At 42.3% G+C, this 72089-nt stretch overlaps 1 protein-coding gene across 1 annotated transcript; it reads right to left on the bottom strand.

Annotated features, from left to right (window-relative positions):
• Window positions 1-13829: 13829 nt before the first annotated feature.
• rsu1 (Ras suppressor protein 1) lies at window positions 13830-71356 on the bottom strand. The gene is made up of 9 exons (XM_047350109.1): window positions 71200-71356; window positions 70939-71051; window positions 66042-66092; window positions 36526-36646; window positions 33329-33447; window positions 25843-25925; window positions 24121-24235; window positions 21645-21777; window positions 13830-14585 (listed from the first exon to the last, which is right to left on the bottom strand). Exons 2-9 carry the CDS (start codon window positions 71045-71047, stop codon window positions 14483-14485), a joined length of 834 nt encoding a protein of 277 aa, XP_047206065.1. The 5' UTR covers window positions 71048-71051; window positions 71200-71356; the 3' UTR covers window positions 13830-14482.
• Window positions 71357-72089: the final 733 nt, after the last annotated feature.

The following is a 72089-nucleotide window of genomic DNA, read 5'->3' as shown; positions in this document are numbered from 1 at the left end:
TATAAAAAATATTTGCAATACCAATCATTAGCATCAGAACAGACCATCTTCCATATAGCTGCATTGTGACCTTGAAGTGGAATGTCCTTTCTTCTGGTACTGAAAGCAAACAGTTTTTTTTCAAAGAAAACAAATTATAAACACAACTTAAAAAACAAAAAATCCTGCTGACTCTCCTGAGTGGCTTCAAGCTGCCCTGTTACCAGTCTGGGACAGGTGGGCGGTTGTAGGAAGCTCCTCTAGAAATATATTTAGAAACAGGAACTCTAACCTGCTGGAAGTTAGGCTTCCATAGTCCAACTAAACAACGGTGGAAATGAACACATTCAAATTTGTAATAATACCATAATGATAAATATCAAGCAATAAACATAAAAGTTAGATAAAAGCATCCGAGATATCCTCCTCAGAGTCAGTCTCGCTGTCAAAGTGGGAGGAAAGAATCTCTCACTGTGGTGTGTGTGCAGTGAGGCAAATGACCTTATGATTTCTAACTTTCAGGCAATGCGATGGCCTTAAGTAGATTCTGAAATAACGTTGCACTGCCCAAGGGATTATTGTGCCCTTGTAAGAACAGTGTTCTTCAACCACCTGTTCAATCACTCGCCAGTGATCAGCTTACAGTTCTTTGTCTTGTGGTGGTCCGCTGTCCTCACACCTTTCAGGCCGTGGATGATCCAGTTGGAAGATGACTTGCGTCCTGGAAGCCAGATGAAGCTGGAGGAGCTGGAGCTTTCCTGCAGCTTTCCTGCAGCTTTTCTGGGTGTCTAGTATGATCTGATATGGGCCATTCCAGCGCCTGGACTTCCTGTGTTTTCTCCTAAATTCTCTGAGCAGAATCCAGTCGCCAGGAATAAAGGATTGGAGGGTGGAAGTGGCTGTTTCTGGTAATGCAGCCTTCACCGTCTGTGAAACTTGAGAAAACACAGTGGACAGGTTTTGACAGTAAAACAACATCCTATCTTCACACAAAGATGTGGAAGAAAATTATCTTGGCAATATCCACATGTCCAAATTAGGAGACCTGCCACACAGCACTTCAAAAGGACTGAGATTTGCCTGTGTCCTTTGTCTCAATCTCATATAAGTGAGAACAATAGGTAGAGCCTTCACAACACTTGGCTAATTTTCAATTCAAAGTCCCATTCTCAAACCTAAGTGCTTAACTACATGAACTTCATCAAAACATCCAACAAAATCCAAATAATTGATCTTCTGACTTCACCTGATATACTAGCAATGACCATCAGCTAAATATTCTGAATATCAACGGCCCGATCCCCGGATGCTTAGGCTGGCTCTAGGGACGTGGAATGTCACCTCGCTGGGGGGGAAGGAGCCTGAGCTTGTGCGGGAGGTCGAGAGATATCGACTAGAAATAGTCGGGCTCGCCTCCACGCACAGCGTGGGCTCTGGAACCCATCTCCTTGAGAGGGGTTGGACTCTCTTCTACTCTGGAGTGGCCCACGGGGAGAGGGGGCGGGCTGTTGTGGGTTTGCTTGTTGCCCCCCAGCTCAGCCGTCTCGTGTTGGGGTTTACCCCAGTGGATGAGAGGGTTGTATCCCTGCGCCTTCGGGTTGGGGAGAGGTCTCTGACTATCATTTCAGCCTACGGGCCGAGTGGTAGTGCAGAGTACCCTGCCTTCTTGGCGTCCCTGTCGGGGGTGCTGGATAGTGCCCCTCCCGGGGACTCCATTATTCTGCTGGGGGACTTCAACGCCCACAGTGACACCTGGAGAGGCGTGATCGGGAGGAATGGCCTCCCCGATCTGAATCCGAGTGGTGTTTTGTTATTGGACTTCTGTGCTAGTCACGGATTGTCCATAACGAACACCATGTTCAAACATAAGGGTGTCCATCAGTGCACTTGGCACCAGGACAACCTAGGCAGGAGGTCGATGATCGACTTTGTTGTCGTATCATCAGACCTTCGGCCGCATGTTTTGGACACTCGGGTGAAGAGAGGGGCTGAGCTGTCCACTGATCATCACCTGGTGGTGAGTTGGATCCGCTGGAGGAGGAGAAAGCCGGACAGACTTGGCAGGCCCAAGCGCATAGTGAGGGTCTGCTGGGAACGCCTGGCGGAGCCCTCGGCCAGGGATGTATTCAACTCCCACCTCCGGGAGAGCTTCGACCAGATCCCGAGGGATGTTGGAGACATAGAGTCCGAGTGGACCATGTTCTCTGCATCTATTGTCGATGCTGCTGCCCATACCTGCGGCCGTAAGGTCTGCGGTGCCTGTCGTGGCGGCAATCCCAGAACCCGGTGGTGGACACTTACCGGCAGTAAGGGATGCTGTTAAGTTGAAGAAGGAGTCCTATCGGCTGTGGTTGGCTTGTGGGACTCCTGAGGCGGCTGACGGGTACCGTGAGGCCAAGCGTGCTGCGGCCCGGGCTGTGGTAGAGGCAAAAACTCGGGCCTGGGAAGAGTTTGGTGAGGCCATGGAGAAGGACTACCGGTTGGCCTCGAAGCGATTCTGGCAAACCGTCCGGCGCCTCAGGAGGGGGAAGCAGTGCTTTGCCAACACTGTTTATAGTGGGGGCGGGAGACTGCTGACCTCGACTGAGGACATTATCGGGCGGTGGAAGGAGTACTTCGAGGATCTCCTCAATCCTGCCATCACGCATTCCGTGGTGGAAACAGAGGCTGGGGACTCGGGGTTGGATTCTTTCATCACCCAGGCTGAAGTCACCGAGGTGGTTAAAAAGCTCCGCGGTGGCAAGGCTTCGGGGGTGGATGAGATCTGCCCTGAGTACCTCAAGTGTCTGGATGTTGTAGGGCTGTCATGGTTGACACGCCTCTTCAACATTGCGTGGCGGTCGGGGACAGTGCCTCTGGACTGGCAGACTGGGGTGGTGGTCCCCCTTTATAAGAAGGGGGACCGGAGGGTGTGTTCCAACTACAGGGGGATCACACTCCTCAGCCTCCCTGGTAAGGCCTACGCCAGGGTATTGGAGAGGAGAGTCCGACCGATAGTCGAACCTCGGCTTCAGGAGGAACAGTGTGGTTTTCGTCCCAGCCGTGGAACACTGGACCAGCTCTATACCCTCTACAGGGTGCTCGAGGGTTCATGGGAGTTTGCCCAACCGGTTCACATGTGTTTTGTGGACCTGGAGAAGGCATTCGACTGTGTCCCTCGTGATGCCCTGTGGGGGGTGCTCCAGGAGTATGGAATCGGGGGCCCTTTATTAGGGGCCATCCGGTCCCTGTACGAGCGGAGCAGGAGTTTGGTCCGCATTGCCGGCACTAAGTCGGACCTGTTCCCAGTGCATGTTGGACTCCGGCAGGGCTGCCCTTTGTCGCCGGTCCTGTTCATAACTTTTATGGACAGGATTTCTAGACGCAGCCAAGGGCCGGAGGGGGTCTGGTTTGGGGACCAGTGGATTTCGTCTCTTCTTTTTGCGGATGACGTGGTCCTGCTGGCCCCCTCTAGCCAAGACCTACAGCATGCGCTGTGGCGGTTCGCAGCCGAGTGTGAAGCGGCTGGGATGAGGATCAGCTCCTCCAAGTCCGAGGCCATGGTACTCGACCGGAAAAGGGTGGCTTGTCCTCTTCAGGTTGGAGGGGAGTTCCTGCCTCAAGTGGAGGAGTTTAAGTATCTCGGGGTCTTGTTCACGAGTGAGGGAAGAATGGAGCGGGAGATCGACAGACGGATCGGTGCAGCTGCCACAGTAATGGGGGCGCTGTGCCGGTCCATTGTGGTGAAGAGAGAGCTGAGCCGAAAAGCAAAGCTCTCAATTTACTGGTCGGTCTACGTTCCTACCCTCACCTATGGCCATGAACTTTGGGTCATGACCGAAAGAACGAGATCACGGATACAAGCGGCTGAAATGAGCTTCCTCCGTAGGGTGGCCGGGCACTCCCTTAGAGATAGGGTGAGGAGCTCGGCCATCCGGGAGGAGCTCGGAGTAGAGCCGCTGCTCCTCCACATTGAGAGGAGCCAGTTGAGGTGGCTCGGGCATCTATACCGGATGCCTCCTGGACGCCTTCCTCGGGAGGTGTTCCAGGCACGTCCCACCGGGAGGAGGCCCAGGGGACGGCCCAGGACACGCTGGAGGGACTATGTCTCTCGGCTGGCCTGGGAACGCCTTGGGCTCCCCCTGGAGGAGCTGGAGGAGGTGTCTGGAGAGAGGGACGTCTGGGCGTCTCTGCTGAGTCTGCTGCCCCCGCGACCCGGTCCTGGATAAGCGGAAGACGACGAACGAACGAACAACATCCTATCTTCACACAAAGATGTGGAAGAAAATTATCTTGGCAATATCCACATGTCCAAATTAGGAGACCTGCCACACAGCACTTCAAAAGGACTGAGATTTGCCTGTGTCCTTTGTCTCAATCTCATATAAGTGAGAACAATAGGTAGAGCCTTCACAACACTTGGCTAATTTTCAATTCAAAGTCCCATTCTCAAACCTAAGTGCTTAACTACATGAACTTCATCAAAACATCCAACAAAATCCAAATAATTGATCTTCTGACTTCACCTGATATACTAGCAATGACCATCAGCTAAATATTCTGAATATCAAAAATGTGACATGATGTTTGAGGAAGGTCTGATTACAGGTCAACATTTCATAGTTTCAGAATACCCACAAAGAATTTCAAAAATGGTCTAATCTGTGGAGATATAAAATTTCACAAAAAATCAACACCATAATTTCAGAGAGGTTTTCAGAATGTGGTCTTAGGAAGCTATGCACCATTTATATAAACAAAGTACAACGTCTCTCTCGCATTGTCACTACTGGAGGTATGAGCTACCCTTTTTCCCATGAGTGCTAAAACGTTTGGAACCCCATGTTGCTTTATTCTGACATTCCCCTCTTCTGGCGCAGGGTCCAACCCATGCGACAATCCAGCAAAACGTTTGTACAAAAATGTTCTAGTAACCAAGATCACATTACCTAGAACCGAAGAAATGAATTCTGACATAACTATGTGTCACTATGAATTTACCGAAAGCAACATAAAGAAAATCCAGATGTTTTTAACTGCAATTCAGTTCCATTAACAACTAAACACAAACTTTAGTCATTCAGTTCATCAATGTCTCACTTAGAAATTAGTCACATATCATCCTGATTTGTCTTGTATGAAGATGAGTATTAGATTAATGGACATCTAATGTAATTCAGATGCATAAACCCTACAAATTGAATCTCATAAATAATTCCCACCAAGTATGAAATCATAACTCTGATTCTTTATCAAAAATATATTCCTTACTTTTGGCATATCTTGAATTGTCAGCTAGCTTAATGGTACCAGGGAAACTTTCAATCTAATAAATCACCAATGATTCTGCATGCAAAACTAATTCTTCAAACTAGTTTAAACTATTTCATTAACCTTTTAGTAATAAAACACATAAATCTAAAAGTCATGCTACATCCTTAATCATTATACAAAAAAACATGTTTTTAAGGCATCAATCACTACAAGCATTTTGATTCTATTGTCTCTTAAACAGTGTTAAAACTCAGGAAGGGAGGTGCTGAGCGTTACCATGACAATAAAGGCATGAACCAACCTGGTAGGTGGGCGGAGTCAGGCAGAACTAACCTCTGATTGACAGCCTATGGGCGGAACCACAGTTTCTTCATCCCATCCCACATTAGTGTAACTTAAACTGCAAAACTGTTAACATGCACCTACCTCAGAAACAAGCTGCTTCTTAACTCTCCTGAAAACTCAAAGTTTAATCAATCTGGGATTTAGAAACATTATTCTAAACATGGATTATTGTTTCATGCAACATATAAACAAACATTCAGTCCAACAAAACAAAAACAAAACATCAGAGACAGACAAATGGCCAAATTTGAAGCTTCAAGAATTCAAAGAAATTTTTAACAATCTCTTTTCAGAATATGTTTTCTCAGTCATATCTTTTAATGCTATAATTGATAAATTTTGTTATGACAATCGTCAGGATCCTTTTTTAAAAAAAATGAGTATTCCATGCACATATGCACATATTCCAAAAAATCTCAAAGTATTTAGAAGCACAGCAACAGTTTTCTCTTATATGAATCCAAATTTACTGATGCTGAAACCTTTTGCTAATTCTTTGTACTGTAACTCTGTAATAATAATAACTACAATCCTGAGAGTTATTGTTATAGTTCTCTTTTTGTTTGGCTCAATTTGATCGCAGCTGTATTGCAGAATTTCAAGTTAAATGCAAAGAAGTATTTTTAATTTAATTCAATTCAAATTCAAAGATACTTTATTGATCCCCGAGGGGAAATTAGAAAAGCCAGCGTTGACATTTTCATGTTATACCCAAACTAAACAAAACTGCAGTGTTTGATTTAATCATAAATTAAGATAAGAAGCTTGTCTCCAAACTGGACTTTTTCTCATTTTCTTTAATTTGGGCTATTTAAATTTTGAGAGGTGGGGAGAACTTATTACTAGAACCCCTCTTTTACAATCCAAATGCTGATAAATGTTCTAATATTTTATCTCTTAGTAATCTGAAATCACCTTGTGTATCTTTGTACTCATATGTATTCCTTTAATCTTTAAACCCTAAGAAATCAAACAAGGAGACTTGAGTTTGAGCCGACCATCCTCTTACTGTTAAGAGGGCCTTTATTTCTTTTCTTTTCCTAAAATGAAGGATTTTACTTGTCTTGATTCTGTTACAAAAATCCTAACCTTGGTTCCAAAACTAAACTCTTCAACCCCAATCTGTGTTCCCCAGAGTAGAAATTTTTGAGTATTATTGCATTTCAAAGCCTGGTGGCTGGAACTCATCATTGGCTTAGATCTATTTTAATAAGTAATCAGCCTACCTTTAATTAAGTATTATAATTTTATGGACCCAAAATCTATGGCTTACAGGCTTCAGGAGTCCAGGAACCACAAGTTGAGTACTACTGCATTGAACAATGGTGTTAACTTTCTGCAGAGATTGAAGGATTGGCTAAATATATTGTTTCTGCTTGGACCATAATCAGATTTAAAATTATTAGTTCACAGCTCCTAATTTACCTCAGATCATATTTGCTTCTAACCCAGTTCATAAGAAGCTTCAGACAAACATTATGCTAAAAAACCAAAACCAAAACAAAAAAACAGATCTGTTTTAAAATAAAGAAAAAGCATGCTTAAAAAAAACTTGTTACTTTGGTGGAAAATAACTCCACAGTTCTGAAGGCCTTTTCATGCAGTCTTTTAGGAAGCATGAGATTAGTTTAATTTTTGTGTGGTACCACTGTCCAATCAGATTCTTTCTAAATAACCAAATTTTTCATACTCATTTTAAAGGTTTGTTTTACCAAGGGAAATGTGTTTAACAAAACCAATTACTCTCAAAAGTTTTAAAAGTTTTTAGCTGGTGATACCTTAGAAAACAACAAGTGTTTTAATATTTCTACAGGTCCTTCTCAAAATATTAGCATATTGTGATAAAGTTCATTATTTTCCATAATGTCATGAGGAAAATTTAACATTCATATATTTTAGATTCATTGCACACTAACTGAAATATTTCAGGTCTTTTATTGTCTTAATACGGATGATTTTGGCATACAGCTCATGAAAACCCAAAATTCCTATCTCACAAAATTAGCATATTTCATCCGACCAATAAAAGAAAAGTGTTTTTAATACAAAAAACGTCAACCTTCAAATAATCATGTACAGTTATGCACTCAATACTTGGTCGGGAATCCTTTTGCAGAAATGACTGCTTCAATGCGGCGTGGCATGGAGGCAATCAGCCTGTGGCACTGCTGAGGTCTTATGGAGGCCCAGGATGCTTCGATAGCGGCCTTTAGCTCATCCAGAGTGTTGGGTCTTGAGTCTCTCAACGTTCTCTTCACAATATCCCACAGATTCTCTATGGGGTTCAGGTCAGGAGAGTTGGCAGGCCAATTGAGCACAGTGATACCATGGTCAGTAAACCATTTACCAGTGGTTTTGGCACTGTGAGCAGGTGCCAGGTCGTGCTGAAAAATGAAATCTTCATCTCCATAAAGCTTTTCAGAAGATGGAAGCATGAAGTGCTCCAAAATCTCCTGATAGCTAGCTGCATTGACCCTGCCCTTGATAAAACACAGTGGACCAACACCAGCAGCTGACACGGCACCCCAGACCATCACTGACTGTGGGTACTTGACACTGGACTTCTGGCATTTTGGCATTTCCTTCTCCCCAGTCTTCCTCCAGACTCTGGCACCTTGATTTCCGAATGACATGCAGAATTTTACTTACATCCGAAAAAAGTACTTTGGACCACTGAGCAACAGTCCAGTGCTGCTTCTCTGTAGCCCAGGTCAGGCGCTTCTGCCGCTGTTTCTGGTTCAAAAGTGGCTTGACCTGGGGAATGCGGCACCTGTAGCCCATTTCCTGCACACTTCTGTGCACGGTGGCTCTGGATGTTTCTACTCCAGACTCAGTCCACTGCTTCCGCAGGTCCCCCAAGGTCTGGAATCGGCCCTTCTCCACAATCTTCCTCAGTGTCCGGTCACCTCTTCTTGTTGTGCAGCGTTTTCTGCCACACTTTTTCCTTCCCACAGACTTCCCACTGAGGTGCCTTGATACAGCACTCTGGGAACAGCCTATTCGTTCAGAAATTTATTTCTGTGTCTTACCCTCTTGCTTGAGGGTGTCAATAGTGGCCTTCTGGACAGCAGTCAGGTCGGCAGTCTTACCCATGATTGGGGTTTTGAGTGATGAACCAGGCTGGGAGTTTTAAAGGCCAACATCAATATCATGGTTGAGCACATGCATCTGAGTGGGAATAGCAGTAAACAATGACCTAAAAGACTGGATCAAATTCATGATATCAGCCCGCTGAAAAACAACAAAAGAGGCAGGTTTTCCAACATCACCGAATTAAAAAGTTACCCCTGAGTCAAAGGTACAGAAAAAACGTCATTCCCAGGTTCAGCAATCGACAGCTCCTCCTACACACCAGCAGCTAAACTATTGGTGCCTAGGCCTGCACAGCAACAACACAACTGGCAGATTCATGCTCCACATAAGGCTTTGATGTGACACAAACGGGACCTCCGCCTCCAATCAGGTGTAGCAACCAAATAGTCCCTGTCACTGACTCTGCTGAATGAAGTATGGCCCACTGTAGCTCACTTGTTAGCTTGACCAAGGGATAGGCAGAAAAACTAAATCTTTTTCACTGGGTTCAAACGCTTTTATTGCTGCATTTTTGTCAGAAAATTCATCTTAGCCTGTGCAATTTTAAGATTTTCCCTGGCTATCTCACATGCACAGTGCAACTTCAATCTAAAGTTACTAACATAACATTTCTAGAATTGCGCCGTTCAAGGTGGCAGCACGTTGGAGTGGCTCTGTTACTTTTCGTTCTGATTAATTCTTTTTAAGAACTCAAATTCCTCTTGTGGTGAATAAAATAGATTTTTTGGACAACTATCCTCTCTGGTTTTGGATGCTGTGCAGCTGGAAGGATTTTTGCTGATACTTTTTTAACTTTTAGACGTTTGTTATGATGCGTCACAATGTCAACAGGGTAATTTTTTTTTTACAACCATGAGCAGGTAATTAATATCTCAAAAGCTAAAATAATACATCTACTACAACACGAAATCCCCGATTAATTGAAAAGGAGGCGACGTGGATGAAGAGCAGGAGCAAAGAGAAAAGAGAGAAGGAGGAAGTTCAAACCATCTCTTCTGTCAATTATGATGGGCAATATGAAATTGTTGAGAAACAAGTTGGATGAACTCCAAGCCCTACAAAGGACCCAGCCAGAGTATCGGGATGCAGTATTATGTATTTCACTGAGACATGGCTGCAGGATCATATCCCTGACTGCAGCATCTCTCTGCCAGGCTTTCTGACCATACAAGCAGACGGAGATTTTAAAAGGAGCGACAAAAGTAAAGGAGGTGGACTAGCAGTACTTGTGAACAACAGATGGTGTAATCCAGGACATGTTGCTGTGAAGTGTCATCTCTGCAGTCCAGATATTGAACTGTTAGCAGTAAATTTACGTCCATATTATTTACCCAGAGTTCACCAGTGTTATTTTGGCAACAATTTACATTCCACCTTTAGCTGTTGTCGACACTGCATGTGATGCCATCAGCTCAGTTGTTGCTAAGCTACAGACACAACACCCGAATAGTTATGTGGCAATATCTGGTGAATTTAACCATTCTTAACTCTCTGCTACACTTCCAATGTTTCAACAGTTTGTCAGCTGTTCTACCAGAGAAAACAAAATGTTGGATTTGTTTTATGCAAATGTCAAGGACTCATACATCTCTAAAGCAAGACCTCATCTGGGAAAATCAGATCACAATCTTGTTTTTCTCTGCTCGAAATATAAGCCCCTTGTTCAGAGACAACCTGTAATAAAGAGGACTGTGAGGAAGTGGTCACAGGAAATTGAAGAAGCTCTGCAAGGTTGCTTTGAGGTTACAGACTGAGACGCACTGTGCCAGCCACATGGAGAGGACATCAATGCCATGACTGCGTGTGTCACAGACTATATAAACTTCTGTATGAATAACATCATCCCCACCAGAACCATGAGATGCTTCGCTATTAACAAAGTCTGGATCACCAGTGACCTGAAGGACCTTCTTAACAAGAAAAAAAAAGAGCCTTCAGAGAGGGAGACAGGGAATTTTTGAGGAATATACAGAAGCAACTTAAAGTCAATATAAGATACAGCAAGGAGGTGTACAAGAAGAAGCTGGAGAGCAAGCTCCAGCAAAACAATATCAGAAATGTGTGGTCAGGGATGAAGATCACAGGCTTCAAGCAGAAAGAAGATCAGACCGATGGATGTCTGGACAGAGGCAATGGACTAAACACATTCTTCAATAGTTTCAGTTCAGAAACAAGCTCAGCATTCTCCTCTCCAGATCAAGGCCAAACAGACATCCCAAGCTCCTTTGACCCACAGCTGTCCAGTAACATCTTGAATGTCTTTTCTTCCACGTCAGCCATGGACCTTTCTGCTTCTGTTTGCCTTCCACAAAAGCAGAAGATGCTGATGCTCCATTTCCCTCCTCCTTTCACCTGTGTGTCTCAAAAAGTCAGGTAAAGAGACAACTGGAAAGACTGAACAAGGTTGCAGGTCCAGATTGTGCTTATACGGAGCTGAAAGTCCGTATGTCACGAAATAAAATGCAAATTACTTACTTAAAAACTATACAATGTGATTTTCTGAATTTTTGTTTTAAATTCCGTCACAGTTGAAGAATACCTATGACAAATATTAAAGACTTTTACATACTTTGCAAGTGGGAAAATCTGCAAAAATTGGCAGTGTATCAAATACTTCTTTTCCCCACTGTAACAGGGATCTGGTCTTTTCCACTTGCTCCAGTCAGTAGCAGGGATTGTGGTAGACTTAACCTGAAAATTGCTTTCTTGCCTTGAAGGTCGCAGGATTGCTGAAGTACGCAAACAAGATCTCTCACAATGACCCACCAATGGGTGGGTCTTTCATGAAGACATCTTCACCACATGGCGCTACATTCCCAACAACCAAATGGAAACACTTTAGACACTAAGCATGTCTAAAGACATTTTTTAAGTGATCAGCTAGAACAATAGGGCTACTCAGGAATGTATTTCTGGGAATGATGTCGTTTTTCTTGTGATTTGAGATGACATGTGCTGAGAATTCTTGCTATGCAAAAAAAAACTGAATTGTTGTCATTCGTTTATGGATTCATAGTCTAATGGGAGTTTTCTCAAGACGTTGCAGTCACGTGACTGCACTCCACGATCACCATCCTGGGTGGCAGCTGCAGCCTGTTTTCATTGTTTTAGCATGATCGGTGAAGCAAAACTCCGGACCATTTATTTAACTTTGAGGAAAACTTGCTTAGTTGTGGGCTGTGCTGCGTGTGATGGTCAATGCCAACGTTCAGTCTATTGTCTGCCAGCCGTGATAGAAAATCAGTGTGAAAAAACAAAAACAGAGTAAACAATGTCGACTACTGTGAATCAGAGATCCAGGGCGGATTTGGATGGCTTGAACCTTACTCACACCTGAGTGTGCAGTGCACATTTTGTGCAGGTACTCAGCATTGTGTCCTACTTTACTAAGTTGTGCTCTCACGCCTTGACCAGCTAGATGTAGGCTGCAATTTACCTTTATGGTTATGCTGTAAATGTAATATAACTATTATGTAATTATCCAATAAAAGGCAATATTGAACTTATTGATTTTTGCCTATGTCATGGCTACGAAAAAATACTTGTGCGGACAATTGTCCAGATTTGCACTAAACAAACCAATAGGCAGTACACCTTGTTGGTGATCACAATTGTTTTGAGGCGCATGTCCTAATCAGGAGGCTGTAATGACTCTAGATACTTATCCATGGTCAAAGAAGTATACAATGTTGCAATGTTGTGAAATGCCTGAAGTGATTGTGAGACACCCAAGATGGTCACAACTTCAGTGACATCAATAGAAACCCCCCTTTGCAGTACTAGCCTCTGTAGTTATAACAGTAAAATGACATCTAAAATATGAATAAAAACACAACCAGAGAGAGAATTTCGGTATATAACAGGCAGCTGGTTCATTCAGTGTAACAATACCTACACAGTTAAACATTTGTGAAGAGCACATTCTTCTCAGACCTACATCAGTGTTCATTAAAGGGTAAACTCTCCAGTCTCCCTTCGACCATCTGGGCTGTCCTAACACTGTCCACCTATAAATCACCATGGTGAAAATCGATGGATTTCGTTAGCCTGGGAGTCATTGTGTCCTTGGAAAAGTGTGAGATGAATTGAAAACAAAACAGGAACAGTATAACTCAATGAAATGAAACCAAAAGTATTGACCAGCGACAATAGTTTCGAATTGAAGAATGTTTGTTAAAGAAAAAAAGGTAAAACCAATGCAGCCAATGAGTCTCTAACAAAATGATTAAATTTACAATCTACTGTCACTGGACACTATGGAAATCCTGCCTAAAACATCTGCACAATTCTCCAGTATAATTTTCCATTTTAACCTGGAAACCTTGTTCCGTTTGTGGCAATTATTACTGATTTAAATAGCTTATTAGCACTACATTTCTGTCTTGGCACTAAGAATTAATCAATTCCAAATGTAAAATAATTTGAGGGGTTTGTGAAGGAAATCCTTAATCCAGCTATACTGTTAAAACCAAGGTTGGGCACCAACACGGAACAACTTTTTTAAACTGTAAACATCTGCAGCTTAGTCCAGGTGTAACTGTAAAACATTTCTACAAAAAACATTCAAATTGTATCTAGCTGAGATCAGCATGGAAATTATGTCCTACTTGTGACAAACTAAGGTCTCAGGAGTTCTGAGCTAATGAGACATCACTTCCTAGTCTGCTGATGTGATTCAGCTAATTGGTTTGAGTTTTTCTATTTTTGCTTTAAATTTTTGTTCAGGGAATGAGTTTACAAGAGAGATATGGTGTAGAGCCTGCAATGTGATAACTGCTGTAAGCCACATATGCTTTATCTGAGTTATCTCACAAGTCACAGCAAAGCTTAGATTTTACTGATCCTTGATCATATCATTTAAGGTGACAAAAATAAGACATTAAACACCAACAAGTGATAACTCTCCTGTTATCTAAAGAAAAACAGCACGGCAACAAATCACAAAGACCACTATTAGATAGTGTGACCTAAATGGTAATATGATGCATTGTTGTAATGAAATAAAACAAACTATATTCAAAATAATTAGCTGTTTAATGCCTTTATATGACTTTAAATGACTGCATAAATGAATAATGAACTGACCTGAATAAGAAATCATGTAAAAAAGTTACAGCTTAAAGTAATTGTTAATATTGATATAAAACAATGAACAGTGGTTAGTTTCTCAAAAGGTTTAATAGACAAAAGAAAAATACTGATTATATCAATTTACTCTTGGCAACAAGCAGAAAAAACTCATTCACTTCATTAACTAATTTAAGCTTGAATAATTAGAATCAGATTCATTAGGTGTTTCACTCTGGCTGCTAATAAAAAATAAAGTAAAAGTATTGTAATAAACAGAAAAACCCAGCAAAGACATTGACACCAAGAGCAAAATGATGAGTTTGGAACAGTGAGTCAAAGGAACTCCATCAGGTGGATATCCAGAGCCTTTTAGGGGTTTAATACTGTAAAGCCTTAATTCTAATTTGAAGGCAAAGTGCTGAAGTAAAAGTAGTGTGAAGAGTCTTTTTTTCTGCTGTTTTCCACAAACATTTTAAGCAAATGTCTAGAAAATAGGCTCAAGCTATTCTAAGTCACTTTTTCATTTGGTACAGAGCTAGCAATGTTGTCAAAAATTCAAAATGCCGGTTATGCTTGAAAGCTGACTTCATTGGCATATAAGGCAAATGGAAACACAAAACAAAGACTATAGAATATTTAAAACAAGACATGAAGAAGCAAACAAACTTTTTATATAACATGGTAAAAGGACAAATGCAGCCAGTTTGGCTGACAGGTGAATCTCCATCCTCTTATTTTCTCTTCATTTGTTCTTGACAGCAAGTGGTTTGCGGCTGATCTTCCTGCTCTTATCACTGCTCTTCTTTGGAGGCTCTGGGTTAGCCTGTATGTGTCTACCATAGAGACTGGAAAGAAAAAAAAAGCATGGTCATCTTCAAAATCCTCATAAATGTTTGTGATCTGAGAAAAATGTTTCGATTCTGCAACAGGTGTAAAGGATGTGTTCATCATTGCAAATTAAACTATACAGAACTCACTTTAATCATAGTATAATACAGGTCCTTCTCAAAATATTAGCATATTGTGATAAAGTTAATTATTTTCCATAATGTCATGATGAAAATTTAACATTCATATATTTTAGATTCATTGCACACTAACTGAAATATTTCAGGTCTTTTATTGTCTTAATACGGATGATTGTGGCATACAGCTCATGAAAACCCAAAATTCCTATCTCACAAAATTAGCATATTTCATCCGACCAATAAAAGAAAAGTGTTTTTTATACAAAAAACGTCAACCTTCAAATAATCATGTACAGTTATGCACTCAATACTTGGTCGGGAATCCTTTGGCAGAAATGACTGCTTCAATGCGGCGTGGCATGGAGGCAATCAGCCTGTGGCACTGCTGAGGTCTTATGGAGGCCCAGGATGCTTCGATAGCGGCCTTTAGCTCATCCAGAGTGTTGGGTCTTGAGTCTCTCAACGTTCTCTTCACAATATCCCACAGATTCTCTATGGGGTTCAGGTCAGGAGAGTTGGCAGGCCAATTGAGCACAGTGATACCATGGTCAGTAAACCATTTACCAGTGGTTTTGGCACTGTGAGCAGGTGCCAGGTCGTGCTGAAAAATGAAATCTTCATCTCCATAAAGCTTTTCAGCAGATGGAAGCATTAAGTGCTCCAAAATCTCCTGATAGCTAGCTGCATTGACCCTGCCCTTGATAAAACACAGTGGACCAACACCAGCAGCTGACACGGCACCCCGGACCATCACTGACTGTGGGTACTTGACACTGGACTTCTGGCATTTTGGCATTTCCTTCTCCCCAGTCTTCCTCCAGACTCTGGCACCATGATTTCCGAATGACATGCAGAATTTGCTTTCATCCGAAAAAAGTACTCTGGACCACTGAGCAACAGTCCAATGCTGCTTCTCTGTAGCCCAGGTCAGGCGCTTCTGCCGCTGTTTCTGGTTCAAAAGTGGCTTGACCTGGGGAATGCGGCACCTGTAGCCCATTTCCTGCACACGCCTGTGCACGGTGGCTCCGGATGTTTCTACTCCAAACTCATTATGGAAAATAATTAACTTTATCACAATATGCTAATATTTTGAGAAGGACCTATATACACAAATGTGTTCATGCAACATTAAAAAGAATCACTTTTTAAAGCACCACATCTCCAACATCTATCAGCCATGCATCAAAGGTTCAAGAAAAATTGTGGACCGGCACACGGAGGTGTGATTATCACATGCATATTTCTAGAACACAGCCGGGTTGCGATAAAGACATATACAACATATAACATTGCGGAAATGTTTTTAGAACCAATAAAAATTAGATGTGGAGTTTTTCTCAGCGATTGCCTTATTTTTTAATGTTGTCCACCTACAGTATTTGTGTCATTTACAGACTGATACTCTCCAATGTCACTGCTGTCACTGTTCCTCCCCCATGGGTGTCTAGCATGCACAAGGCCAGAGGTTCACTGAAGTGGAAAAGTCCAGATTCTTTTGCTCCTCCCTAAAGCCTTGTTAGTTTCTTCTTAGTGTACCATCAAGCTCAGACGGAGGTTTTAAACAAACTTATATCGCCTCTCTCTCTTCAGGCTTCGTCTCAGTCTTCAAATATGAAAATGTTTCTTTGTAGTTCATATCAGTAAGTCAATCAATGAGTCTATTTTACAAACAGCACAACTAAACATGAGTAACTGTAGTTTGAGAAAAATTAACTGTCCAAACAGAATTGTAATAATTGTGACAATCATGGAAACATTAAAGGTCCTAATAAGAACTAAATATTTAAATCTACTGTTAAACAAAGTTTATCTTACAGTGCATTAATACAAAATAAATAGTTGAGAAAATTATTGAAATTATTGAAGTGCACAAAATGTAATAGAAATACAGGAACAATGATGTACATTTTTTATTTGAGGGTGCCACTCTGAATCCCAGGTCGCCAAAGTAGTAACAAAGTAGCCACTGACAACAAATCAAATCAATGTTAAAGTGAGCTGGTTTAAAAAAATTGGTTTTTGGTTGTGACTTCAATAAAGGAAGAGAATCAGTGTCTGATGTTAAGTGGAAGTAAAATCCAAAGTCAGGAAACAGGGTGATCTAAAGTTCTGTCTGTCATGGTGGTAGGGGGAATGATAAAAGTACAGTCAAAGATGACACACTCATTACATGGAGGCGAGGCAAGGATGAAAGACTCATCAATATTGATGGAAAGTTTGAGGGTTGAAGCTTTTGACAAGGATTTCAGTTTTGCTGCTGTTAAATTTGATAAAGGTGAAGGAGAAGTCAGACTTAATCTCAACAAAGAGACAGAAAAAGATGGAGGTTTGGAGGTATGAGAGAACTGGCTGTGTGCATACCAGTGACAATTAATATTCATTTATTCATCCATCTATCTATTGTCTATACCCGCTTTTCCATGCAGGGTCACGGGGAGCTACTGCCCATCTCCAGCAGTCATTGTGCAAGAGGTAGGGTCCAAATAGACAGGTGGCAAGTCTATTACATTAATATTGTGTAATATTGGGAGCATGTAGATAATGATGCAAAGGATTCCAGGGGAACACCAGCATAGATCACAAATGAACTGGAACAGTCAAATTGCACCGCTCAAGGTGGCAGCAGGTTGGAGTAGCTCTGTTACTTTTGATTCTGATTTATTCTTTTTTGGGAACTATTCCTCTTGTGGTGGATACAGCTGATTTTTTTTGGACGACTGTCCACTCCGGTGTCGGATGCTGTGCAGCTTGGAGGATTTTTCTTAATACTTTCTATTTTTGGAAATTTGTTATGATGCATTGCCATGGCAACGGGGTTGTTTCTTACAACCGGGAGCAGCTGATTAATATCTCAAAAGCTCAAATAATACTTCAACTACAACCCCAAATCCCTGATGAGTTGAAAAGGAGATGCCGTGGATGCAGAGCAGGAGCTAAGAGAAGAGAGAGAAGGAGGAAGTTCAAACCATCTCTTCCGTCGATTATGATGGGCAATGTGAGATTGTTGGGAAACAAGTTGGATGAACTCCAAGCCCTACAAAGGACCAAGCCAGAGTACCGGGCATGCAGTATTATGTGTTTTACTGAGACATGGTTGCAGGATCATATCCCCGACTCCAGCATCTCTCTGCCGGGCTTTTTAACCGTATGAGCAGACAGAGATTTAAAGAGGAGCAGCAAATGTAAAGGAGGTGGACTGGCAGTACTTGTGAACAACAGATGGTGTAATCCAGGACATGTAACTGTGAAGTGTTATCTCTGCAGTCCAGATATTGAACGGTTGGCAGTAAGTTTTCGTCCATATTATTTACCCAGAGAGTTCACCAGTGTTATTTTGGCAACAGTTTACGTTCCACCTTTCGCTGTTGCCGACAGTGCATGTGATGCCATCAGCTCAGTTGTTGCAAAGCTACAGACACAAAACCCCAATGCTTTTGTGGCAATTTCTGGTGATTTTAACCATGCTTCACTCTCTGCTACACTTCCAACGTTTCAACAGTTTGTCAGCTGCTCTACCAGAGAAAACAAAACATTGGATTTGTTTTATGCAAATGTCAAGGACTCATACATCTCTACAGCAAGACCTCCTCTAGGCAAATCGGATCACAATCTTGTTTTTCTCTGCTCAAAATATAAGCCCTTTGTTCAGAGGCAACCTGTAATAAAGAGGACTGTGAGAAAATGGTCACAGGAAGCTGAAGAAGCTCTGCAAGGTTGCTTTGAGGCTACCGACTGTGCCAGCCACATGGAGAGGACATCAATGCCATGACTGAGTGTGTAACCGACTATATAAACTTCTGTGAGGATAACATCATCCCCACCAAAACCGTGAGATGCTTCCCCAATAACAAACCTTGGATCCCCAGTGACCTGAAGGACCTGCTTAACAAGAAAAAAAGAGCCTTCAGAGAGGGAGACAGAATTATTGAGGAGTTTACAGAAGCAACTTAAAGTCAAGATAAGAGACAGCAAGGAGGTATACAAGAAGAAGCTGGAGAGTAAGCTCCAGCAAAAAAATATCAGAGATGTGTGGACAGGGATGACAAAGATCACAGGCTTCAAGCAGAAGGATGATCAGACCGATGGAGGTCTGGACAGAGCCAATGAACTGAACACATTCTTCAATAGGTTCAGTTCAGAAACAAGCTTCGCATCCTCCTCCCCTGCTCACAGCCAAACAGACATTCCACCTTCCTTTGACCCACAGCTGTCCAGTAACACCTCACATTTTTTATCTTCCACCTCAGCCCTAGATCCTTCTGCTTCTACATGTTTGCCTTCAACCATATCAGAAGATGCTGATGCTTCCTTTGCTTCCCCCTTCCACTTGTGTGTCTCAAGAAGTCAAGTGAAGCTGCAACTGGAGAAACTGAATCGGAATAAGACTGCAGGTCCAGATTGTGCCAGCCCTAGAGTCCTGAAGGCCTGTGCAGAGCAGCTCTGTGGTATTCTGCAGCACCTCTTCAACCTTAGCCTGGCCCAGAAGAAGGTTTCGGTGTTGTGGAAGACCTCCTGTCTTGTTCCGGTACCAAAGAAAACTCACCCATCAGTCCTCAATGACTATAGACCTGTTGCCCTGACATCTCACATCATGAAGGTCCTAGAGAGACTCCTGTTGGCCCACCTGACTAAATATACAAGCAACATCCAGGACCCCCTGCAGTTTGCTTATCGTCTTGGAGTTAGATTTAAAGATTCCATCATACATCTTCAACAAACCCACTGTCATTTGGACAAAGCAGGCACCACTGTGATGATGCCACAAGACAGGCAGAGGCCTCAACAATCAGGCCTCCGTTTGACAGGTGGGTTGTGTGTCTAATCAGATAGTCAGCAGCACGGGAGCTCCACAGGGAACTCTGGCCTTACCTTTCACTCGGTACACCTCAGTAGTCCAGTGCAAGACAGATTCCTGTCATCTGCAGAGATACTTGAATTATTCTGCAGTATCAGGGACAGACAAGAAGCTGAATACAGGGAGCTGGTGAACCGCTTTTTGGCATGGTGTGGAAACAATCATCTCATCTTGAACGTGACAAAACAAAGGAGATGATTTTAAGAAAGGATTAGGTCGAAAACTATTTCAATTAAGGGATTAGGGACGAAGGTGGTGGAGGAGGATAAATACCTCGGTGTTCACCTGGACAACAGACGAGAGTGGAGATGCAACTGTGAAGCCGTCTACAAGAAGGAACAGAGCAGAATGTTCTTCTTGAGGAAGCTTACATCCGCAAGATGCAGCAAGATGCTGCATATCTTCTATAAGTCTTTTCATCATCTGCTGGGGTAGCAGCATCAGAGCCAGGGACTTAAAAAAGCTCAACAAGCTAATAAAGAAGGCTGGCTCTGTTCTGGGGACTTCTCTGGAACCTCTGGAGATCATTGGGCAATAAAGGATTATTCATAAAATGAACAAAAACATGGAGAACTCTGAGCATCTTCTTCATGAGACTGTCGTGCGACTGTCGAGTGTGTTAAGTCAAAGGCTTCTTCAGATTAGAAGTAAAACAGACCGCTACAGGAGATCCTTCCTGCCCACAGCCATCAGCATTAATTTAAGGTTATCAGTTTTGCATGAAAAAGATCTTACACAGCCTATTATGACCAATAGAAGAGATGGTTTAAACTTCCCCCTTTTCCTCTCTGCTTTGCTCCAGCTCTGTATTCACAATGTCCCTTCTTTAGTTTATTGGGGATTAGGGGGGAAACAAATTGGGTTCTATTTGAGCCTTTGATATGTCAATTTGTTGCTCCCAGTAGTAAAACGTAAACAAAAATAATCCTCTTGTTGCCATGATTACAAATCTTCAATAAAAGATACCAATCAGTGCTCCCCTCTCTCTGCTGCTCCATCCTGCATCTTAATTTTAATACACTACAGACACTTACAGCTTTTGGGGTTGGGATGGAAGAGCAGTAAGCAGTGGGATCTTGTGCACTCCAGCCACAACCCGCTCAACACAAGCACACTTCTACACTTATGCTTGCACACTCACTTGCCCCCCCGCACACGCACACACACACACACACACACACACACACACACACAAATAGATGAATAATCAGACTGTTTGAAGGTCATATAAAACACAGGTTCCTATTCCAGAAATGTTGTCGGTCTACTTTGATGCCAGATGCAGTCTTGGTTTGATGTCAATCACACATTAGGGGTCCATCTTGCAAAATCTTTTTGCTGTGGCCCAGGCAGGCAAGCAGCTTTTCTTTAAGGTAGGCCTTAAATGCCAAGACAGGGCAAGTGTAAAAAACTAAAATAAAATCAATTAAAATACCTTGTATCTTTGAAAAGGAATATTACAATCCAAGTTATGAATGCTATGTTATTTTCACATGGGTTGGTTCAAATGAAAGATGGAATTGCTCCATGGTGTTTGTGTTATAATGGGAAAACTGTTCAGACAAATATGCAAATAAAAAATATCAGCGAATACAGTCACACAAAGAAGGGATCAGTTCCATACAGTGCCTCAGGGCAACAGTTTGAAATCTTCTCAGATTTGCAGTTTTTGTGCTGCTTGTAACAAGGAATTAATAGCATCCTTCTGAGTTATTGTGCTTTTCAACACTTTCTTAGCCAGACAGCACCATGTAGATACATGTCTAGAACCTATTAATATTACAAAACATGACAATTGAAGTTATACTAGATGCATCTTGTTGCATTTTCAACTAGATGCATCAATGATGAAAAATTACTAACAACCATGTTATCAGTCATTTTATAATAAAAAATATTTCCCTATGTAGAAATAAAATAACTGAAAAAAACTATCAAGGCATTGATGGATGGACTTCAAGCTTAAAGCCCAGACACGGTAGTGTGTGAAAACCTAGTTTGGAGGATACAAATCTGGACATAGTTCATGTGCGAGCAAGAAAACACAGTCAACAAGAAAATATGTATAACTTTGTACTTACTACTTATAGGTCTCTGAACGAACGTATTCAAAAACATGGGAGACACCAAGTTGGAACTGGTCTGCGATTGGAGTGACCCATGGATTGTTCTCTGCTTTGAACACCTGCTTGGGACCAGTTAAATCCAGATTACCTGCAGACATAGACACAAACAACAATGAAGTAACACTAACATTACAATATACCTTATTTTATATACGTTATTTTACCTTATGTTACTTATTGGCCATATTCTGCCAATTACAGTGGCTTGTAAAAGTATTCATACCCCTTGAACCTGTCCACATATTGTCACATAACCACAAACATAAATATATTTTATTGGAATTTTATGTGAAAGACCAACACAAAGTGGTATACAAATGTGAAGTGAAATGGAAATTATACATGATTTCTTTTTTTTTGTTTTTACACATAAAAAACTGAAAAGGCCATTGTGCAAAAGTATTCAGCCCCCTTGAGTCAATACTTTGTGGAACCACCTTTATCTGCAATTACAGCTGCAAGGCTTTTAGCGTATGTCTCTACCAGCTTTACACATCTAGTGACTGAAATTTTTGCCCATTCTTCTTTTCAAAACAGCTCAAGCTCAGTCAGATTAGATGGAGAGGGTTTCTGAACAGCAGTTTTCAAATGTTGCCAGATTCTTGATTGGGTTTAGGTCTGGACTTTGACTGGGCCATTCTAACACATTAATATGTTTTGTTTTAAACCATTCCATTGTAGCCCTGGCTTTATGTTTAGGGTCATTGTGCTCCTGAAGGTGAACCTCCACCCCAGTCTCAAGTCTTTTGGAGACTCCAACAGGTTTTCTTCCAAGATTGCCCTGTATTTGGCTCCATCCATCTTCCCATCAACTCTGACCACCTTTGCTGTCCCTGCTAAAGAGAAGCACCCCAGAGTATGATGCTGTCATCACCATATTTGACAGTGGGGATGGTGTGTTCAGAGTTAGTTCTCCACCACACACAGTGTTTTGGATTTTGGCCAAAAAGTTCAGTTTTCAAGTCAGGGATGAGCCGTCTGTATGTTCTCCACATAACACAATGTCTGATATATTTGTGATTAAATCCGGTTTTCATGCAAAAATGGGTAATTAGGACAAGCGTATCTTGAAACTTTTTCTGTCTGAGCTTCTGCAGAAAGGCATTTGAGCCACAGAGTTTCCAGAAGACACTGTGCCTCTAATCACACGTTGAGTGAAGCGGATTGCTTCCTCCCTGCCAAAGAGAAGATGACAGGAATTGCGGTACCGTATGTCTTCCTCCGTGCCAGTCTGGATAGCGGGAGCTACTTACTTAAAGGAAAAAAAAAAAATTCTACCTTGAATTTCTATAGTATGTGATGATATGCAGCTGTCAAAAAACAAGGAATGGTAAATAAAGAGCTGTAATTTTCTATGATTTTTGCAAATTCTTACAACTGACTGTGCTCTTTATTTTTATATTTTGTTTCAATTAAAACAGTGCTAGTACAGACAGCCTGATGGATGGACACATGCAACACAGACATTCATATAAAGACTTCTTTTGTTTGGAGAAAACAATCTAAAGTTGCAATAATGTTACTTTTAACACAAGTTACTAAAATAAAAGAGTCCTTGGCACAGATGTTTGATGGGATGGTTTGTGAGTTCCACATGACAGCACACTTCCTCCTGGTCACTATGTTTTATAGAACTACTATTACCGTTGCACAAGTTTATACTGCAAATTCGTACTTGAGACGTTGGATCAGTGGGTAGAGAAGTTGTCTCACAAGCCAAAAGTTAAGTTTGATTCCAGCTTCCTTCTGCCACGTGTTCATGTGCCTCTATGTTATATGTATGAATGTGGTTGTTAGTGCAACTGGGTGAATGTGGCTCTAATGTAAAGCTCTTTGAGTGGACAGTTTAACTAGAAGAGCGTTGTATAACTTCAGCATATTTAGTATTATGTTTGTTGTTGGCTTAAATTTGTTGGTGTAACAGAGGTACATTGAAAAAAGAAAACATTTTTACAAAATGTCAATTTTTAGGTACAAAACAAAACTAAAAAAGTGTTTTATATTGCTCCATTTTGAAAACCAAGCAGGCATAGATGCATAATGTAAACAATTAAATAACTTGACAAAAAGTGGCAAATACATAAAGCCAGTACAACAGACACAATGCAATATTTAATAGAAATCTGTCTGTTGATGGAGTTTGGCACGTGTTAGAATACGTTTTAGTTTCATCAAAAGGCAAAAATGCTAATTTAATTGGATTACAGTAAATTATGCACAGAAGTGCAATAAAACCTTGCAGCATTGCTAGTGTTACATTTGATTTATTGAAAATTCTATAAAGAAAATCCCAAGTTGCTAAAATACTTGTATTTGCAGTCCTGATAATGTTAAGATGAGGTAGTGATAAAAGCAGAGTAAAGTAAAGACTAGAACTCAGAGTCAAATGATGAAGGACATGCATGTACATGTGTTTCGGTGTTGAGAGTACCAAGTTCAGGAGGCAGAACAGTCAGTCTGTTGCCCTGGATGTGAAGCTCTTTGAGTTGAGCCAATTCACCAATCTCCTTGGGTAACGAGATCAGATCATTATCTCGGAGACTCAGCTAGACATAAAACAAAAAGATGGGAGGAACATACATTAGCATCACATGGTTTCTCAAATATTTTAATACAAATATATTTATATGTTTACAATAGGCAATGATTCACAGTTTCCCAAGTATAGTTTAAAGTACTGAACAGATTATTCCAGATTTGCATTTTAAATCAAACCCATAAAAGACGATGTGTGTCCCCCGGCTTTAAATTGGACAAATAATGGTATCCATTGCACCATGCCCATTTCTGCGGATGTTCAAGGTAATTGACGCCTCTTCAACATTGCGAGGCGGTAAGGAACAGTGCCTCTGGACGGGCCGACTGCCGTGGTTCAGGAGTATGGTGTCAGGGGCCCGGGGAGTGGTGGCCTAGTGGTTAGAACTGGAGATTTGCGTTCCGGAGGGGGACACAAGGGGCTGGGTTCGTATCTTACAGATTGCCGCTCTAGGTCCCTGAGCAAGACCCTTAGCCCCAGAATGCTCCCGGGGCGCCACACAATGGCAGCCCAATGCTCCCTATAAGGGATGGGTTAAATGCAAATTTTGTTGTATTGTACATGTGCAATGACCAATAAAGATGATTTAATAGGGGCCATCTGGTCTCCACACTCAGTTGGACCTGTTCCCAGTGCATGTTGGACTTCGTCATGACTGCCCTCTGACTGAACCTAGAAATCTTGTCCATGAAAATTATGAAGAGGACCGGAGTCAAAGGCCAGAGGGGGTCTTGTTTGGGGACCAATGGATCTTATCTCTTCTTTTTGCAGAGCTGAGCCGAAAAGCAAAGCTCTCGATTTACCGGTCAGTCAATGTTCCTACCCCATACTTATGGGCATGAACCGAAAGAACGAGATCCCGGATACAAGCGGCTGAAATTAGCTTCCTCCACAGGGTGGCCAGGCACTCCCTTAGAAATGAGGTGAGACGTTCTGGCATCCAGGAGGAGCTCGGACTAGGGCCGCTGCTCCTCCACATCGAGAGAAGTCAGTTGAGATGACTTGGGCACCTTCCATGGGAGGTGTCCCAGGCACGTCCTACTGAGAGAAGGCCCAGGGGACGGCCCAGGAAACGCTGGAGGGACAATGTCTCTCCGCTGGCCTGGGAACGCCTTGAGCTCCCCCTGAAGGAGCTGGAGCAGGTGTCTAGGGAGAGGGATGTCTGGGTGTCTCTGCTAAGTCTGCTGCCCCCGCAACTCGGTCCCGGATGAAGCGTATGACGACGAGTACGAGAATATTATTGGAATGTTAATTTATTTCAGTAACTCAGTTCATGTAGTGAAACACATTGATTAATTCCACACAGAAGGACGTTATCAAGCCTTTATTTATTATGATGATGATTTTCTGCATGCAGCTAGTAAAAACAAGACATTTAAGGTTAGGATATTACATCAGAGCCATAAAAAAATCTTTTTTAATACAGAAACATGGGCTTAATGAAGAATATGTTTAATACCTGCTTTATGGTTATTTTCAAAGGAGTGGTTTTAATCTGACAAACACGCCTTGTCTGAACCCATATGCTAGTTTATTAAATATGACTGTTCATTTTCTGTATGATAGTAGAAAATCTTATCTATAAAACCCACGTCACTAGTACTGGGATAAACTTACAATTTGCAACTTTGTCAGCTTCCCAATCTCAGCAGGAAGAACTTCAAAGTCGTTGTCACTCAAATACAGCGCTCTTAGAGTGGCTAGAAAATAAAAATCAGACGTTTAGAAATTAGCATACATTTTTCCATTTATCACAAATGCAAATGATGGACAATCAAAACAAAATCTAGAAAGGTCCATATAAAACAATGCACCAACTGCTCTTCAGTCTTATAACACATTAAGATCTTTTAAATGACATGTTAAACATTTTCTCACCAGTTTAAAATAAACTCTGAATTGAACTCCGTTTTTAACCTGTATGCAAGATGTACAACATAACATGTAGTGCCATGTAGTGAAAAGAATAAACCATAATATACATTGGTTGGTGCTGCCATCTAGTGTATATGCAAAAGAATTACAGCCAGATATGATGAAATACTGCATTAATGTCATACCACGTTCACTTGTCTTTCCAATATGAAGGTATGTGTTCTCCTACCTGTACTGTATAGCATATACAACAATGTTCAGCTTGTTTTTCAGAGTGTTGATGCTAAGGTGCATCAGTTTTTTTGCAATCTCTGGCAACTGAAAAACAATATTAAGAGCATATCACCCTCACAAATTTGTATACACAAACGTCTTCAACTATTTTTCAATGTTTACATTACTTTATTAAAAAGCTGTTCGTTTGTCCCAGTACTGGTATCAGACCATTCACTCTTTACGTCCAAGGGCTGTGACAAAAGAATTGTCCTCTCACAAATTTCATTTTTTTTAATTAAATTGCTTTAAATAATCAGTCACTAGTCCTACTAAAGCCAGCTACGGCAAATAAAACTCAGTCTTCCTTTTTATTTCTTCCATCCCTTTATTTCCTTTGCAAAACATTTAGCTTTTTGTCCACTGTTTCACATTTTACCCAGCTCTAGTTTAAGGAACACAGGTCCAGTGCAACTTGAATATACAGGTCCTTCTCAAAATATTAGCATATTGTGATAAAGTTCATTATTTTCCATAATGTCATGATGAAAATTTAACATTCATATATTTTAGATTCATTGCACACTAACTGAAATATTTCAGGTCTTTTATTGTCTTAATACGGATGATTTTGGCATACAGCTCATGAAAACCCAAAATTCCTATCTCACAAAATTAGCATATCATTAAAAGGGTCTCTAAACGAGCTATGAACCTAATCATCTGAATCAACAAGTTAACTCTAAACACCTGCAAAAGATTCCTGAGAAGAATCTGCACAACGAGAAGAGGTGACCGGACCCTGAGGAAGATTGTGGAGAAGGGCCGATTCCAGACCTTGGGGGACCTGCGGAAGCAGTGGACTGAGTCTGGAGTAGAAACATCCAGAGCCACCGTGCACAGGGGTGTGCAGGAAATGGGCTACAGGTGCCGCATTTCCCAGGTCAAGCCACTTTTGAACCAGAAACAGCGGCAGAAGCGCCTGACCTGGGCTACAGAGAAGCAGCACTGGACTGTTGCTCAGTGGTCCAAAGTACTTTTTTCAGATGAAAGCAAATTCTGCATGTCATTCGGAAATCAAGGTGCCAGAGTCTGGAGGAAGACTGGGGAGAAGGAAATGCCAAAATGCCAGAAGTCCAGTGTCAAGTACCCACAGTCAGTGATGGTCTGGGATGCCGTGTCAGTTGCTGGTGTTGGTCCACTGTGTTTTATCAAGGGCAGGGTCAATGCAGCTAGCTATCAGGAGATTTTGGAGCACTTCATGCTTCCATCTGCTGAAAAGCTTTATGGAGATGAAGATTTCATTTTTCAGCACGACCTGGCACCTGCTCACAGTGCCAAAACCACTGGTAAATGGTTTACTGACCATGGTATCACTGTGCTCAATTGGCCTGCCAACTCTCCTGACCTGAACCCCATAGAGAATCTGTGGGATATTGTGAAGAGAACGTTGAGAGACTCAAGACCCAACACTCTGGATGAGCTAAAGGCCGCTATCGAAGCATCCTGGGCCTCCATAAGACCTCAGCAGTGCCACAAGCTGATTGCCTCCATGCCACGCCGCATTGAAGCAGTCATTTCTGCCAAAGGATTCCCGACCAAGTATTGAGTGCATAACTGTACATGATTATTTGAAGGTTGACGTTTTTTGTCTTAAAAACACTTTTCTTTTATTGGTCGGATGAAATATGCTAATTTTGTGAGATAGGAATTTTGGGTTTTCATGAGCTGTATGCCAAAATCATCCATATTAAGACAATTAAAGACCTGAAATATTTCAGTTAGTGTGCAATGAATCTAAAATATATGAATGTTAAATTTTCATCATGACATTATGGAAAATAATGAACTTTATCACAATATGCTAATATTTTGAGAAGGACCTGTATACGTAAATGAACTAAAGTCAATAAAGTAGTAAAAATGCCTTTTATTTTTGAATAAGTGTACATTGGGTCAGTATGTTAAAAGCCAAAAAACTGATGGGCAAAATCAAAGTCATTGTGTATCAAGGTGTGATGTGGCAAATCCAAGATGAAAACAGCCGTTTTGTAGGTGGAATGCGTTAGTCCCCTGATGGGAGCAAATGTGCTTTAATCAAGAACATACAAACAAGTAGTGTGTTTTACTAAGGGGCAGAGGTGGGATTATGTCATTGTAATCCAAGTCACAAGCAAGTAGAGACAGGTACCTTTCACATTTGAACGGATACGGTACCGAGGCCAAGTACCTGGGAACCTCAACACTACCAATTTCCGGACTTTTTATTTAACAATTATTTCTCCAAATATAAACTTTGTTTTTAAATAATATATGTATTGTAACATCTCAGTTGTTTCATTGCTTCCATGTTGCTGGCTGCAGATGACGAGTCGATTACAGATGCAGGCATGCTAACGGTGCAGAATGCAGGAGTTGTAGTCGTAGATCTGAGGCTGATGAAAATTGTGCACTCTTCAGCCTTGAGAAAAATATTGTGCTTAACCAGGTCTTTCCTCAGATTAGAAGTATTCCCGCTGCTGGTCTTGAACTTTACAAATATTGCAGGGAGTGTAATCTGCATTGCATTTTGAAAACTGGAGCCATACTTTTGAGAGCTTTCTATCAGCTGTGCTTTGTTGACAGTACCAGTGGCTACTGACGTCACGCTAATGTGCCTGCAATACTGTGTTCATGTCTGACATGGAAAACCGCCCACTCTTCCACTCCCTCATTGTCACAATGATGCGTTTAGGTACCGAAACATGGTACCGTTTGATTTTACGTGAATAGGTACTCAGTAGTACGGATGGAATTTGGACGGTACCTATAAAGTACCAAAATTCTCATATCTTTCCACCAAAGTGCTAAGTTAAGTCCCAAGTTAAAGCATGAAAGGCCCTAGTTAAGTCCAAAGTCAAGGCATGCAAGTCTCAAGTCAAATTGATATCCTAAATTTTTCATCTTACGTCTCAAACAGGTTTTTAGACCAGTGATAATCACAGTTAATAGTTCTGAGATTCATACATATTAAAATACGTTTTTATCCACCAGAACAACCAGCAAGAGAAAGTGAACTTCGAATGCATCTGAAAATGAAAGCTGATGCTGCTTTTTACATTAAATATTAACCAAAACAAACAAGACATCCAGTAACTTTAATGACCAATCTCCATAATATAAAAATACCTGAATTATATAGCAAATGTAATTACTCCATGAAAAGCACATTTAGCTTGACAATCGGAATTGACTCACGGAGCAGCAGCTCTTTCACACACGTGTCGAGAAGAAAAAGAGAGATAAAGGAACGAAAAACTGATTTTACTGAGCTTAAGCTTGGGTGTGTGTAGGGCTGGGCGATAAATCGATTTTATCGATTAATTCGAATTTGCAATTAATAAAGATTTAATTTTTGGGAAATCGGAATTTTTTTCTGTCGCGCCACTGAACTCCTCGGGCCTCTGTAGCTGAGTGACGTCAGTAGACCTGTCTCTCACAGAAACACCGAAAATGGCATCTAGCAAGGAAGACCTTGTTCCCAAAAAAGGCACGACTTCATCAATTATATGGAACTGGTTCGGTTTCGTGACCACGGACTTGGAGCAACACACAGCACGTTGTAAAATCTGTTTAAAGCCTGTTGCTACTAAAGGTGGAAGCACTACAAATTTATTTCAACACTTGAAACAGAAGCATTCAGTGAAATGGGAGAAATACTGCTCTCTACGAACAGCTCAGGACAGCAACAGACCAGAAATCCCTGCCAAGAGACAACCCACCTTAGGGGAATCATTTTCATACAGTGTTCCCTACGAAAAGACTGGGCCCCGATAGAAAGCGATCACGGATGCTGTCGCGTTGTTTATTGCCAAAGATACTGTGCCTATTTATACAGTGGAAAAGTCTGGCTTCATTCACCTGCTGAAAACTTTAGACGCAAGGTATGTACTACCTAGCCGGAAATATTTTGCTGAAGTTGCCTTGCCCCACCTGTACAAATGCACACGTGAAAGGATTGCAACAGAGCTGGCGGCTGTAAGTTTTTACTCTGCCACAACAGACTTGTGGTCCAGTCGGAACAGACAATGGAGCCATATATGAGTTTGACTGCGCATTTTGTCGACGATGACTGGGCTCTATGAAGTGTCTCCCTGCAAACAGCTTACTTTCCCGATGATCACAAAAGTCAGGTCATTGCCGAGGGGTTAGAAGACGCTCTGAACTCCTGGAACCTTTCCGAAGACCGACTCATCTGTATGACAACAGACAGCGGCACCAACATTATTAAAGCTCTGAAAGACATCGGGTGGCCAAACCTCCAGTGCTTTGGACATAAACTACATAATGCCATACGTAAGAATCGAATCTATATATATTTAGTAAATCTTATTTTGTATTTTATATACATGTCATACATAGCGTCTTTTTTGTCATTTGACATGCAGTCATGGCCGTTTTCCCACAGAAAATACACAGTACACTTAATACATAAGCAATTAATGTATTTTCATCAAATAATACATATTTATACAAAATGTATGTATATACGTATGTACATGTACCATGTGAGTATGTGTGTGTCTGTGTCCCTACTTCTGTAAAATAATATCAGAGAAAAAAGTCAAAATTGACCAGTAAATTAATTGTAGCTTATTATAACAGTAAACCTGATGCATTTGTGTTTTCATTATTATACAGAGAATGGTGTGAAGTACCCACGGATTGAACGTGCCATAGGGGTTTGTAAAAAAGCTACTGCTGCCTTTTCTTACAGTTGGAAAAAACGAAGAGAACTGAGTGAAGTACAGGCTGAGATTGGTCTACCCCTGCATCAACTAATAACAGTCCCCAACTAGATGGGGTTCGCGTCAAAAAATGATACAGAGATTTCTGGAACAGGAAAAAGCGATAGTTCGTGTCTTGGGTTCAGACAAGAAAAGCCGGCATCTTGTGCCCACTTGGCAAGACATTGATGTTTTGGAATCTGTAAATAAGGCTGTTCGACCCCTCCAAGACTTTACTGATGCCCTGTCTGGTGAGGCATATGTCAGTGTTTCCTACATTAAACCGGTTCTCCATTTGTTTAAAACGAGTCTCCTACAGCCAGCAGAGGAAGACACTGAGCTCACTAAAACAATAAAAAAAAACATACAGCAGTACCTTAATGATAAATACAGCAACAATGTGCAGGATGAACTCTTAGACATGGCCTCACTAATGGATCCCAGGTTCCGGACAACCTACATTGACCCAGGCAGGGTGGAACACATCAAAAAAAGGGCAGTCACTGAACTGATGTCTCTGCCTGCTGAAACAAGTGCATCACACCAGCTAAGTGGTGCAGCTGTGCATATGTGCAAAGAAGAACAGAAAATGACTTTAGGTGCCTTCTTCAAAAAAAATGTGACAGTGCCATGTCCCCATGAATCAGAGACTGTGAAAATAGAAACTGAGCTGGCAACCTACCTGTTGACCTCGGAGGTCGACCCAGACACCGATCCACTTCAGTGGTGGAAGCGCCACGAACCAAACTTTCCAAGACTCAGGAAACTGGCCAAGAAATATCTTTCTGTCCCTGCTACTAGTGCCCCATCAGAGAGGGTTTTTAGTGTGGGAGGGGGCATTGTTACATGCTACAGGGCATGCCTGAAGCCAGATGCACTAGACAGGCTTGTTTTTCTTGCCAAAAATGTGTAGAAAAAACCTCAAAAGACAGCAAGTATGTCATATTGATTTTGCTGACTATGCAAGGAATATATGTTTGAAAAGTAACTATTTCATTTTGTTTACATAGTCATAGAAAAAAAATATTACATAACCCTTGATTTCTTGTTCATTGTTTTCTTCAAGTAATATACATTTAGAAGAAGAAATCAAGGATGATGTAATCTTTTCCATGATTGTATCAGGGATTTATTGAAATACTCTTGTATACATAAGCTATATTTTCTTAAAACTTTTGTGAAATCTAATGCAATTTTATTTTGCACTGTATTAGTCCCAAAAGGGGAAGATGTTTTGATAATGGCATACAGTGTTGACTTTCTGTTTAAGAAAATATACTGTCAAAATATTCTAAAGGGGAAACGTTTTTTACCCTAAGACAAGGCACTTTTATATATTGTTTTATTTTTTAAGCTAGTTGTTGAAGTTAAACAAGTGAAGTTAGGCTTGTTTTGAGATGTATACTCAAAACTGAGAAACTAGCTAATGTGTAATATCACAGGCATTTTTTGTTGTATTTTCAGGGTTAACAATGGCAGGGCCTTCCATCTTGGTGAATGGCCTGCATCTTGTTCTACAAACACGTTTAACGGCTTGTATTTAGTTGAGATTTGAAGTCGGGTCAACTTCCAGGTGGATGATTAAAATAAAAGCAAGTTTCTGAAAATAATTTCTCAAATTTGTTTTCATGAAATGAAAGAGGAAACTAAATCGATTAATCGGGTTTGGTATAAAAAAATCGGAGATTTTATTTTTAAGCCATATCGCCCAGCCCTAGGTGTGTGTATAATGTTAACTTTGGAAAAGTCTTGGTCATAGCTTGAATGAGCTCAGAGGGAGCGAGTTTATGTTGTAAACACCATTCATTGGTAAGTCAGCTCTAACTCGTGTTGCTAAAAGCTTCATAAAACGCCTGTCTGCTGATCTAGATGAAAGTGCAAAAAAGGCACCATTACTTTGCATGTTTTAAGTTTTAGAATTTATAGTTTCAGTACAGAATTATCTGCAGTGAAATGCATAATATCACTATAATGAGCTAGTAGTGAATCAAAAGTAACTGATAGAAATTTCTGAGTTAATGTGCAATTCATAAATGAGTTATTTTATTGGTTAGAATGTGACCAAAATAATTACATTTCATTCTTTCACCATTCACAGGAAGAAACAATGTGCGTTCTAAAGACACCCTGTTTATGCTTTTTGACTAAAAGTTCACAAAAACCACAATTAGCTGTGCGTTGGTTATTGTTCTATATCTCAGCTCCTACAAACCTAGACATGTAAATATCTTGAAGTAGATTATACTTACTTAGGTAGAAGAAGTTTCCAGGCAAAGAGTTCTGGTTCAGGTTGTTGTAGGTTAGGTCCAAGACCTCGAGAGCAGGCAATGAACCAAATCCTCTAGGCAATCCACTTAGACGATTCATCCTGTACACACAGAAAAAAATTTAAGTTTCCCAATTATCTAAGATTTAAATTCAAAGTAAAACATTCATCCATGCATGAACATCTGCAAAAACTTTTATTTTGTGAAAAATGCTAAGTTTTGGAAACTCATTGAGGCAAATCCTAAGGAGACAATTAACTCAAAACACAGTCTGGGTCAGTAGGCTACAAAATCATGGGGGAGACTGCTGCTTGGACAGATGTCCAGAAGGCATTTACACCTTGTGTGTGTGTGTGTGTGTGTGTGTGTACACTGCTCAAAAAAATAAAGGGAACACTCAAATAACACTTCCTAGATCTGAATGAATGAAATATTCTCATTGAATACTTTGTTCTGTACAAAGTTAAATGTGCTGACAACAAAATCACACAAAAATCATCAATGGAAATCAAATTTATTAACCAATGGAGGCCTGGATTTGGAGTCACACAAAAAATCAAAGTGGAAAAACACACTACATGCTGATCCAACTTTGATGTAATGTCCTTAAAACAAATCAAAATGAGGCTCAGTATTGTGTGTGGCCTCCACGTGCCTGTATGACCTCCCTACAACACCTGGGCATGCTCCTGGTGAGATGGCGGATGGTCTCCTGAGGGATCTCCTCCCAGACCTGGACTGAAGCATCCGCCAACTCCTGGACAGTCTGTGGTGCAACGTGACGTTGGTGGATGGAGCGAGACATGATGTCCCAGATGTGCTCAATCCGATTCAGGTCTGGGGAACGGGCGGGCCAGTCCATAGCTTCAACATCTTCATCTTGCAGGAACTGCTGACACACTCCAGCCACATGAGGTCTAGCATTGTCCTGCATTAGGAGGAACCCAGGGCCAACCGCACCAGCATATGGTCTCACAAGGGGTCTGAGGATCTCATCTCGGTACCTAATGGCAGTCAGGCTACCTCTGGCGAGCACATGGAGGGCCGTGCGACCTTCCAAAGAAATGCCACCCAACACCATTACCGACCCACTGCCAAATCGGTTATGCTGAAGGATGTTGCAGGCAGCAGATCGCTCTGTTCTCGGGCAAATGCCAAGCGTCCTGCATTATTTTCCATGATGTCATGATGAAAATTTAACATTCATATATTTTAAATTCATTGCACACTAACTGAAATATTTCAGGTCTTTTATTGTCTTAATACGGATGATTTTGGCATACAGCTCATGAAAACCCAAAATTCCTATCTCACAAAATTAGCATATTTCATCCGACAAATAAAAGAAAAGTGTTTTTAATACAAAAAACGTCAACCTTCAAATAATCATGTACAGTTATGCCCTCAATACTTGGTCGGGAATCCTTCTGCAGAAATGACTGCTTCAATGCGGCGTGGCATGGAGGCAATCAGCTTGTGGCACTGCTGAGGTCTTATGGAGGCCCAGGATGCTTCAATAGCGGCCTTTAGCTCATCCAGAGTGTTGGGTCTTGAGTCTCTCAACGTTCTCTTCACAATATCCCACAGATTCTCTATGGGGTTCAGGTCAGGAGAGTTGGCATGCCAATTGAGCACAGTGATACCATGGTCAGTAAACCATTTACCAGTGGTTTTGGCACTGTGAGCAGGTGCCAGGTCGAGCTGAAAAGTGAAATCTTCATCTCCATAAAGTTTTTCAGCAAATGGAAGCATGAAGTGCTCCAAAATCTCCTGATAGCTAGCTGCATTGACCCTGCCCTTGATAAAACACAGTGGACCAACACCAGCAGCTGACACGGCACCCCAGACCATCACTGACTGTGGGTACTTGACACTGGACTTCTGGCATTTCCTTCTCCCCAGTCTTCCTCCAGACTCTGGCACCTTGATTTCCGAATGACATGCAGAATTTGCTTTCATCCGAAAAAAGTACTTTGGACCACTGAGCAACAGTCCAGTGCTGCTTCTCTGTAGCCCAGGTCAGGCGCTTCTGCCACTGTTTCTGGTTCAAAAGTGGCTTGACCTGGGGAATGCGGCACCTGTAGCCCATTTCCTGCACACGCCTGTGCACGGTGGCTCTGGATGTTTCTACTCCAGACTCAGTCCACTGCTTCCGCAGGTCCCCCAAGGTCTGGAATTGGCCCTTCTCCACAATCTTCCTCAGGGTCCGGTCACCTCTTCTCGTTGTACAGCGTTTTCTGCCACAATTTTCCTTCCCACTGAGGTGCCTTGATACAGCACTCTGGGAACAGCCTATTTGTTCAGAAATTTCTGTCTGTGTCTTACCCTCTTGCTTGAGGGTGTCAATAGTGGCCTTCTGGACAGCAGTCAGGTCGGCAGTCTTACCCATGATTGGGGTTTTGAGTGATGAACCAGGCTGGGAGTTTTAAAGGCCTCAGGAATCTTTTGCAGGTGTTTAGAGTTAACTCGTTGATTCAGATGATTAGGTTCATAGCTCGTTTAGAGACCCTTTTAATGATATGCTAATTTTGTGAGATAGGAATTTTGGGTTTTCATGAGCTGTATGCCAAAATCATCCGTATTAAGACAATAAAAGACCTGAAATATTTCAGTTAGTGTGCAATGAATCTAAAATATATGAATGTTAAATTTTCATCATGACATTATGGAAAATAATTAACTTTATCACAATATGCTAATATTTTGAGAAGGACCTGTATATATATATATATATATATGTGTGTGTGTGTATGTATATATGTGTATGTAAGTATATACATAAATATATATATAGTACAAACCAAAGGTTTGGACACACCTTCTCATTCAAAGAGTTGTCTTTATTTTCATAACTATGAATATTGTAGCTCAACACTGAAGGCATCAAAACTATGAATTAACACATGTGCACAGTCGACGTGACATAAAAAAAAGAAAAACTATTTCACAGAGCCCCAATTACTGATCCCTACAGTATGAGGAAGATGCGCATTTCATACATAATACAACACAGGAAAATGGTGTCCGGGTGCCTCTCCTTAGTGTTCAACATACCTTAGTAAGTTTGATTCATTTCTACCTGAATGAAAGGAGGCTTAAAGAGGTGATTGTCTTGCTGCTACTTCCCTTTAAAAGGCCCTGACTGTAGACGCGTGTTTGAATTATAAAATGTCACATACCCAAGATTGAGGTGTTTTAGCTTCTGAAGACTGCTGATCTGAGTTGGCAGCTCTTCAATCTGGTTGTTGAACATGTTCAGAACCTCCAGATTCTTCAATTCTGATATGTTAGGAGGGACAGCTGTAAAATATCAACAAATGGAAAAGAATTCATATGAACCCCAGGCAGAATCAGAACTAACTTTATTGGTTTCATTTGTGTGCAGAAACAAGGAATCTGACTTTGGTTGCCATTGCGCACATCGTATGTCAACATCAATACAAACAACCACCACAATGTGTAAAAACTTAAATAAGGACAAGGAGCAGTATGTTCAAAATTATTGGCCATGAGAATCAGGAGAAATGAGAAGGTTTTCAAAGAGGTATTACAGGGAAAACTTAATAAAAGCCAAGAGTGAGAACTCTCCATGTAGTGGATTTGATACAATCCCAAAAACGTAGAGCTAGATTAGCAGCTTAGATTCTGAAAAAAACGCTTGATAGCGTAAATTGGAACATCCTGTATGCTGTACTGAAAAGATTTGGTTTCAATAAATACTCAATTAAATGTAAATGGTAAATGGACTGAACTTATTATATAGCGCTTTTCCAGTCATACAGACCGCTCAAAGCGCTTTACAATAGAGCCACATTCACTCAATCGCACTCACTAACGCTCACACTGATACACCGATACACAGATCGGTAGGCAATTTGAGATTAAGTGCCTTGCACTGGGGCACATCGACATATGGCAGGAGGAAGCTGGATTCGAACCCACAACCTTCTGATTGCAAGACGACTACTCTTCCTACTGAGCCACAGTCGCCTTTGTATAAAATTTCTCAGGGATGATAAACTCTGAAAGACTAAAGGCACCAATTGGATCCAATTACTTCTCATACCTTAGACATCTGTTAGACATGTTGTCTGGGGCTTAAACACCCGTGGTAGGGTCCATGACAAACAGGCTCTAGGTGACTAATCAGTCAAAGAGCAGTTCAAGACACCCTAATGAGGACCATTGCATCAAGGCATGTGACATCGCCCGGTACGGCGGAGCCGGGGTCCCACCCTGGGGCCAGGCCTGGGTTCGGGACTCGTCGAGAGTGCCTGGTGGCTGGGTTGCTCCTTGTGGGACCCGGCCGGGCCAAGCCCAAACGAGAAACGCAAGGCCATCCCCCAGTGGGCCCACCACCTGCAGGGGGGACCGTGAGGGACCGCTGCAAAGAGGATTGGGCGGCGGACGAAGGTGGAGACCTCGGCAGCCCGATCCCTGAATGCTTAGGCTGGCTCTCGGAACGTAGAATGTCACCTCGCTGGTGGGGAAGGAGCCTGAGCTTGTACAGGAGGTCAAGAGATATTGACTAGAAATAATCAGGCTCACCTCCACGCACAGCATGGGCTCTGGAATCACTCTCCTTGAGAGGGGCTAGACTTTCTTCTACTGTGGAGTGGCCCACAGGGAGAGGCGGCACGCTGGGGCGGGTTTCCTTGTTGCCCCCCAGCTCAGCCGTCTCGTGTTGGGGTTTACCCCAGTGGATGAGAGTGTCGCATCCCTGCGCCTTCGGGTTGGGGACAGGTCTCTGACTGTCGTTTTGGCCTATGGGCTGAGTGGTATTGCGGAGTACCCGGCTTTCTTGGCGTCCCCGTCGGGGGTGCTGGATAGTGCCCCTCCCGGGGACTCCATTATTCTGCTGGGGGACTTTAACGCCCACATGGGAAACAACAGTGACACCTGGAGAGGCGTGATCGGGAGAAATGGCCTCCCCGATCTGAATCAGAGTGGTGTTTCGTAATAGGCCTTCTGTGCTAGTCACCGATTGTCCATAATGAACACCATGTTAAAGCATAAGGGTGCCCATCAATGCACTTGGCACCAGGACGCTCAGATGAAGAGAGGGACTAAGCTGTCCACTAATCGCCACCTGGTGGTGAGTTGGATCCGCTGGAAGAGGAGAAAGCCGAACAGATTTGGCAGGCCCAAGTGCATAGTGAGGGTCTGCTGGGAACGTCTGGCAGAGCCCTTGGCCAGGGATGCATTCAACTCCCATTTTTGGGAGAGCTTTGACCAGATTCCGGGGGATGTTGGAAAAAGAGTCCAAGTGGACCTTTTCCCCGAACCCGGTGGTGGACGCGGGCAGTAATGGAACCTGTCAAGCTGAAGAAGCAGTTCTAGCGGCTGTGGTTGGCTTGTGGGACTCCTGAGGTGGCTGACGGGTACCATGAGGCCAAGCGTGCCGCAGCCCAGGCTGTGGCAAAGGGAAAGACCCGGGCCTGGGTCGGTGAGGCCATGGAGAAGGACTAACGGTTGGCCTCGAAGCAATTCTGGCAAACTGTCCGGCGCCTCAGGAGGGGTAAGCAGTGCTTCGCCAACACTGTTTACAGTGGGGGTGGGAGGCTGCTGACCTCGACTGGGGACATTATCGGGCAGTGGAAGGAGTACTTCGAGGATCTCCTCAATCCTGCCATCACGCATTCCCTAGTGGAAGCAGAGGCTGGGGTCTCGGGGTTAGACCCTTTCATCACCCAGGCTGAAGTCACCAAGGTGGTCAAAAAGCTCCGCGGTGTCAGGGCTTCGGGGCTGGATGAGATCCACCCTGAGTACCTCAAGTCTCTGGATGTTGTGGGGCTGTCATGGTTGACACGCCTCTTCAACAGTGCGTGGCGGTCACAGACAGTGCCTCTGGATTGGCAGACTGGGGTGGCAAGGGTGACCGGACAGTGTGTTCCAACTACAAGGGGATCACACTCCTCAGCCTCCATGGTATGGCCTATGCCAGGGTATTGGAGAGAAGAGTCCGGCCGATAGTCGAACCTCGGCTTCAGGAGGAGCAGTGTGGTTTTCGTCCCAGTCATGGAACACTAGACCAGCTCTATACCCTCTACAGGGTAATCGAGGGTTCATGGGAGTTTGTCCAACCGTTCCACATGTGTTTTGTGGACCTGGAGAAGGTATTCGACGGTGTCCCTTGTGGTGCCCTGTGGGTGGTGCTATGAGTATGGAATCGGGGGCCAGTTATTAGGAGCTATCCTGTTCCCAGTGCATGTTGGACTCCGGCAGGGCGGCCCTTTGTCACCGGTCCAGTTCATAACTTTTATGGACAGGATTTCTAGGCACATCCAAGGGCCGGAGGGGGCTTTGTTCGGGGACCAGTGGAATTTCGTCTTTTCTTTTTGCAGATGACGTGGTCCTGCTGGCCCCCTCTAGCCAAGACTTACAGCATGCACTGGGGCAGTTCGCAGCCAAGTGTGAAGTGGCTGGGATGAGGATCAGCTCCTCCAAGTCCAAGGCCATGGATCTCGACCAAAAAAGGGTGGCTTGTTCTCTTCAGGTTGGAGGGGAGTACCTGCTTCAAGTAAAGGAGTTCAAGTATCTCGGGGTCTTGTTCACGAGTGAGGGAAGAATGGAGCAGGAGATTGACAGACAAATCGGTGCGGCCATCGCAGTAATGGGGTCGATGTGCTGGTCCGTTGTGGTGAAGAGAGAGCTGAGCCGAAAAGCCAAGGTCTTGATTTACCGGTCGGTCTACGTTCCTACCCTCACCAATGGCCATGAACTCTGGGTCATGACCGAAACAACGAGATGCCGGATACAGGCGGCTGAAATGAGCTTCCTCCGTACGGTGGCCAGGCACTACCTTAGAGATAGGGTGAGGAGCATGGCCATCCGGGAGGGGCTCGGAGTAGAGCCGCTGCTCCTCCACATCAAAAGGAGCCAGTTGAGGTGGCTCGGGCATCTATACCGGATGCCTCCTGCACGCCTTCCTCGGGAGGTGTTCCAGGCACGCCCCACCGGGAGGAGGCCCAGGGGTCGGCCCAGGACACGCTGGACAGACTATGTCCTGTTTTAAGACCCATGACCTACAACTTAGACCAAGCTTTCTGACACTGGGCAGCATATTTCTCTCTAGAATCCTTTGATAGTCTTGAGATTTCATTATACCCCGCATAGATTAAAGACACCCTGTGCCAGATGCAGCAAAGAAGCCCCAGAACATAACAGAGCCTCCTCCATGTTTCACAGTAGGGTCAGTGTTCTTTTCTTCATACAGTTTCATTTTTCCGTCTGCGAACGTAGAGCTGATGTGCCTGGCCAAAAAGTTCAGTTTTTGTCTCATCTATCCATAGGACATTCTCCCAGAAGCTTTGTGGCTTGTCAACATGTAGTTTGGCAAATTCCAGTCTGGCATTTTTATGATTTGTTTTCAACAATGGTGTTCTCCTTGGTCGTCTCCCATTAAGTCCACTTTGCCTCAAACAACGTCGGATGGTGCGATCTGATACTGATGTACCTTGAGCTTGAAGTTCACCTTTAATCTCTTCAGAAGTTTTTCTGGGCTGTTTTGTTACCATTCGTATTATCCGTCTTTTTGTTTTGTCATCAATTTTCCTCCGGCGGCCACGTCCAGGGAGGTTGGCTACAGTCCCATGGATTTCTGAATTATATGTGCAACTGTAGTCACAGGAATATCAAGCTGCTTGGAGATGGTCTTATAACCTTTACTTTTAACATGCTTGTCTATAATTGTTTTTCTAATCTCCTGAGACAACTCTTTCCTTCGCTTCCTCTGGTCCATGTTGAGTGTGGTACACACAATGTCACCAAACAGCATAGTGACTACCTGTAGCCTATATATAGGCCCACTGACTGATTACAAGAATGTAGACACCTGTGATGCTAATTAATGGACACACCTTGATTTAACATGTCCCATTGGTCAAATTATTTTCAGGGGTACCATCATTTTTGTCCAGGCCTGTTTCATGAGTTTATTTTTTAAATAATTCTGTCGAAGCATGTCTTACTTTCATTTGTTCATTTTCATAGAATTTCTATTCATTATTACCTTTGTCAGATTCAAGTTATTTCTGTGACCATTGTGGGTTTTTCTTTCATTAATCAAGGGGTACCAACAATTTTGTCCACATGTGTATAAACCAGAGCACAACAGAAAATTCAGGACTCTGGAGAGAGATTGGGTGGAAAAATCTCACTAGAATTTTCATCACACCCAAGATAAAGAGTTAGCAAACCAGGTCTCAACTCCCGTGTTGGAGAAAGTGTGGAAATATGGAAGCAAATGTTGTCCAGAATTAGACTTGTTTTGGAGAAATGTGAATGTTACAATCGAAATAATTTTTGGATACCCAGTACCAAAAGATTTTAAGACAATGTATCTTAAAAAATATGTTTTGAAGGAAGATGTGTACCTGATTAAGATTCTGTTAATTGCTTGCAAAAAACACCATAACAAAGAACTGGTACCAGGTAATTGCTCCCTCGATACAACAATGGCTGAACATTGTTAAGGAAATTTATGTGATGAAATGAATGACCTTTATTCTGATTCCAACAGAAGACATGGACATTATACGACACCCAAGAAGAGACTTGAGGAAATCTAACACCATTATCTAAAGGATCTTTCTACTTGCAACCAAGATGTTTTGTTTTCTTTTTATTATTTTCTTTTAACTAAATTTATGTTACCCCGATTTTCTTATGTTCTCTTTATGGATACTATCCTGGGGAGGGCCTCTAAAGGCTACAATACTCTGTAAAATATCTGTGGCATATCTTTGCATGTTGGTGTCCACTGAAAATGTTAATAAAAATTAAAGTGGAAGAAAACAACTCAAAAGTGACTACAATAATATTAGGGACCATTAAGGACAACAATGGCTGGAGCGGGTAAGACTCAAATATAATTTTACCATTATAAATCATAAACCATGTTTGCAGGCTAAAAGAAAAGAAGACTTCATGTCAGCTTTCTGAATCACACGTAGGTGGGGTGTGGTGTATTAAATTACTTAAACCAGCTGATCACATATAAAATCAGCTGTTCAGACACACACACACATTTCCCCCAAAACACATAAAACAATACCACCATGAAACAATGTGTTTGTTTCAGGAATTTATTAAAGGCCCTTAAGCAACCAACCATCTGCAGGAAGAGGGAGCAGGCAAAGAGCAGCTACCCATAATCAGACTGCCTGCATCGGATCAAACGGGAGGAAGTCCCGTTGAATCTGCTGAGCACAAATATCCAGTATCCAACTGAAAACTAATTTCACTGTGGTCAGAAGTACGTGTTTTTTGTGTTTTAAAGTCCTTGTCCTCATTATTGCCATGGCTGAAACAAAAACTTCCTCATAAAGCAAAAATTGAAAATTCTTCAGGCAAACCTTGTAGCATTACCAGTCCACACACTGCCATCTCTCTTCCCTATACACACCCCTGACATCAGAACCCCTGTGGCTTATTTTGTAAGTTTTGGCTAGGCTGTGGTCCAGATAATTATATCAGTGGATAATTTTACACTTCTTGCATATACAGTAATACAACAATTTTTCTTATTTTGTTGATGTTTTGACTGTTAATTTTTTACCGTTCAACACAGATTGCTTTAATGTGTCAATGTCACATTGTAATGTTAATAGACGCACAGGGCACTTCACTGACTGATATGTGTTTGCATGTGTATGCATAAAACTGAAATATATCATGTATTGTGAACCGGGGACCGCAAGGAGACAGGTCCCAGCAGGCTTCGGGCTGGAAGACGGGTCATACTCAGGACCGGACGTTTGCCAGCAGCTGTAAGCAGTAAATGCCGGATGTTAGGCATGATATGGGCAATAAAGTACTCCCATAGGGGGTAACTAATTTACAGCGGTGACACAGGAATGTAGAAAACTTCATTAGGAACCTGTGGCTTCGTAAATAATTCCTTAAAAGGAAGTTTCTGCAGTCAGCTTTGAAGTGAAGTTCGTTAAAGGTATAAAAAGCTTTTAACAATGATAGTGAGACAGACCACTCGGTGAATCCAGCCCTAGCTTTAATGATCCGAGTCTCTCCCTAAGGCCTTAGGTAATCTTTCGTCTTTGTATTATTCTTTTGTATTAAATTATTCATTGGAAATCATTGGACTTATATATCAAATTAAACTTGTGTTAATCTTAATTTCCAGCTCTTCTCTGTTCTTTCTCATGACATCCAGACTGGGTGAGGTTGAGGCTGTTTGTTATTAGTGGTGAAATGATTATACCTCAACAATGGACCAGGGACCATTAACACTGAACGAGGGACCAGTGGGCCTCAGTGCTGTTCTCTGATCAAGGTTGATTTATGTTGAACAGAAATGATGACCGCCAACGATGTTCGAGACGTCATGGAAAGCGCTATGCATGAGCCACTGTTTTCACCAGGCGAGCCTTTGGTGGTGGTAGTGTTACAGTGTGGACAAGTGTCTCTAGTCAATACAAAACTGCCCTACCATTTGTGTATGGTACAGTGACCAACCCAACCCCACTACCTGAATAAAATCATTAATCCAGTCATTGTGCCCTTGCATGAACACAGGCCTAATTTCATCTTCATGGAAGACGATGCTCTACCTCATCCAGGTCGCATCATAAGGGAATAGCAGCTGGAGACTGGGGTACCCCGAATGGAGAGGCCTGCACTTTTTCCAGACCTTAATCTCGTTAAAAACCATTGGAATCATACGAGTTGCCATCTAGAGTCTCAGAACTCTGTACCCCACAACAGAGAATGACCAGAGAATGAACTGAGGGCCACCCTTTAAGAAGAGTGGGATGCCATGCCTTAGCAGACAGCAAGTTGAATTTTGAAGAGACGCTGTCAAGCTGTAATTGAAGCTCAAGGGCATATGACACGTTCTTGAGACATTGTGGATATCTTTAATTCAAGATGATGTGTGTTTGACTACCTGTCTGCCTGCTCTTGATTTCTGTTTATTAGTGCTGCTTTTAAAGTTTGTCATACGAAAAAACAAATCTGCTGTTGTATGATTGCCAAAAATTTCTGAATCTCCAACCGCCTTACTATAATAGACATATGTCTAAGCTTCAATTTGTTTCAAAGGTTTTAAAGATTGCATTTTATCAACTATAATCTTTCTTGGATCTGGTTTTAAAGCCCGCCATAGTATTGAATCACCATTGTTAAGAATCATTAATGAAATCTTATGGGCATGTGCAGCAGTTAGCTTCTTGTTGGACCCAACTGCTGCTTTTCACACTGTGAACCACAACATCTTAATATCTCGGTTAAATCACTCAGTGGGCATTCAGAATACAACACTTGATCGGTTCAGATCTCATCTTGCTGATCTGTCTTTCTGTAAAAACATTTCAGTCAGTGTGCCCCAGGTCAGCTGTGGCTACATTGTAGCTTACCACTGTCAGCGTGGGAATGTACAGGTCCTTCTCAAAATATTAGCATATTGTGATAAAGTTCATTATTTTCTATAATGTAATGATGAAAATTTAACATTTATATATTTTAGATTCATTGCACACTAACTGAAATATTTCAGGTCTTTTATTGTCTTAATACAGATGATTTTGGCATACAGCTCATGAAAACCCAAAATTCCTATCTCACAAAATTAGCATATTTCATCCGACCAATAAAAGAAAAGCTGACCTGGGCACCTCCGGCACCTGGACTCCACAGGAACCTATGCCAGGATCCTGTTTGTGGATTTCAGCTCTGCCTTCAACACCATCGTCCCAGTTCTGCTACAGGAGAAGCTCTCCCAGCTGAGTGTGCCCGACTCCACCTGCAGGTGGATCACTGACTTCCTGTCTGACAGGAAGCAGCGCGTGAGGCTGGGGAAGCACGTCTCTGACTCCCTGACCATCAGCACCGGTTCCCCCCAAGGCTGTGTTCTCTCTCCTCTGCTCTTCTCCCTGTACACCAACAGCTGCACCTCCAGTCACCAGTCTGTCAAGCTTCTGAAGTTTGCGGACGACACCACCCTGATCGGACTCATCTCTGATGGTGACGAGTCCGCATACAGATGGGAGGTGGACCATCTGTTGGACTGGTGCAGCCAGAACAGCCTTGAGCTCAACGCTCTAAAGACAGTGGAAATGGTTGTGAACTTCAGGCAGAACCCAGCCCCACCTGCCCCCATCACCCTCTGTGACTCCACAATTGACACTGTGGAATCTTTCCGCTTCCTGGGAACCATCATCTCCCAGGATCTCAAGTGGGAGCCAAACATCAGCTCCCTCATCAAGAAAGCCCAGCAGAGGATGTTCTTCCTGCGGCAGCTGAAGAAATTCAACCTGCCAAAGACTATGATGGTGCACTTCTACACAGCCATCATTGAGTCCATCCTCACCTCCTCCATCACCATCTGGTACGCCGCTGCTACAGCCAAGGATAAGGGCAGGCTGCAGCGTGTCATTCGGTCTGCTGAGAAGGTGATTGGCTGCAGTCTACTGTCGCTCCAGGAACTGTACACCTCCAGGACCCTGAAGCGGGCAGGGAAGATTCTGGCTGATCCCTCCCACCCCGGTCACAGACTCTTTGAGACTCTCCCCTCTGGCAGGAGGCTGCGGTCCATCCGGACCAAAACCTCACGCCACAAGAACAGTTTTTTCCCATCTGCCACCAGCCTGGTTAACAAAGCCCGGAAACCACACTGACACTCCCCCTTTCACCCACACCCCCCTTTTTTTGCTGACAGGACACCTGTAACCTGTAACTCTATGTGTTACATTAACGCTCAGCTTGGACTCCTGCTTACTTGCACTGCTTTACTTGCACAATGATCATCTGCACTGTTGTATTGCTCTTGCATCTTATACTGCTCTATATTTACTCTCACTCACTTAAAACTGTGCACTTATATTTATATTATATTGTAGATATGTTTGTACTGTTTAATTTGTACTGTATTGCACCGACTATGCCAAAACAAATTCCTTGTATGTCCAAAAACGTACTTGGCAATAAAGCTTTTCTGATTCTGATTCTGATTCTGATTCTGAAAAGTGTTTTTAATACAAAAAACGTCAACCTTCAAATAATCATGTACAGTTATGCACTCAATACTTGGTCGGGAATCCTTTGGCAGAAATTACTGCTTCAATGCGGCGTGGCATGGAGGCAATCAGCCTGTGGCACTGCTGAGGTCTTATGGAGGCCCAGGATGCTTCGATAGCGGCCTTTAGCTCATCCAGAGTGTTGGGTCTTGAGTCTCTCAATGTTCTCTTCACAATGTGGTTTTGGCACTGTGAGCAGGTGCCAGGTCGTGCTGAAAAATGAAATCTTCATCTCCATAAAGCTTTTCAGCAGATGGAAGCATGAAGTGCTCCAAAATCTCCTGATAGCTAGCTGCATTGACCCTGACCTTGATAAAACACAGTGGACCAACACCAGCAGCTGACACGGCACCCCAGACCATCACTGACTGTGGGTACTTGACACTGGACTTCTGGCATTTTGGCATTTCCTTCTCCCCAGTCTTCCTCCAGACTCTGGCACCTTGATTTCCGAATGACATACAGAATTTGCTTTCATCCGAAAAAAGTACTTTGGACCACTGAGCAACAGTCCAGTGCTGCTTCTCTGTAGCCCAGGTCTGGGGAATGCGGCACCTGTAGCCCATTTCCTGCACACACCTGTGCACGGTGGCTCTGGATGTTTCTACTCCACACTCAGTCCACTGCTTCCGCAGGTCCCCCAAGGTCTGGAATCGGCCCTTCTCCACAATCTTCCTCAGGGTCCGGTCACCTCTTCTCGTTGTGCAGCGTTTTCTGCCACACTTTTTCCTTCCCACAGACTTCCCACTGAGGAGCCTTGATACAGCACTCTGGGAACAGCCTATTCGTACAGAAATTTCTTTCTGTGTCTTACCCTCTTGCTTGAGGGTGTCAATAGTGGCCTTCTGGACAGCAATCAGGTCGGCAGTCTTACCCATGATTGGGGTTTTGAGTGATGAACCAGGCTGGGAGTTTTAAAGGCCCCAGGAATCTTTTGCAGGTGTTTAGAGTTAACTCGTTGATTCAGATGATTAGGTTCATAGCTCGTTTAGAGACCCTTTTAATGATATGCTAATTTTGTGAAATAGGAATTTTGGGTTTTCATGAGCTGTATGCCAAAATCATCCGTATTAAGACAATAAAAGACCTGAAATATTTCAGTTAGTGTGCAATGAATCTAAAATATATGAATGTTAAATTTTCATCATGACATTATGGAAAATAATGAACTTTATCACAATATGCTAATATTTTGAGAAGGACCAGTATGTATGAATGGGTGGATGACTGAATGTAGTGTGAAGCGCTTTGGGGTCTCTGGGGACTTGATAAAGCGCTATACAAGTACAAGCCATTTACCATTTTAGACTCAGAATCATCCAGTGCTCTTGCATCATGTGAGGTCCCACAGGGCTCACTTTTAGGGTCAGCGCTGTTTTCATTGTATCAATTGCCTCTAGGACTCATACTTAAAAGATATGAAATTGCCTTCCAATTCTATGCCGACAATTGCCAGATTCATCTGCCCTTAAAGCAAAAGGACAGCTTTTCAATGAAAGCCCTATTGGATTGCTTGGAGGATATTAAAGTGCCTGTGACATAAAATTTTCATGATAAATCAAATTACATTTATGGAAAGCAAACATTCATACAATATTTTAAAAAGTGAATTCATGCCACTGAATCGAATGATTGTTGAGATATAGTCATAAATTTCACTAAAAAGGCATTTCCAGACTACTCTTTTGAGATTTTGCCACGCTCTTTTATGACATCACAGGGGAACTCCTGCAGGTAAACTGACTGCTGCTACAATGGCCAGCAACACAGACAGCAGCAAAGAATCTGATATTTCTTTAGATACATTTCAAGCACTATCACAAAGAGACGCAGCAGAGTCAGAAGAACAAAGCCAGCTTTCATCAGTTGGCAGAGCACAAGTGCTGTGGCAGGCAGACGTCAACCAGAGTATATTTTTGCTGGATGTCAGAGCATGGCCAGAGTCAATCTGCATGGATCATACCACTCCAAACGAACCAGCACAACATCCAGATTTTCAAAATAATTATCTGAAGATGGACAAGATCTGGCTATAATAATTAATACACACATATTTATAAATTGTATTGTATTAGCATGTATTAGCAGTTGTTAACATTAGATCAGTTACTGGGTTAACCAAGGCATTATAAACCGAGCCAGTAAACATTAGATGCATCAAATTAAGCAACAAATGAACTCAGGGAACAAAACACATGAAAATATTTGGATGCATAAAATGAAAAATTAAGCGGTTTAACTTCCACAGAATGAATTGTTTTGGACTTGCTACCGCATTCATCACTGGCTTTCATTGCGCAATCTGCGTATGGTTCTTGGAGCTCCTCTGGGCTAGGCAGCAGACTGGACAGCAGATACAGTGTAAATCCAAGGTTAAAGTAAATATGGCACTGAGTGAAACAACCGGAGGCTAAGTGAGAAGTATGGAGCAGTAGCCACAGACACAAGGGATGATTCAAGATCTGAAGGCACTACCTGGTGTATCTTTTTTGTATTTTTTTTAACTTTTTATTAGAATCTTGCAATGGAGATATTTCGTGTTTGTCCCTGGGGAACGCCACTGCGCTCCTCAGTGCGAGAAGCTGTTCCCCGCTGTAAACAGGGCGAGCACGGGCTCTCTCATGTATTGTGGTGCTGATAATTTGTCTATTGAGAGCATAATGACTGTAGATCACTTTGAGAAATTATTATTTTGTCCTACGGCAGTTGCCGTATAGGTGGTTTGCATGTAGCATCTCTCACTGACGCACTCTGTCCATGTAAGTTGTTGGCTGTGGTTCTTATCACCTAAGAGCCGATCAAATGAAAATTCCCTCGGTTGTCTGTTTTCCTTTTCTATTACAATGCTACCATAGAGCAAGCATTTACAATGACCTACAGCATCAATGATTAATGTGTAGTAGATCAGCTGTACAGTGGCTCTGAGGAAAGGACTCCAGAGAGTCATTAACTCTGGCAAAAAGATCATTGGCTGTCCTTTCCTCACACAACTTCACAGTGCTGTTGATCCACAGAATTTATTAACTCATGCAATTTGTTGACATTGAATCTAATTACAATTATTCACTTTTAAAACGGTATAACCGCTACATTTTACCATTTGACTTATGGCATTAATTTAAGACATGGAAGTTACTTGTAAAACTGAGCACTAGCTATAAAAAGAACACCAAGGATCAGCGGATCAATCAACAGTTGTCTGTGTTGATAACACATCAACTCAACCTATTTACACATATTTACATATTGTTGGCACAATGTGAGCCTGCCTGACAGAAACTCCTCTTAAATCCTGGGCAGCATGTGACTGAAGTAGAAGGACTTAAGTTTAAGTAGAACTTGTGAACAATATTCCAAATCAAATGGCACATCAAGGATCACTTTCTCAAATTGTGCCTAGACATGCAGCTTGCATCTTTCTAATATGGGACAAAGCATACCTAGTTGGACTTGAAGGACGTACCCACGGGATCCATTTGGTTGCAGCTGAGGAACTCCATCCACCATCTTCACATCTGTGATCTTGCTGGAAAACACTTCAGGCAAAGATGCCCAGTTCTTTGTCAGAACAGAACATTTAATCTCTAGCAGCTCTGTGGAGTTAACCACAGTATCTGGGCTTGCAGAGTTCCAAGGTCCTGTGACACTAACTACAGTGCCTCTCTTCTCAACTAAAAAACCACTGCTCTCCATCCATGAGAAGGCAACCCCCTCATTCTCCTGGCCATACCTGGTTGCAGAGTTGCCATGGAACCTAAGAAACAAGTGCTCTCTAAGAATTATCTGGCTTAGTCGATGCACACACAGGGCCGTTTTTTGCAGACCTAGCAGTTTCTCGCAATTTACATGCATCAAACCACAAGTGGGAGGCAATCTGCATTTTAGTTAACTCCAAGCTGGCACATTTATCTCCATCTAATTTAATGTACATATCAAAAAATGACATGCATTTCTGGCACTGTGTCAGTGCCGTGATCACTATGAGGCTGCTGGAATTTGGTCTAGTTCAGCAGAGAGGCATTTATGCAGATGGCTGCCCACTAGAACATTGGCAAAAGTTAAGCTCCTCTTCAGTGCTTTGTGTGAGCTGTAGGCAGGGGTTGAACATCAGCCTTCATGAATACCAGGTCATCGATATTATTGATTAATACTTTGCAAATTTTCCACTGTGGAGGTACTGATATGCCTCTATACTTTTGTAATTGCGCATTGTAGAGCCACCGGCACCAAGTGACAACACAAAATAGTTAAAAATGTCTTCGTACGAGGCCACTTCTTCATAACATCCTCCCACTCGTGGATAGTTTGATAGTGTGGCACTGGCCTGCCATTTCTATGTTCCCACAACATAGTTTACAAATTTTGTTAAGCTTATGTCATTTACCCGAGGAAAGTGATAAAACGGAAGTGCTGCACATAAAACCTGAAGTTGGGAACATATTTATTTCCACATTTGAAAATAAGGTGAATAAAGAACACTTCTAACCTGGGTCATTCTCTGGACAGTTACTGTCAGAAAGAGGCTACAGATCAATTAAAAGTAAGGATAAGCAGATTCAAGAACAGTTTCGATTAGGGCTGTGCGATAAATCGATTTTATCGGTTAATTCGAATTTGCAATTAATGAAGATTTAATTTTTGGGAAATCGGAATTTTTTTCTGTCGCGCCAGTGAACTCCTCGGGCCTCTGTAGCTGAGTGACGTCCGTAGACCTGTCTCTCACAGAAACACCGAAAATGGCATCTAGCAAGGAAGACCTTGTTCCCAAAAAAGGCACGACTTCATCAATTATATGGAACTGGTTCGGTTTCGCGACCACGGACTTGGAGCAACACACAGCACGTTGTAAAATCTGTTTAAAGCCTGTTGCTACTAAAGGTGGAAGCACTACAAATTTATTTCAACACTTGAAACAGAAGCACTCAGTGGAGTGGGAGAAATGCTGCTCTCTACGAACAGCTAAGGACAGCAACAGACCAGAAATCCCTGCCAAGAGACAACCCACCTTAGGGGAATCATTTTCATACAGTGTTCCCTACGAAAAGACTGGGCCCCGATGGAAAGCGATCACGGATGCTGTCGCGTTGTTTACTGCCAAAGATACTGTGCCTATTTATACAGTGGAAAAGTCTGGCTTCATTCACCTGCTGAAAACTTTAGACGCAAGGTATGTACTACCTAGCCGGAAATATTTTGCTGAAGTTGCCTTGCCCCACCTGTACAACTGCACATGTGAAAGGATTGCAACAGAGCTGGCGGCTGTAAGTTTTTACTCTGCCACAACAGACTTGTGGTCCAGTCGGAACAGACAATGGAGCCATATATGAGTTTGACTGTGCATTTTGTCGACGATGACTGGGCTCTACGAAGTGTCTGCCTGCAAACAGCTTACTTTTCCGATGATCACAAAAGTCAGGTCATTGCCGAGGGGTTAGAAGACGCTCTAAACTCCTGGAACCTTTCCGAAGACCGACTCATCTGTATGACAACAGACAGCAGCACCAACATTATTAAAGCTCTGAAAGACATCGGGTGGCCAAACCTCCAGTGCTTTGGACATAAACTACATAATGCCATACGTAAGAATCGAATCTATATATATTTAGTAAATATTATTTTGTATTTTATATACATGTCATACATAGCGTCTTTTTTGTCATTCAACATGCAGTCATGGCCATTTTCCCACAGAAAATACACAGTACACTTAATACATAAGCAATTAATGTATTTTCATCAAATAATACATATTTATACAAAATGTATGTATATATGGTATGTACATGTACCATGTGAGTATGTATGTGTCTGTGTCCCTACACCTGTAAAATAATATCAGAGAAAAAAGTCAAAATTGACCAGTAAATTAATTGTAGCTTATTATAACAGTAAACCTGATGCATTTGTGTTTTCATTATTATACAGAGAATGGTGTGAAGTACCCACGGATTGAACGTGCCATAGGGGTTTGTAAAAAAGCTACTGCTGCCTTTTCTTACAGTTGGAAAAAACGAAGAGAACTGAGTGAAGTACAGGCTGAGATTGGTCTACCCCTGCATCAACTAATAACAGTCCCCAACTAGATGGGGTTCGCGTCAAAAAATGATACAGAGATTTCTGGAACAGGAAAAAGCGATAATTCGTGTCTTGGGTTCAGACAAGAAAAGCCGGCATCTTGTGCCCACTTGGCAAGACATTGATGTTTTGGAATCTGTAAATAAGGCTGTTCGACCCCTCCAAGACTTTACTGATGCCCTGTCTGGTGAGGCATATGTCAGTGTTTCCTACATTAAACCGGTTCTCCATTTGTTTAAAACGAGTCTCCTACAGCCAGCAGAGGAAGACACTGAGCTCACTAAAACAATAAAAAAAAACATACAGCAGTACCTTAATGATAAATACAGCAACAATGTGCAGGATGAACTCTTAGACATGGCCTCACTAATGGATCCCAGGTTCCGGACAACCTATATTGACCCAGGCAGGGTGGAACACATCAAAAAAAGGGCAGTCACTGAACTGATGTCTCTGCCTGCTGAAACAAGTGCATCACACCAGCTAAGTGGTGCAGCTGTGCATATGTGCAAAGAAGAACAGAAAATGACTTTAGGTGCCTTCTTCAAAAAAAATGTGACAGTGCCATGTCCCCATGAATCAGAGACTGTGAAAATAGAAACTGAGCTGGCAACCTACCTGTTGACCTCGGAGGTCGACCCAGACACCGATCCACTTCAGTGGTGGAAGCGCCACGAACCAAACTTTCCAAGACTCAGGAAACTGGCCAAGAAATATCTTTCTGTCCCTGCTACTAGTGCCCCATCAGAGAGGGTTTTTAGTGTGGGAGGGGGCATTGTTACATGCTACAGGGCATGCCTGAAGCTAGATGCAGTAGACAGGCTTGTTTTTATTGCCAACAATGTGTAGAAAAAACCTCAAAAGACAGCAAGTATGTCATATTGATTTTGCTGACTATGCAATGAATATATGTTTGAAAAGTAACTCTTTCATTTTGTTTACATATAGTCATAGAAAAAAAATATTACATAACCCTTGATTTCTTGTTCATTGTTTTCTTCAAGTAATATACATTTAGAAAAAGAAATCAAGGATGATGTAATCTTTTCCATGATTGTATCAGGGATTTATTGAAATACTCTTTTGTATACATAAGCTATATTTTCTTAAAACTTTTGTGAAATCTAATGCAATTTTATTTTGCACTGTATTAGTCCCAAAAGGGGAAGATGTTTTGATAATGGCATACAGTGTTGACTTTCTGTTTAAGAAAATATACTGTCAAAATATTCTAAAGGGGAAACGTTTTTTACCCTAAGACAAGGCACTTTTATATATTGTTTTATTTTTTAAGCTAGTTGTTGAAGTTAAACAAGTGAAGTTAGGCTTGTTTTGAGATGTATACTCAAAACTGAGAAACTAGCTAATGTGTAATATCACAAGCATTATTTGTTGTATTTTCAGGGTTAACAATGGCAGGGCCTTCCATCTTGGTGAATGGCCTGCATCTTGTTCTACAAACACGTTTAACGGCTTGTATTTAGTTGAGATTTGAAGTCGGGTCAACTTCCAGGTGGATGATTGAAATAAAAGCAAGTTTCTGAAAATAATTTCTCAAATTTGTTCTTCATGAAATGAAAGAGGAAACTAAATCGATTAATCGGATTTGGTATAAAAAAATCGGAGATTTTATTTTTAAGCCATATCGCCCAGTCCTAGTTTCGATCCAACAGCAATAGCTAAACTCAACAGTCAGAATGCAAAAATGAAAATGTGCAATCAGTATGAATGTATGTACATGTGTTATTCAATTCAATTCAGTTTTATTTATATAGGGCCAATTCACAACACATGTCTCAAGGCACTTCACAACAGTCAGGTACATACATTCCAATTAATCCTAACCATTGAACAGTGCAGTCAGAGTTAGCTTTTTATTCAAATTGGATAAAACGTTTCTCTATCTAAGGAAACCCAGCAGATTGCATCCAGTCAGTGACGTGCAGCATTCCCTCCTCCCGGATGAGCATGTAGAGACAGTGGTCTCTACATTATTTCTCTACATCATTTTATCTTTTTAAACAAAATGCTTATATTTTTCTATTTTACATAAATTAATTATTGCCCTATGCACAGACTGTTTTTTTTTTTTTTTACAATTTGTACAGGTGTAGCTGAGTTCATGTAAACACTTATGTAAAAAATAATGGAAATATCTCAAACATTTCCTCTCATTATTCTAACATTTAGCAAGCAGAAATAATACTGGTAATCCTAGCTGATCTCAAACAGGCAATGCTTTAACGTCAGTGAGAAATAAAGGATGTTAAGCATCCTTTTATTCAGTGTGAGTAAAAATCTGGTTGTCTCCACCTTTCTAATTGCTCAAATAGCTCCCAGGTTAGTCATGTTCCTCACTTAGAAGAAAGCAATGTTTTTTCTTTAACTAAAGTAATTGGAATTTTACAATTATTTATCCAATATTGTCAGTTTTGAATTACAATTAATGGAGAAGTCAGGGCTACAAAAAATAGCAACACAAATAAATGTATTCAGAAAGCTCCATTGTGTAAAATGCTATTTTTTAGACGTGGGACCTTATGTACAAAAGAGAGCGCAGCTTCTATACTAAAAGTTGGCAGTAGGGACAAATTCTGAAACTTGCAGCACACAAAAAATTCAGAAGTATGAAACTGTGTGTAGATATGTCACCCCACAAGTAGCCTTCAGACATCTCATTTAGCGGTGAATTGGCCGCAGCTGCATGTGGCGCTGAATCGCCCAGTCCCCGCCCATAAATACATATGCAAAGTAGTTTGAATAGCCGGAAGACACACACCACGTGCCTAAATAATCATCGCAACAGTCCTGTGACAGTCAAAGAACCGAACCAGTTCCTTTCGGCCGAGACATTCTAAGAGAGACTGTGTCTACACACCATGAGGGATTTTTGTAGTGAATTAATGCAAACCAACAACTTTTTGAATGACATCAGCGACTCAAACCCGACCAAATATAAAGGGTTTAGTTTTGGTTTGATGCACACAGTTCTACAATGTGTGCATCAAATCTAGGGATAGGTACCGAATTCGGTACTTTTATAGGTACTGTCCGAATTTAGTTGGTACTACCGAATAGCGATTCACATAAAATCAAACAGTACTATGTTTTAGTTCATAAACACATCATTGTGACACTGAGGTGGAAGATTGGGCAATTTTCAATGCCAGACATGAACAAAACATTGCACGCACAAGAGCATTATGACGTCAGTAGCCGCTGGTACCGTCGACAAAGCACGGCTGAAAGAAAGTGCACGAAAATATGGCTGAAAATATGCAGATTACGGTTGCAAGTTGTGAGGCGAAATGCAAGGCCAAAGAATACTTCTAATCTGAGGAAGCACCTGGTGAAGGACATGATTTTTCTCAAGGCTGAACAGAATTTTCGTCAGCTTCAGATCTACGACTACAACTCCTGCGTTCGGCACCGTTAGCATGCCTGCATCCGTTAGCGGCTCATTGTCTGCAGACAGCAACATGGGAGAAGAAATGTTTGAAACTGAGATGTTACAATACAAACAGCTGGATGCTGTTTTGATATATTCATTAAAGTTCATATAATGAAATAAATGTTAATGAAATAAATGTTAGATTAAAAGAAATTTGAAGTTTAATTATTAAATGATTACTGCATGGTAGCGCAGTTGGTAGCACTGTCTTGCAGCAACAAGGTTCTGGGTTCAACTCCCGGCCGGGGGTCTTTCTGCATGGAGTTTGCATGTTCTCCCCGTGCATGCGTGGGTTCCCACCGGGTACTCCGGCTTCCTCCCACAGTCCAGAAACATGACTGTTAGTAAATTGGTCTCTCTACACTGCCCCTAGGTGTGAATGAGTGTGTGCTTGATTGTTTGTCCTGTATGTCTCTGTGTTGCCCTGTGATGGATTGGTGATCTGTCCAGACTGTACCTTGCCTTTTGCCCGTCGACTGCTGGAGATAGGCACCAGCTCCCCCTTGACCCACTATGGAATATGCGGTATAAAAGATGAATGAATGAATGAATTATTAAATGAATTAACATTAAGTTTTTGCTGAGTTCATCAGCAAAAACATTAACAATGCTCGTGCATTATTTGCCACAATCGAGAGGTTAAGAAACCCTCCTGTAACTGTAGCATCTGAACTCCACTCTACCAGGGCATGCAATGAATTTACTAAATTCTTTACTGAAAAAACCCAAAAGATCAGAGGGGCAGTCAGCACATCCACATCAACTCCAGTACCAATGTTGTCTCCAACTAGAACTGATTTTGACAAAATTTCCCAATTTCACCAAATAAACTGCAAAATCTTAGAAGAAATCGTACACCAACTAAGGTCTTCTTCCTGCTGTCTCGATCTTTTACCCACAGCTTTCCTTAAGAAAGCTTTGCCTGTAATAACATGTGATTTAACACAAATAATAAACACGTCCCTTTTGTCAGGTGTTTTCCCCCAGGCCCTGAAAACAGCAATTATCAAACCTCTATTGAAAAAGAGCAATTTGGACAAGCTGCTACTACAGAACTACAGGCGAATATCAAACTTCCCCTTCATCAAAAAGATTATTGAAAAAGCTGTGTTTCAGCAGTTAAACAACTTCCTAAAAACGACCAACCGCTTTGATGTCTTCCAGTCAGGCTTCCGTGGTTACCACAGTACAGAGGCTGCTCTTGTCAAGGTGTTCAATGACATCCGTATAAATGCAGACTGTGGAAGAACCACAGTGCTGGTATTATTGGACCTTAGTGCAGCATTCAACACTGTTGATCACTCAATTTTATTAGAGCGCCTGGAAAACTGAGTCGGCCTTTCTGGTACAGCACTTCACTGGTTTAAATCCTACTTGAAGGACAGGGACTTTTTTGTGTCGGTAGGTAACTTTACATCAGAGAGCACCAGGGCCTGAAATTCACTTTTTAAAATACAGGTCCTTCTCAAAAAATTAGCATATTGTGATAAAGTTCATTATTTTCTATAATGTAATGATGAAAATTTTATATTCATATATTTTAGATTCATTGCACACTAACTGAAATATTTCAGGTCCTTTATTGTCTTAATACGGATGATTTTGGCATACAGCTCATGAAAACCCAAAATTCCTATCTCACAAAATTAGCATATTTAATCCGACCAATAAAAGAAAAGTGTTTTTAATACAAAAAACGTCAACCTTCAAATAATCATGTACAGTTATGCACTCAATACTTGGTCGGGAATCCTTTTGCAGAAATGACTGCTTCAATGCGGCGTGGCATGGAGGCAATCAGCCTGTGGCACTGCTGAGGTCTTATGGAGGCCCAGGATGCTTCGATAGCGGCCTTTAGCTCATCCAGAGTGTTGGGTCTTGAGTCTCTCAACGTTCTCTTCACAATATCCCACAGATTCTCTATGGGGTTCAGGTCAGGAGAGTTGGCAGGCCAATTGAGCACAGTGATACCATGGTCAGTAAACCATTTACCAGTGGTTTTGGCACTGTGAGCAGGCGCCAGGCCGTGCTGAAAAATGAAATCTTCATCTCCATAAAGCTTTTCAGCAGATGGAAGCATGAAGTGCTCCAAAATCTCCTGATAGCTAGCTGCATTGACCCTGCCCTTGATAAAACACAGTGGACCAACACCAGCAGCTGACACGGCACCCCAGACCATCACTGACTGTGGGTACTTGACACTGGACTTCTGGCATTTTGGCATTTCCTTCTCCCCAGTCTTCCTCCAGACTCTGGCACCTTGATTTCTGAATGACATGCAGAATTTGCTTTCATCCGAAAAAAGTACTTTGGACCACTGAGCAACAGTCCAGTGCTGCTTCTCTGTAGCCCAGGTCTGGGGAATGCGGCACCTGTAGCCCATTTCCTGCACACGCCTGTGCACGGTGGCTCTGGATGTTTCTACTCCAGACTCAGTCCACTGCTTCCGCAGGTCCCCCAAGGTCTGGAATCGGCCCTTTTCCACAATCTTTCTCAGGGTCCGGTCACCTCTTCTTGTTGTGCAGCGTTTTCTGCCACACGTTTTCCTTCCCACAGACTTCCCACTGAGGTGCCTTGATACAGCACTCTGGGAACAGCCTATTCGTTCAGAAATGTCTTTCTGTGTCTTACCCTCTTGCTTGAGGGTGTCAATAGTGGCCTTCTGGACTGCAGTCAGGTTGGCAGTCTTACCCATGATCGGGGTTTTGAGTGATGAACCAGGCTGGGAGTTATAAAGGCCTCAGGAATCTTTTGCAGGTGTTTAGAGTTAACTCGTTGATTCAGATGATTAGGTTCATAGCTCGTTTAGAGACCCTTTTAATGATATGCTAATTTTGTGAGATAGGAATTTTGGGTTTTCATGAGCTGTATGCCAAAATCATCCGTATTAAGACAATAAAAGACCTGAAATATTTCAGTTAGTGTGCAATGAATCTAAAATATATGAATGTTAAATTTTCATCATGACATTATGGAAAATAATGAACTTTATCACAATATGCTAATTTTTTGAGAAGGACCTGTATATGCATTGCTCCAACTTTTTTGTTCATCAGTTAAACCAGTGCAATGATTCTTTTTGGTGGCTCATTCCTCTAGGCTCGGCTCGATCCTCTGTCCTCTCTGTCTTCTCTGCTTCATCTCTTTCCATTTGATTATAGCTCTTTTAAAATCAAACTGCTCTTGGGGTGGACCAAGTTCTGAAATCATCATCAGATTGGTGAGGTTTTTGTTATTAAGTGAATTTCTGAATCTTGTTTTTATCCTGTTTTGTGTGCTGAATCTACGTTCGCAAGACACACTTGCAATTGGTATGACCAGCGCTATCTTAATTAGCTTCTCCATTTCAGTGAATACACCACTATGTTTACTCAGGACAGCCTCTGCAAACTCTTGAAAGGAAAATGAGGCATAACGGGCACTGGAAACCATAATTAGCTTCAGCAATGCAAACTCGGACCGAGCATCCGCTGCATTTACACTACTTGAGAAGTGTGCCAGTAGGTTGTCAAGTTTATCTGCACCATAGTGAGAAAAATTCTCAGACTGTTTTCCACGATGGCTTTTTTGGCTCCAGAACTGTGAACCATGACAAAATATCCAGTGTGTCAGAGGGAAATCTTCTGTCAATTTCTTTTATCAAGGATCCAACATACCTGCTCTTCATGTCATCAAAGGCTGGTTTTTGAGTGTGACAGTCAAAAACTTTGTCTCCTTTAAACTTGTTACCCTGTAGAGACCTGAAGAATTCTGCTTCTGAAGGGCCAGGGTGGACTATTAGTTCTCCCAGTGCTGCTTTGGTACTTTCAACCATTGGCTGGGCTGTGGAAAGGTCCAGATCTTCTCTTTGAAAATGTTTTGAGAGAAGGACCACATGCATCGGTATATCCTTCATCATGTGACAAATGGCCACAAAGTTAAATTGTCTGACAGCTATCAATAGACCTTTGGCTTTGTCAGCATCCTAAGCATCAGAGGAAGCCATGTGCTCCAGTACATCTCTCAGGGATTTCAATGATCTGCACACAACTGAAACAGCACTGTGAATTGACAACCACCGTATGTGGCTCAGTGAACTTCAAATGGGGTTCATCTAGCCGTTTCTGCAATTCATGCAGCTTGTTGCTTCTGACAGCAGAGTTACTGAAAAACACAAAAACTGATCTCAAATCCTGCTGAAACGTCTTCACCTGTGGCACAGAGCTGGCTGCATCAGTGGCAGCAAGTGCAAGACGATGAGCTGTACAGTGCACGCCCACCAAATCTGAGTTATATAATTCTCTTAGTTTTTTAACAACTCCTTGACGACACCCTGTCATAACAGCTGCTCCATCAGTGCAAACTGCTGTAAGTTGTTTTCCATCTAGATTTTTCTCTGTCAACAGTTGTTTCACATCCTCAACAATAGTATCTGCTCTTCCATCAACTATTTCAGAATTCCTGAACAGTTTTGTTTGAATCTTGTTGTCTTCGATGTACCTGACGTAGGTAATTAGTCGTTTTGTATTGCTAATGTCAGTAGATTCATCCAGTACTAATGAGAACACAGGACTTCTTCTTACAGCATTGTCAACATCTTCTACAAGTGTACTTGCAATGGCTTGGTGCATTTCTGACAATCCTTTTTCATTTATGTAACTACCATAGCTTGATGTTTCTGTGTTAAGCTTTTTAAAAACGGGACACTCCATGTCTTTCATAAATTTAACCAGATGACAAAATTTTGCTTTGGGTAATTCGTTTTCGGCAATAAAGTAAGCAGTTTTTAGAACCCCTTTGTTTCCTCGTCCCACTGTGACTGCGCTTCTTCAATAGCTTTAGCCATCACGTTTTTTGCTGAATCTGCCTCGTGTTTTCTTTTCACAGCAGCTGCATGAGAAACGCCATCTGGGTGGCGGCGCAAAGTTGATGTTTTATAGCACCGGCTCATAAAAGGCACAGCACCGTACATTTTACAAATAGAGCAGTTCATTTCACCATTATTATGTTCGAGCCATGGGTATATTTTGAGCCAGTTAGCCTGAAACTTGTCTTTGGACGGCTTCATAAAGTTACCAGCGCTACCTATATGAGAATCCAGAGGTTTTGGGTCATTCCCGACATCACTGGCTTCAGCGCTGCCTCCAGCCGTGAGTTTTTCTTGAGGTGTTTCTTTGGGAGCGGGTTCCCCTTCAGCTGATGTAACATTCGATTTGCGTTTTAACCAACGGTCCATGTTTCACCGCACATTTACCTTAATCCTACAATTGTTGCTTTTCTAGCAAGAGGAATAAAGCGAGAGTGGAGAGAGCTCGTATCCTGAGAGAAAAGGAGCGCGCACGCCTGGCCCGATTGGCGCGCGCGCCAAGTGACGGTGGTGCAAACGTCCACGTCCTTACATTTTGCTGATTCCATGCGGGAATGTCCCGCATTATAAGACCTATATTTGCGGGAATCAAAAATGTAATGCGCAATACCCACAATCCCACTGCAAATCACAGGCCCTGGAGGACAAAAATCACATGTGGCGTTCCCCAAGGGTCCATCTTAGGGCCTTCCTATTCAATATCTACATGCTCCCCCTAACTCAGATTTTAATAAACAACAACGTAAGTTATCATAACTATGCAGACGACACACAGCTATACGTTACGATGTCACCAGGTGACTATGAACCCATTCAAGCACTGGGTAAATGCTTAGAAGAAATCAATGCATGGATGGGCCTAAATTTTCTTCAGCTGAATCAAAACAAAACTGAAGTAATAATCTTTGGACCAAAGGAGGAGCGTTTAAAAGTTAGCACACAGCTTCAGTTAATACAGCTAGAAACCACCAGTCCGGCTTGAAACCTGGGTGTAGTGATGGACTCAGACCTAAACCTTCAGAGGCACATAAAGACAGTAACAAGGTCGGCCTTCTATCACCTAAAGAACATCTCCAGGATTAAAGGACTAATGTCTCAGCAGGACCTTGAAAAACTAATTCATGCGTTCATCTTTAGTAGAATTGATTACTGCAACGGTGTCTTCACAGGTCTGCCTAAAAAGTCGATCAGACAGCTGCAGTTGATCCAGAACGCTGCTGCCCGCGTCCTCACTAGAACTAAGAAAATGGAGCACATCACCCCGGTAGCTCAGAGAATAGAGTTTAAAATACTTCTGTTAGTCTATAAATCACTGAATGGCTTAGCACCAAAATACATTACAGGCTTCTGTCAGTGTATCAACCACCCAGACCTCTCAGGTCATCTCGCTCAAATCTACTCTGCATACCCAAAACCAAAACTAAACATGGAGAAACAGCTTTTAGCTCTTATGCTCCACTAATCTGGAATAAACTACCAGAAAACTGTAAAAGCATCAAAACCCTAAGTTGCTTTAAATCAAGATTAAAAACTTATTTGTTTAGAGTGGCCTTTGACTGTGCCATCTAAGCATAATTAGTTACGTTTTCAGTCCAATTTTCATTTCATTGTCTTGTCCATCATTCTATTCTCTTTATTTTATTTTACTTTTTAAATTACCTCTGTTGTTTGATTTTATCATTTGATTTGTTTTTCTGTGTCTGTATCTGTGTTTATTTGCTTTGTGATTGTATTGTAATTGTATGCACAGCGCTTTGAGTGTCTCGTTGCTGAAAGGCGCTATATAAATCAACTTACCTTACCTTAATTACCACATAAACACAAACAAAAGTTCCAAATACTGGTACAGTTGGGTACCGGTATCGATTACCAGGTACCGGGTATCGGTACCTTATCAGCTCAAATGTGAAAGGTACCCATCCCTAATAAAGCCTAATCTGCGCTAAATGCTGATCATTTTAATGACGTGAATATGCCTCCTATATTTTTATTAGTAAGACTGTCACATAACACACTATGTGAAGTACTTTAAAAATACATCAAATTACATCAAATAAATAAAAAGTTACCTAGAAGCCAGCCACCGCTGACAGAGCTTGCTTGACATTTGTTCCCAGCACAACTATTATAATTAGTATAATTCTAATTATTTTTAACAGTGTAACCCAGTCCAAAATAAAGATATTTTGTATTTAGTTAAATTCATGAAAGGAGTAGTAATTTAGATTGTTAAAAATTTTGTATAAAAATGTTAAAAACGTTTATAAAAAAGTAATCTTTAACATATTTTATTTGGAAGAGCTTGTGTTTGTAAGAGAAAGTGTTGTAGAGCCAAATAAATTTACCAGTCCGTGATTGGTCGTGATTGGTTCTACTCTTCTTCCACCAGGAAGTGGGAGGAGAGTAGAACGGGAAAGAAGAAATAACCGGCAGCATGAGAGAGTTGGACCGCGCTGAAAAATCTACTTCAGATGGGTATATGTGGGCTACAATAGTATAAAGGAATCATTAGTTGAGAAAGCAAACGGTTGACTGCATTTGTGAGACATCTGCGCATTACAAATAGGTTGCATGTATATTGAATTTCATTTCTATTCATAAAAGCATATTCACATACAGATGGGGCCCTTAAAGCAGTATCAGAGCAGTCTATAGCTCTGATTACATTTAAATATCGGCTTCTCGCTAAAAATGAGAGCCAGTTTAGATGAACTTCACATATCTGAGCAACGGATTAGGCCGTCCCGTATGACTGGCATGTCATGGCTCAGGGATGAATGTTAAATACCCAAACAGTCAGTCAGCTCCCACTGAAAAGCTCCGGTTGAAAGGACTATAAGGCATCAAACGCTACTTCCGACTTCTTCCATTGGTGTTGTCCTCCAGCTGTGCCAAAGCTGCCATCGTTCCACAACTACACGCAACTTTATGCAGCTGTTTATGGACACGTGTGGTTGTCTCCAGCTTGTCCACCTTAGGAATCATCAAACCTGACTAGTTTGGAATTAATCTGCTGATCCGACAGTTTTCTTTTTCAGTGAGAATGAAAGTGCCCTTTAGATAATTCACTTGGACACGGGGGCATAAATGAAAAGGAAGAAAATAAGAAGCAGGAAAGAGAGAGAGGTGGGGCAAAAAGGAAAAGGGGAGAGAAGGAGACAAGAATGAAGGAAAAAAAGAATCATGAAGAGAATACAAGATAACACCCTGCTTCCTTCTACACCAGCAGAAACGTTCATATTAACATATTTACCAAAAGGTGCACAGTACCTATCAATGCAAGATGTATGGTAAATGCGGCTCAGTATAGAACATTCGTGTATCTGTTAACACCTGAACACCTGTGGGTCTTACTGTCAGCTCGCTTGTGTATACAATGTTCCTCCATAAAAATAAGCAATATCAAGTGTGAGGCGCCACAGACCTGCCCCCCTAGAGCCAGCAGCCACAGTGCAGAAGCCCTAAGGAGCTGCAGCGACGAGCCCACAGGCCCCGCCGGCAGCGGTCTACGTCCAAGCAGATCCATGGACCCAGAGACCTGAGACACCAGGACATATCACTCCCCAAGCAGAGGCCCAACAGCACCCAGGGGTCCAGGCCCCGGCAAGCAGCCACTGGGAGTGAGCAGGCACACACCAAAGCACCCAGCCCTGGACACCGAGAACCACAAGCACACCAGTGGGCAGAGACATCAACCGCTGGCAGGTAGTGTGGCGGGGAGGAAATAGGCCCCACATTTGATGGGGGGCCTAAACTGATTCAGGACAGGGAGAGGTCCAAGACCCAACCTAACACAAGAAAAACAGGCACACACAGTCACAATCACACATTCCCACCCTCATGTGTACACAAACACTCACACCAACCCATCCACCGTAAAGACAAACAACAATGAACGTCGTACACTCACTCACACTCCCCATACATACTCTATCCTCCTAGGTCCAGGTTCCGATGGCTCCCTTCCCTCCGGGGGTGGAGACAGGCACACCGCCCCAGCAAATGAACCTGGGCTGGGCTAGCCTGGGCTGGTGCCTGAACATGAGCGACCCTGACCCAAAACGCAACCCCCCGCCACGACCCCAGTCCCCAACAACCCCCATCCTCAACCGAAGAGGGGGGCCATGTACAAATGAAGGGTCTACATGGTCCAAACTAGCCCGCTAACCAAAGCCGCCACAGGATGAAAAAGTCTCAACCCTCCAATAAACCCCCACGCAAATTTCCACACAGGGCCACCCCCAACCAGGACACAGATATTTAACACATGCCCCCAAACCCAAACGCCATGAATCCCCTCCCCACACCACAGGGGCACACCTCCACAGGTTCATCCCCAAAAAGCTGACAAAGCCACTCCCACAGAGCACAAGCTCCACACAAAGCCCCGCTCCAAGCACCCCCGCCGCGCCCGGCCCCCACAATACAGAGCAAAATTTACAGTTTATATACGCTGAGGTTGTTTGCATTGTTTTTTGAGGTGTGGACAAAAGTTTACTAGGAGGTGTGGCGCTGATGGTGTACGGGTTAAGCACGCGACCATATACAGAGGCTATAGTCCTCGATGAGGCCGTTCTGGTTTCGAGTCTCAGACCTGGCAACCTTTGCCGAATGTCTCCCCCTCTCTCTGCTCACTGTTGAAAAATGAAAAATAAAAGTCCTCTAGTGCAGAAAAATATATATTTAAAACAAACATGGAGTTCCGCACACTTTCACGCAACGTTCATTTTTGTATATGCCGTATTGTGAGTACAAAATTACGCAGCAAGGTTTTTATGCGTAAGCACGCCGTACATGAGGCCCCTGTGGAGCCTATAGGTGCTGTGTTGGCTATGTGTTATAGATGTTACTCGGTCAGGGTGTATTCACACCAGGAAAGTCCTTTGGTCTGCTTGTTTGGTGAGGACGAAAAACGGTTTTATTTTTTTCGTTTGGTGCGGTGCGCATTCACATTGTAATTTTTGCAAATTAACGATAACTTTTAACTTGTAGCTTGTAGCAACACTGCGGTGTTGCTAGCTCTTCAGTGCTAGCAACACCGAAGGACTGATTTCTCCCATGATATCCTCTTACTGTAACTCACACCAGAAGCAAACCGCACTACTGTCAGTTTGGAAGCTGACCAAACCACCTCGCAAAGTGGGTCTCTGAAAAATAGTGAACCTTTTTCTTTACTAGTGATGTAATGACAGGTTGTTCCTTTAAGCTGTTTTTGCTTCGTTCTGGTGACCACTGCTTTCAACACTGCAGTTTATCTGATGAGGCAAGGGTAAAATGGAAGGAGCATCTTACCTGTGAGTTTGTTGTGGCTGAGGACCAACTGAGTGATGTGAGACAGAGTGACTGAAATGACAGAAAAAAAGTCAAAATGAACCAAAAACAAACAGGAATCACACTTTATTGTAACAAAAATTAAAGTAGCTATAGATAGTTTTTTTACCTACAAAACACCATGCCAGTTAGCTTTCAGTTCATTTGTTACACTATACAGGTCCTTCTCAAAATATTAGCATATTGTGATAAAGTTCATTATTTTCCATAATGTAATGATGAAAATTTAACATTCATATATTTTAGATTCATTGCACACTAACTGAAATATTTCAGGTCTGTTATTGTCTTAATACGGATGATTGTGGCATACAGCTCATGAAAACCCAAAATTCCTATCTCACAAAATTAGCATATTTCATCCGACCAATAAAAGAAGTGTTTTTAATAATACAAGGCTGCACGGTGGTGCAGTTGGTAGCACTGTTGCCTTGCAGCAAGAAGGTCCTGGGTTCGATTCCCGGCCTGGGGTCTTTCTGCATGGAGTTTGCATGTTCTCCCCGTGCATGTGTGGGTTCTCACCGGGTACTCCGGCTTCCTCCCACAGTCCAAAGACATGCCTGTTAGGTTAATTGGTCACTCTAAATTGACCTTAGGTGTATGAATGAGTGTGTGCATGGTTGTTTGTGTGTTGCCCTGCGATGGACTGGCGATCTGTCCAAGGTGTACCCTGCCTCTCGCCCATAGACTGCTGGAGATAGGCACCAGCTCCCCCGCGACCCACTATGGAATAAGCGGTAGAAAATGACTGACTGACTGTTTTTAATACAAAAAACGTCAACCTTCAAATAATCATGTACATTTCTGCACTCGATACTTGGTCGGGAATCCTTTTGCAGAAATGACGGCTTCAATGCGGCGTGGCATGGAGGCAATCAGCCTGTGGCACAGCTGAGGTGTTATGGAGGCCCAGGATGCTTCGATAGCGGCCTTTAGCTCATCCAGAGTGTTGGGTCTTGAGTCTCTCAACATTCTCTTCACAATATCCCACAGATTCTCTATGGGGTTCAGGTCAGGAGAGTTGGCAGGCCAATTGAGCACAGTGATACCATGGTCAGTAAACCATTTACCAGTGGTTTTGGCACTGTGAGCAGGTGCCAGGTTGTGCTGAAAAATGAAATCTTCATCTCCATAAAGCTTTTCAGCAGATGGAAGCATAAAGTGCTCCAAAATCTCCTGATAGCTAGCTGCATTGACCCTGCCCTTGATAAAACACAGTGGACCAACCCCAGCAGCTGACACGACACCCCAGACCATCACTGACTGTGGGTACTTGACACTGGACTTCTGGCATTTTGGCATTTCCTTCTCCCCAGTCTTCCTCCAGACTCTGGCACCTTGATTTCCGAATGACATGCAGAATTTGCTTTCATCCGAAAAAAGTACTTTGGACCACTGAGCAACAGTCCAGTGCTGCTTCTCTGTAGCCCAGGTCAGGCGCTTCTGCTGCTGTTTCTGGTTCAAAAGTGGCTTGACCTGGGGAATGCGGCACCTGTAGCCCATTTCCTGCACACGCCTGTGCACGGTGGCTCTGGATGTTTCTACTCCAGACTGAGTCCACTGCTTCGGCAGGTCCCCCAAGGTCTGGAATCGGCCCTTCTCCACAATCTTCCTCAGGGTCCGGTCACCTCTTCTCGTTGTGCAGCGTTTTCTGCCACACTTTTTCCTTCCCACAGACTTCCCACTGAGGTGCCTTGATACAGCACTCTGGGAACAGCCTATTCGTTCAGAAATTTCTTTCTGTGTCTTACCCTCTTGCTTGAGGGTGTCAATAGTGGCCTCCTGGACAGCAGTCAGGTCGGCAGTCTTACCCATGATTGGGGTTTTGAGTGATGAACCAGGCTGGGAGTTTTAAAGGCCTCAGGAATCTTTTGCAGGTGTTTAGAGTTAACTCGTTGATTCAGATGATTAGGTTCATAGCTCGTTTAGAGACCCTTTTAATGATATGCTAATTTTGTGAGATAGGAATTTCGGGTTTTCATGAGCTATATGCCAAAATCATCCGTATTAAGACAATAAAAGACCTGAAATATTTCAGTTAGTGTGCAATGAATCTAAAATATATGAATGTTAAATTTTCATCATGACATTATGGAAAATAATGAACTTTATCACAATATGCTAATATTTTGAGAAGGACCTGTATTTAACAAAACGAAATAAAGATACTTTTGTGTTTTTGTCTTAACAGGTAGCTAAAGAACAGTTTAGTACACATTAATATGGCCTCAAATTTTACCATTTAATGTAACTTTTTAAGAGCAGAGAAAAAAACCCACTCACGATGGACACCCAGGTCTCCTATATCTAGCTAACACACTGACAAGCCTCATAACTGAGAGCATAAATGATTGATTGTATGAAGAGGAGAAACACAGATTTACAGAGAGTGGGTCTTAAAATAGTACAGTTAGAGGCTAATTCAGCTCAGCTGAAAAACACCTTATTACTTCCAAAGAAAATTAGATGTTATAGTAACTCATTACTAAATGCCAGGATTACAGACAGCATTACAGAGCAAGATTAGATATGTATAAACTCAAAAAAGCTGGATGTGGGACTCAATAACGGTGATAAACATAAACAGGAGTAAGAAGTGGCAGGCCACAGAGTAATTTGGAAAAAGCCAATGAGCTTAATTTCACAAGGTTAAAATGGCATGATTTGCTTCTGAAGGAAGCTATTTTGATTTATCCATCCAGTGGGACTGTAGATTACCCATTAAAGTCTCAGTTATTATAAAAGTAATGTGTAGTAAATCAATGCCACTGATGATTTATGATGATGATGCCATCACCAGCATCAAACATCTGGCAGTAAAGCACTTAGAAGATGGCCTACTCACATCAATCACTTTACAGACCCCATAATGCACTGCAACAACTACTTGTTGTTTAAGACGAGGGTGCCCAAGATGCACTTGGGAGAGGCAGATTCATCAAGAAAACTTATGACACCTCAAGTAAACCCAGGCCCTATCAACCCCACTCCGTTTCCATTTTGCTGTTAAATCCTGAGAGTAAATGGCACTTTGGTGATTTTGTGTGCAGAAATCATCTGGAACTATTCTGAAATGCCCGTTTTTGTGGTAAATAGCACATGAGCAGATCCAGATAATGCTTTTAGAATTGCAACATAACATCACACAAAAGGCAAAGTAAGGGGATGTCCTAGCACCATCTCAAAGCCTCTCCAATGCTCTGCTTGTTTGGTGGCTGTTATAATACACAGAACAGTTGCTGGCACAGGTATGTCTTTTTGCCCCTGGCCTGGAGGCTGCAGCGCCTTTACTTTGCATTGGCCTCCCCTCTTGAGTCAGGTGTACGGCTATTCTGTGGGTGTGCCTGAGGTCCTGTTGCCTGAGGTAGTTGGTCCAAGCCGCCTGCCCTATGATGCTCTTGGTTACTGACTGTTGGAGTTTTGACCCTTCACACCCCTTTAACCACTATGCACTTCTGGCCCACAAATTCACACATGTAAACACAGAACCCAGGGTCATACAAGTGTATTTTTGTGATGTTATGCCATTAAAGATCTCTTCACAAAGTAATTGTAATTGTTGCCGTCTCTGTTATTGCCCTTGCCTGTACAAACCCCTTTCCAGCCATTCCCCTTGTTAGTTTGTTTAGTGTCTGTCTATTATCCATGCTTGTCTGCAGTCTCTCATGTAATAATGTCAATAACCACCTAGAAATTTCTTTTTTGTAGAGCAAACCTGCCCTGACAGGTAGGTAACCATTTTCTTTACATGGCATGTGTTAAATGCCCAAAAAAGAACAGAGAATGAACCAAAGGAGCATAAAAACAAAGAAACTGTCTTAACGATGTGAACCTTTAAATATTTCCGCAGCAGCTCAGAGCCAAACATCAATGGTAATGAACCAAGCATGCTCCTCAGCGAGGCCGGTTATTTGCAGGGGCAAGAGGGGACAACGCCCCCTCAAATCAAATCTTAAATGAGGCAGAAGCTTTTTATCATCTGTAACCGATTTTCTGTCTGCTGTCAGTAGAAAGCTCCCCTATCGTCCCCAGCCCAATCCTCCAGTTAACATCCATTCACCGTTTAGTATGCCAATGAGCCTAGAAGTAGTTGGAGATTTATCCTTAGACAGAGGCAATCCACCATTTTAGCTTTCTGGTTATTTTTTGTATTTTCCCCCTTCAGTATGATGCTGTCTCTCAACATCAAGTCAAAGCTTAAAGTAAAGGTGCTACACCTCAGTGTATATTAGATTAACTCTAAACAGCATTTTGGGCTTTTACAAATGACCAATATAATTTCACAGTGACAGATGATTAACCGATGACCATCACTGATTGATGATGTCAAATTAGACAGATTCTATTTGTCAAAACGGGTAAATATACGAGTTTTGAGATGTGTTGGTTTTTACTTTTATGTCACACAATGAAAACTATTTTGATAGAATTTTCCCATGAATAATTTCTAAAAACCCTCCAAATGTTGTGAAAAGCAGCCAAACCTTTAGAACAGCAGTTCTAAAATAATCTACTGAAGACTACTTTATCTTAATGTGTTCTCTAATCTCCAATTTCTCACATGCGGTCATGGTGATCTGTTAAAACTATATAGAAAGTGAAGTCAAAACAAACACGATCAAAAGGCCTGCAGAAAACTCTGGGATATTGTGATGAACATTACAAGAACCTTTCCTTCGAAACAAAGCTGAAAAAGATGGTTAAACATTTTTTTCACTGTACTTTAAACACCACAGTTCGGTATGTGTGGAAGCCTGGGCTTTATGGAACGGTTTGTGCATCCAGCCCCATTAACAAAGATCTACGGCTTTCAGCTAATCTGCTGTAGTTCACAAATGAAAGGAAGGTTTTTGCTTACACAGTCCTGGGATGTCGAGCATGCTTGAAATCCCCCTATCGCACATTTCTACCTCAGGAAGGTTCCTGTCCCGACTGTCCTCCACTATCTTTTTCAAAGACTTCGACATCGTTCTGAAAATATGGAGGAGAAATGCAGACAGACATTAACGTACAGAACGAAGCACGAGACACGGACACCACGAAAAGCCGTATTAAACAAAATGACGAATAGGGCTCGCCGTCAGGGCAAAAACTGGGAAAACCATGAATTGTTTCTTACTTTCAAACGCAGAAACTCTCCACCAAACCGGAAATGTATCATAAAGCACACCCTTTCCTTATTAGGAAATTCTCTTCCTCAGTGCGCAGCAACCAAACAGAGAGGGGATCCTGCTACAGACGCTGCATGTAGCTGACCAACTATGGAAAGCCAAAAGTGCCAAAAAAACCCTACTTTTACCACACGTATACAGGTCCTTCTCAAAATATTAGCATATTGTGATAAAGTTCATTATTTTCCATAATGTCATGATGAAAATTTAACATTCATATATTTTAGATTCATTGCACACTAACTGAAATATTTCAGGTCTTTTATTGTCTTAATACGGACGATTTTGGCATACAGCTCATGAAAACTCAAAATTCCTATCTCACAAAATTAGCATATCATTAAAAGGGTCTCTAAACGAGCTATGAACCTAATCATCTGAATCAACGAGTTAACTCTAAACACCTGCAAAAGATTCCTGAGGCCTTTAAAACTCCCAGCCTGGTTCATCACTCAAAACCCCAATCATGGGTAAGACTGCCGACCTGACTGCTGTCCAGAAGGCCACTATTGGCACCCTCAAGCAAGAGGGTAAGACACAGAAAGAAATTTCTGAACGAATAGGCTGTTCCCAGAGTGCTGTATCAAGGCACCTCAGTGGGAAGTCTGTGGGAAGGAAAAAGTGTGTCAGAAAACGCTGCACAACGAGAAGAGGTGACTGGACCCCGAGGAAGATTGTGGAGAAGGGCCGATTCCAGACCTTGGGGGACCTGCGGAAGCAGTGGACTGAGTCTGGAGTAGAAACATCCAGAGCCACCGTGCACAGGCGTGTGCAGGAAATGGGCTACAGGTGCCGCATTCCCCAGACCTGGGCTACAGAGAAGCAGCACTGGACTGTT

This window comes from Girardinichthys multiradiatus, chromosome 21, assembly GCF_021462225.1.
Source record: "Girardinichthys multiradiatus isolate DD_20200921_A chromosome 21, DD_fGirMul_XY1, whole genome shotgun sequence".
In the NCBI taxonomy this organism is placed as follows: domain Eukaryota; kingdom Metazoa; phylum Chordata; class Actinopteri; order Cyprinodontiformes; family Goodeidae; genus Girardinichthys; species Girardinichthys multiradiatus.
This window is presented reverse-complemented; position numbering and strand designations above follow the sequence as displayed.

What these genes read in the sequence shown, in the direction of transcription:
- rsu1 (XM_047350109.1), bottom strand. Translation starts at nt 71,047, where the DNA reads ATGTCGAAGTCTTTGAAAAAGATAGTGGAGGACAGTCGGGACAGGAAC. An exon ending in CAGCCACAACAAACTCACAG is followed by an intron (nt 36,647 to 66,041) that starts GTAAGATGCTCC and finishes GATATTTTACAG; the next exon opens with CTGTCCCTCCTAACATATCA. An exon ending in AGCTGACAAAGTTGCAAATT is followed by an intron (nt 24,236 to 25,842) that starts GTAAGTTTATCC and finishes TTTTATGTCTAG; the next exon opens with CTGAGTCTCCGAGATAATGA.